Here is a 66,963-nt window from a genome sequence, read left to right on the forward strand (position 1 = left end):
CCTCGCTCCATGTCCATGACCCTGCCTCCCCCCTCGCACGCCAGCCCCCTCACCTCCCCGCCCGGCTCCCAGATCCACAGCTCCGTGGTGGGCACCCTCCAGCAGGCTGTGGCCATGAGCTTCTGCCCCCCCATGGCAGGCCCCCTGGGGGGGCCGGGGGGGGCTGGGGTGTTGGCCCTCCAGTCCCCCAGGGTGGTGAGGCGTTTCCAGGTGATGCGGAGTCTGTCCTCCCTGGCCCACGGCCCCCATCAGGCCACCCCCCTCCATGCCCTCTCTGGCCCCCCTGGCCCTAGCCCCCTAGTCACCCCGGCGTGGACCCTCCAGCATGGGCCCCCCTTTGGCTCCCAGCTGTCCCTGGTCCACATCTGCAGCCCCCCCCAGCGGAGTCAGGATGGGCGTGCTCTCTCCGCCTCCCAGCCCTCCCTCCCTCACAACACGTTCCCCCCTGCGGCCCCCAGCCCCCCCGGGTCCACACAAGCCTCCTGCTCCTCCATCGGCCCCCCTCACATCCCCCCTGGGCCCACTCGGCCGCATGCTTCCACACACAGAAGAGGCCTCACCCACCAGGTGTCTCTGGGGGCCGGGCCACTGGCTCCCCTACCAAGCTTTCTAGCAGGTCTGGGGGCTGGGGTGAGGGCAGGGGCAGCTGTGGAGGCCGGGGTGAGGGCAGGGGCAGCTGTGGAGGCCGGGGTGAGGGCAGGTGTGGATGCCGGGGTGAGGGCAGGGGCAGGTGTGGAGGCCGGGGTGAGGGCAGGGGCAGGTGTGGAGGCCGGGGTGAGGGCAGGGGCAGGTGTGGAGGCCGGCACAGTAATGGTTCCCATAAGGCTCGACCAATCAGGACAGCCCCAGAAGGACACTGCTGGATCCCTGGCAGAGACAGACCCCGCCCCAAGGCAGTCCAGGCTCTCCTCCAACCTGTGACCGCTGACCAATCCGCTGAGGAGAAGGGTGTGGTCAAGGGTTCTCACTTCCTGGACTTGTACAGACTGGACATCAGTAGTTGGAGGTTTTATCCCCGCCTCCAGACAGAACAGGAAACAGATATCCCACAGCCCCGCCCCTCCTCCTCTTATCAGCTTTTTGTTTATTTGTTAATCAACAGACTAACCCTTCAACAGACTGAGCTTAAACATGTTGTTATTTAAACTAGTGAAACTAGTTTTATTACAGACAACAACGTAGAAAACAAAATTAAACTGTAAAATATTCTTCAGTTATTAAAAGTTGTGACCAAGCTAGGTGGTTGCTTCTGATCCCACTCTGTAGATCTATAGTGGTCTAGAGATCTATCACTCTGTAGATCTAGTGGTCTAGAGATCTATCACTCTGTAGATCTATAGTGGTCTAGAGATCTATCACTCTGTAGATCTAGTGGTCTAGAGATCTATTACTCTGTAGATCTATAGTGGTCTAGAGATCTATTACTCTGTAGATCTAGTGGTCTAGAGATCTATCACTCTGTAGATCTATAGTGGTCTAGAGATCTATCACTGTAGATCTAGTGGTCTAGAGATCTGTTACTCTGTAGATCTATAGTGGTCTAGAGATCTATTACTCTGTAGATCTAGTGGTCTAGAGATCTATAACTCTGTAGATCTATAGTGGTCTAGAGATCTATTACTCTGTAGATCTAGTGTTCTAGAGATCTTGCACTCTGGGATCTTTAGTGGTCTAGAGATCTACTACTCTGGGAGTTAAAGTGATAATTTGATCAATATTTGTGATCTTGTGATCTGATGATCTCCTGAATATGTAACGCACCCGCTCAAGCCCTCAAACAACATAGTGTGTTTACTTTGTGAATAGCTAATTATTCACTACAGACTGTATTTCGGAAATATAGCTATTATTGAGACAAAACCCTCTAGACCATGTCTATACATTTACATTTACATTTAGTCATTTAGCAGCAATCTTATCCAGAGCGACTTACAGTAAGTACAGGGACATTCCCCCCGAGGCAAGTAGGGTGAAGTGCCTTGCCCAAGGACACAGCGTCAGTTGGCATGACCGGGAATCGAACTGGCAACCTTCGGATTACTAGCCCGATTCCCTCACCGCTCAGCCACCTGATAACAAGATACAAGATAACTGTTTTGTGTTTGTGAATAGCTAACTCATTGTTTCATGTAAAACATATCTAACATGATATATTACTGCCAAGACTGAAGTTATATTATTCTTATATACATCAAGGTATTCTTTGGTAAAACTGGAGAAAGAGGTGGATTCAACATTTCCCCAGTCAAAGGTCAAACTGATCTTCCTGATCTCATCCATAGATAATTCCTGCTTAATCCATCTAACCCTAACCCATTGGCATCTTCCCAGATCCAGCTCATCATTTTAGGCTATTTGAAAATTCAAAACCATCTAAAACCATGAGATGCAAATGTGTCTGAACTGATTCAACCTTCTTGGCTGTTGTCTGGAAGATATATTGATATTGTTTATTTGGGTTAGGGTGCCCGTCTCCAGTCCTGTCAGACAGAAATCTGACCTGAACAGCTTCAGGACAAGGTCACTGTAGGAAGAGGGAGAGGGAGAAGGAGAGGTAGATTGAGGAGGAGGGAGCAGCCCTGGAGAAACAAGACTGTGTATGTATCTATAATTGAGTCTCACTCAATTATACACACAGTGTCTGCAGACACCTCTGTCCCTGCTTTTGTCTCTCACTTTCCCTCGGCACACACACACACACACACTCAGTGTCTAAAGATAACTCCGACACACACACTGTGGCATGTGTGTCTGGCACTGCCGCTCCTCCACTGCAGGTTCCTGGGTCTACAGAGCTGCATGATTCATGTGTGTGTGGCACTGCCGCTCCTCCACTGCAGGTTCCTGGGTCTACAGAGCTGCATTCATGTGTGTGTGGCGGGTTATGGGCATATCTTTAGACTCTGCATGTGTGTGAGGTTAGAAAGTATGGATAGATGAATCTATAGACACTGTTTGTGTGCACATATATACATATACTTTTCTTCAGAATCACCTTCCTTGGGTTCTCTTCATTCAGTCTTGCATTGGGTTAGGAACCCTAAACTCCAGCTCCAGAATGTTCTGTCTGGATGTGATCTCATCGATAAGGGCTGTGCTGCCTGTCTGTCTGGTTCCTGTCTGTCTGGCACCTGTCTGTCTGGCACCTGTCTGTCTGGCACATGTCTGTCTGGCACCTGTCTGTCTGGCTCCTGTCTGTCTGGCACCTGTCTGTCTGGCACCTGTCTGTCTGGCACCTGTCTGTCTGGCACCTGTCTGTCTGGCACCTGTCTGTCTGGCACCTGTCTGTCTGGCTCCTGTCTGTCTGGCTCCTGTCTGTCTGGCACCTGTCTGTCTGGCTCCTGTCTGTCTGGCACCTGTCTGTCTGGCACCTGTCTGTCTGGCACCTGTCTGTCTGGCACCTGTCTGTCTGGCTCCTGTCTGTCTGGCACCTGTCTGTCTGGCTCCTGTCTGTCTGGCTCCTGTCTGTCTGGCACCTGTCTGTCTGGCTCCTGTCTGTCTGGCTCCTGTCTGTCTGGCTCCTGTCTGTCTGGCTCCTGTCTGTCTGGCACCTGTCTGTCTGGCACCTGTCTGTCTGGCTCCTGTCTGTCTGGCACCTGTCTGTCTGGCTCCTGTCTGTCTGGCACCTGTCTGTCTGGCACCTGTCTGTCTGGCACCTGTCTGTCTGGCACCTGTCTGTCTGGCACCTGTCTGTCTGGCACCTGTCTGTCTGGCACCTGTTCACCTGAAACACATTCACTTCATCTTAAAGGTTCAGTATGGCTGGATGAACACCCAATATTCATACAGCAGAGGGTTTTACCCAACATGATGTACAGGGGGCATTTAAACATGCAACCTCTTGATCAGCAGTCAAATGCTCTAACCATTAAGCTACACCTATCCTCACAATCAAGCATGACCACACACACCTGGGGATTCATATGCAGGATGAGGTGCGTACATTCCATATATATATATATATATACATCCATTACCATGAGTCATATATGAAGGATGAGGTGCGTATGTCCATTACCATGAGTTTCTATGTATCTTGCCGGAGTTGCATGGACACCAACATGCGGCTAGCTTTGGACGACTGAAAGCATGGTGCCAAACTTGGCCTCTAAATGGATACATGCCTATATGATTGGCAAATGTAGGATTAAACTGGATTAAAGATTTTTTTTTATTCTGAATTGTGTGATAACGTGGTTTTACAATAGTTTGCACATGTAGTTAGTGTTGAGGAGCGACAAGCTAGTTCAGGGTTAGCCTAACCCTGACCCCAAGCTAGTTCAGGGTTAGCCTAACCCTGACCCCAAGCTAGTTCAGGGTTAGCCTAACCCTGACCCCAAGCTAGTTCAGGGTTAGCCTAACCCTGACCCCAAGCTAGTTCAGGGTTAGGCTAACCCTGACCCCAAGCTAGTTCAGGGTTAGGCTAACCCTGACCCCAAGCTAGTTCAGGGTTAGCCTAACCCTGACCCCAAGCTAGTTCAGGGTTAGCCTAACCCTGACCCCAAGCTAGTTCAGGGTTAGCCTAACCCTGACCCCAAGCTAGTTCAGGGTTAGGCTAACCCTGACCCCAAGCTAGTTCAGGGTTGTTGCCATAGGTGACCTGTCAGCTGCTCATGAAATCCAGACTTCCGTGTTGTGAGGTCCTCAACCTGCCCCTCCTGCCCCTGAGGTCCTCAACCTGCCCCTCCTGCCTAAACACTCCTAGCTCCCCTGATGCAAAACCATCTTGGTATTTATATCTACCTGCAATACATGTAAAGAGTGAAGCAGATTAATAAATAATATTTGAAAGGAGGAATATTTTCTCTCTTGCTTGTCTGATTCACTAAACATGTTGGTGGTTCTGCTAAACGACTGATTTCAGGTAAGATGATTTTTATGTTTCTACAGAAAGATACTGACATTCACATCACTGGGTGTTGCTATCACACATGGTTAAACTCACCATCTCTTTCTCTCCAGTTCACTACTGCTGTGTAATCTCCCTATAAGATGAGCTAGTCTCTACCCTCACCCACCCTCTCACCCCTCTACCTCACCATAGCAACCAGCTATGACACAAATGATCTCAGACGCTTCAAGAAATAAGACATTTATTTATATTTTTACAATCAACTGTCTGGTAACTCCATAAGGAATCATAAAACTTTATACAAACACGCATATCCCTCCCTTCACACCCTCTCCTCCATTTCCCCCTCGCTGTCTCTTCTGGAAGCATGATCAGAGTCATGATGTCGGGGTAGAGAGCTCTCTGCAGGGGACTGAGGTGTGTGTGTGTGTGTGTGTGGGGAGGTTGAGGTGGTGGTGGAGGGAGGTGGATTAAAAACCCGTGGAGTTAGCTCAGCCCAGTGGAGGGAGGCAACACACACACACACAGGTTTGAACATCAGTCATGATTCAGCAGGAGATCTTCCCTCAGTATCTGACCCTCCTGCTGCAGAAAGAGCACTGAGCTGTCTCCCCCTCCTCTCCCCCATCCTCTCCCTTACCTCCCCCTCCTGTCCTGCCAGTGAAGGCGCAGTAGGCTGGGGATCGATGTCTCCCAAGTCTGGCCTGTCACCCCGGCCTCCCACCGCCAGCCTGTCAATCCCCTTCACTCCCTCTCCTCTCCTCATCCCCCTCTCCTCATCCCCCTCTCCTCCTCCCCTCTCTCCTCATCCCCCTCTCCTCTACTCATTCCCCTCTCCTCCTCCCCTCTCTCCTCCTCCCCCTCTCATCATCCCTCTCTCCTCCTCCCCTCTATCATCCCTCTCTCCTCTCTGACGCTCCCTGTCAGCTCCAATCAACTGAAGAAGAAGGTGGACTCCTTTACTTTCTGAAGATCAAAGTCACCTGGGGAGATGAGAGGAGGAGGAGGAGTAGGAGATGAGGACAGGATGAACAGTATGTGTTAAGAACGTTGAGGGGAGAGATGGCATCCAGAAGGGCAGCTGACTAGAAGCTGAACGTGTGTATGTGTGTGAGAGAGACTAACCTGTCTGAGGCACCTTGGCCAGAAGCAGCATCATCCTCCTGTAGTCTGGTTTCTTCAGGTCAGACCTGCACACACACAGCTGTGGTTTGTTGGCTGTGTCAACACACTAACACAAACCTCGCTCTCTCACCAAGACTAAACCACTTCCGCTTTCCTGCACAACTTGTGTATTTGTGGTCGGCACAAAATGTATAGCAACACTGAGGGTTAGGGGGAGGGTTGGGCTAACTCCACCTCTGGTGTGTTTCCTTATTCTGGTTTGGTGAAAAGATTCCACTTCAAAGAAAACTTAACTCTGAGGTTGAGTAAGTGTATGTCTGTGTCTGTCTGTGTGTGTGTGTGTGTGTCTGTGTGTGTGTGTGAGCGAGCTGTATATGTATAGGTGTCAGGTGCCAGATGAGGTTCTGGTCCTGAGGTTGATTAGACATGGCAGCGCTGTGCTTACTGTCTCTCTGGTCTGTCCAACAACCCTCTCCCACACCAACACCCTGAGTGTGTGACACTGTGTGCGTGTCCAACACACCTCTCCCACACCAACACCCTGAGTGTGTCTGGTCTGTCCAACACACCTCTAACCCTAACCCTAACCCAACACACCTCTCCCACACCAACACCCTGAGTGTGTGACACTGTGTGCGTGTCCAACACACCTCTCCCACACCAACACCCTGAGTGTGTGACACTGTGTGCGTGTCCAACACACCTCTCCCACACCAACACCCTGAGTGTGTGACACTGTGTGCGTGTCCAACACACCTCTCCCACACCAACACCCTGAGTGTGTGACACTGTGTGCGTGCGTGCGTTACTTACGGTAGCCCAGAGCAGTACTTTTTAAGCAGGAAGTTGGAAAGCTCTTGAAGGATTGGCTGGCTGTGTAGGGCAACAAACTGCTCCCGGCAAACCTGGCAACCCAGAGGGCGAGGAAGAAAGCTCTGAATGAAGCTTAGTAGAAGGGAGGAGGAGGGGGAGGGAGGAGCTCCTCTAACTGGGTTGTTGGGTCAGTGCAGGAGGTGCAGGTGGAGGTGAAGTGTCTCGGGCGGCTGGCTCATCTTATAGAGCCTGAACACACCTGCCTTCCTGCTTCACCTCAGCTGTCTGTCTGAGTGAGTGTGTGTGTGTGTGTGTGAATGTGTACCTTGTTCATGGTGTCCACAGTAATAGCGTGGGTCCAGAAACAGTCATGGACAGATGCAAATGTCACACCAGCCCTGAGAGAGAGAGAACAGAGAAAAGAGTGAAAGAAGATTCTCTACAAGAATAGAGAACAAGCACCTTCTGGAGCCTGTGTGTGGCTGTCAGCATCGTGTGTGTGTGTGTGTGTGTGTGTGTGTGTACCTGCAGCAGTGCAGGGCTGTCAGCATCATGTGTGTGTGTGTGTGTGTGTGTACCTGCAGCAGTGCAGGGCTGTCAGCATCGTCTGTGTGTGTGTGTGTACCTGCAGCAGTGCAGGGCTGTCAGCATCATGTGTGTGTGTGTCTGTGTGTGTACCTGCAGCAGTGCAGGGCTGTCAGCATCATGTGTGTGTGTGTCTGTGTGTACCTGCAACAGTGCAGGGCTGTCAGCATCATGTGTGTGGAGTCTAGAGAGTGTATGAAGTTGGGAGGGAAGGCGTTCTTCTGCTTCATAGTGTCTGGTCTCCTGCAGACACAGAGAGAGCAGGGTTACACACATACACAAACACAGACAGATACACACACATCTAATGATAAAAAGAGCAACTTACTGTTTAGCATCATAGTTGATCGAGAGACAAAGAGTCTGCATGGTGCTATTCAACTGAGGGAAAGGAGGAGGAGGAGAGGAAGAGGAGGATGAGGGTAGGAAAATAATGGTTACATTAAAAACTGACATGGTTTCTGTTTCCACGGTAATTCATGTATTCATCTGTTTAACCCTGAGGTCTCAGCTAGCTGAAGCACCACTGGGTTTTGTCCCAGATCTCCAGGTCCCCCCTCCCCCCCTCCGACCTGGACAGCTGCTGATCAATATGACCCACTTACTAGCATCAATATGACCCACTTACTAGCATTCCCCAGACATACACACACAGAGCCATCTGTAACTATGGCAACAAGGCATGGTCATCAAGGTGGCGAAAAATTCCTCTAGCCCTAACCCATCACATGATGATGTCGGAGCTGGTCTCTCCTCTCCTCCTCTTCTCTCCGGGGGTGGTGATAGGGCAGTGTGTGTGTGTGTACCTGGGTGTGGTGATAGGGCAGTGTGTGTGTGTGTACCTGGGTGTGGTGATAGGGCAGTGTGTGTGTGTGTGTACCTGGGTGTGGTGATAGGGCAGTGTGTGTGTGTGTACCTGGGTGTGGTGATAGGGCAGTGTGTGTGTGTGTGTGTACCTGGGTGTGGTGATAGGGCAGTGTGTGTGTGTGTACCTGGGTGTGGCGGGGGCGGTGATAGGGCAGTGTGTGTGTGTGTGTGTGTGTACCTGGGTGTGGCGGGGGCGGTGATAGGGCTGGATGATTGGCAGGCCCAAGGGTGTGACCCACTCTACCGGCCGCCCTGACTTAGAGATCAGACGAGCACTGTCCGTCAGCCAGTCCTGGAGGAGATAGACAGAGTGTGTCTGGTGAGTGTGTCTGGTGAGTGTGTGTCTGGTGAGTGTGTGTCTGGTGAGTGTGTGTCTGGTGAGTGTGTGGCACACAGAAGACAAATATCTCAAAGTGTGTTGATCCTTCCTCTGAGGAAGACCCACTTGGAGGAGAGGAGGGGAGGAGGGGAGGAGGGGGTAGGGAGAGGAGAGGGGAGGGGACAGAACAGCAGTAGCAGGTCTTAATAGGAATGAATGATGAACACCCCAAACTACTACTTATATCCTCTTGTCATCAATAAAACTTTTTGTCTCTTTGTGTGTGTGTGTGAGAGTGTGTGTGTGGGATTTTGTGTGTGTGTAAGCTAGTCCTTAATAAAACTTTCTGTCTGGGTCACCTGGTCAGACAGCAGATGTAGGTCGGCATGGAGTGTGTATGTGTGAGTGTGAGTGTGTGTTACCTGGATTTCTCTGGTACCAGTGAACATCTCCTTCAGACTGTTGAACACCTGGTGCACGAGGTAGTGAGATGCCTCCCACAGGTACTCCTACGCACACACAAATGACTTGGGCATTATACTGTGTGTGTGTATAAGTGTAAGGGGTGTTTGAGGTGTGTGTGTGTGTGTGTGTGTGCGAGGTGAGTGTGAGGTGTGTGAGGTGAGTGTGAGGTGAGTGTGAGGTGAGTGTGAGGTGTGTGTGTGTGTGCGAGGTGAGTGTGAGGTGAGTGTGAGGTGTGTGTGTGTGTGCGAGGTGAGTGTGAGGTGAGTGTGAGGTGAGTGTGAGGTGAGTGTGAGGTGTGTGTGTGTGCGAGGTGTGTGTGTGTGTGTGTGTGTGTGCGAGGTGTGTGTGTGTGTGTGCGAGGTGTGTGTGTGTGTGTGTGTGCGAGGTGTGTGTGTGTGTGTGTGAGTGTGAGGTGCGAGGTGAGTGTGAGGTGTGCACCCCACCCGGGGGAAGTCCTCGGCCTCTCTCAGTCTCTTCTCTATCTGCAGTCGTCCCCCGTAGCGCGTCACCCCGTACACCACGGTCATCACAGTCTGCTTCACCACCCTCCTGCCCACCACCCCCTCCAGCACCTGCGCCACCTGCACGCCCCGCGCAGCATCCCTGCAGCGGAACACCTCCACCTGCACAAACAAACACACGCCAGGGTGAGGGCCAGGGCGAGGTCCAGGGTCGGGGTGAGGGCCGGGGTCAGGGCGAGGTCCAGGGTCAGGTCCAGGGTCATGGTACCTGCTGGGCCACGCTGCTGTAGACGTCCTGGGGCAGGGGGCAGGGCGCCAGGTTGACGGAGGTGGCTCCCACGACGTCCCGACCCAGAGCTGCGTAGTGCTGCAGCCCGTTACAGGAGCCGTCCTGGGGGGCAAGGGGGGAAAAGGGGGGGGGGGGGTTAGGTGTGTGTTTAGGTGTGTGTGTTTAGGTGTGTGAGGCGCTAGCTCACCTGGTGGACTGGCAGGTGTGATATGTACTGGGCAGGGTCAGGTGACCTGGTTGCGTTGGCGATCTCCATACAGCAGCCCAGAGCCTGCCAGGGCTCCTCGGCTTCCATCCACCAACCTCTCCCCTTACACACACACACACACACACACACACGCAGAAAGACACACACACACACACACGCAGAAAGACACACACACAGAAAAAACATGTGTGTGGGTGTCTCCAGGGTCTCTGAGTGTGTGTGTGTGTGTGTCGCTGGTCTCACTGTCAGGGGGTGGTCAGCAGAGTCCAGGATGTCCTCCATGAGGCTGTTGGCGTGGTCCAGCCTCTCCTGCAGAGAGCAACGCTTCTTCAGCCCCGTCAGGTTCACCAAGTGAATCTTGACCCAGTCCAGCCCCCGCGGACCCAGCGGACGGCCCTCTGCAAACACCAGGATGGCGCGGGTCACATCGCTGCCCAGGTGGTTGAGGTGTGGGGGAATGGGGTAGGTGCGGCCTCTGAAGTCCATGTTGTGGGGGAACCAGAAGACCTGCTCCCTCAGGTGGAGGGCGATGGACAGCTTGTACAGCGCAGACACTCTCAAGCTGTGCATCTCACTGAGGCGCTTCTTAGCCTGTGGGACGATTAGTAACATAATGCACACACACTCTCCTACACACACACACTCTCCTACACACACACACTCTCCTACACACACACACTCTCCTACACACACACACTCTCCTACACACACACTCTCCTACACACACACACTCTCCTACACACACACTCTCCTACACACACACTCTCCTACACACACTCTCCTACACCCACCCTCCTCCACCCACCTTGTTGGCCTGGGTCTTCAGGATAGCCTTCTGGGCGGGGCTGACTGCGGGGTCTCTGGGGCTGAAGCGGGGTACCTCCGGGCCCTCAGACACAGGCGGGGGCACCGCCAGCTTCTCGTTGCCGCGGTCGTTGAACAAGGAGATGATGACGTCTAGGAGATGCTGGTTGACCCTCCAGGCACAGTTCCCCAGCTGGTTCAGAGAGTCCAGCACGGCGTGCAAGCTCTGGGTGGGCGTCCGGTCCAACAGAACCTGCAACATCACGCAAGTTTATATATATTAGATTTATACTTACCTTGGTCTGGGTGAATACTCGATTCTGATTGGCGGCAGGGGTGTCCATTATCAGATGATAATGTACACCTACTAAGTAGTTCCAGCAAAACTGTCTGTTCACCGTTCTCAATGATTGCGCTGGCTACATAGTATGGGCCTGTACAAAGTGTCTGAAATAAGTAACCATAACAACAGGGAGCCTCCATTTACAATTTTGAAAGACTTTAACAAGCTAACATGTAATTAAAACAATGAGTGACTTCAATATTTCTTTTAACCTATTTGAAAAACTTCTGAATTTACTGTCCAATTATAATTAGCTACCACTTGGAGAATATGTCAACTTTGATGCGGTCATCTCACATCCATTTGCTATTCAACTCGCTCCTGCGGCCATAGGCTACTGTAGCCTAGAACTAGTATATGGCCAATACTTTGTTTGTGAAAATCTTGATATTGATTTTGGGACAGTGACATGGCTGGTTAACTAGCTAGTCTTCTTGTCAAACATATTGTCAATTAGTTTGTCAACTGTACACAATGTTATTGCCTTTGAATCTTGCTAGCATAACGTTATCTTTCTGGCTAATAGCTCAGCCAAAGGAAAGCTGGTGTTGGTTCTATGAGCTGAGCGGACTAGAAATATCAGAGTTGGCAAATTGATATTGCAAAACGCATGAAAACATAAATTCATTTTTGTAAAAAAAATGTTTTTGGCAAGTGACCGTGGTATAAGCGGGATAATGCCCTTCGAGGTGTACATTATCACCTGATAATGGACTCGGGCAAGCAACCGGGCATTATCCTTACATATTAGATTTATACATACTAGGACTGTTAAAGAATATCCAGGTTAGTGGTCAGCTGGTTCTAAGCCATGTTGAGATCGTGGTCTTGAGGCTGGCACTCACCAGGCCCATGTTAGTACTGGTGTTCATATCACCAGGCGACTCCAATCCATATCCACCACTAATACATATACCTATCCAGTCTTTACACACACACCTCGCTGTGAGACCATGTACACACACACACACACACCTCATGCTGGGCGGCTCCACCCGTACGCATGATCTTGGCGGGGGTGAGCAGGTAGCCACCAGAGCGTGTGCTGGTCCAGGGGAGGGGAGGACACAGCATGGGCATCACATAAGAGTCAAACGTCAAGGTCGTTTCCATGGCGTCCAGCTGTATCTGGCTCAGGATGGGGTGGGGCTTGATGAAGCCGACCTGGGGGGGGGGGGGGGCAGATGGAGACAGATATTTAGACAAATTTAGATTAGATTTCGAAATTAGATTTTTAGAGTGTATTAAAAAACAGGTGCTGGGAAGGCAGGGTGTGTTCAGGTGGAGGCAGGGTGTGTTCAGGTGGAGGCAGGGTGTGTTCAGGTGGAGGCAGGGTGTGTTCAGGTGGAGGCAGGGTGTGTTCAGGTGGAGGCAGGGTGTGTTCAGGTGGAGGCAGGGTGTGTTCAGGTGGAGGCAGGGTGTGTTCAGGTGGAGGCATGGTGTGTTCAGGTGGAGGCAGGGTGTGTTCAGGTGGAGGCATGGTGTGTTCAGGTGGAGGCAGGGTGTGTTCAGGTGGAGGCAGGGTGTGTTCAGGTGGAGGCAGGGTGTGTTCAGGTGGAGGCATGGTGTGTTCAGGTGGAGGCAGGGTGTGTTCGGGTGGAGGCAGGGTGTGTTCAGGTGGAGGCAGGGTGTGTTCAGAGGGTGCTTACCTGCTTCACGCTGCGGAAGGTGTACATGTGGTAGAGGATGGGGACCATCTTGCTGTCTGTCTGCTGGGGGTTCAGGATGTTGCTGCGAACCTGCAGGTGTTTCACCATCAGCTCCACCAGGAAGGTGCCCAGCTCCAGCACCAGCATGGGGGGCCACGGGGCGTCGTCCCCCTGGAGGGAGGGCCCTGAGGCCTGGGCAGCTTCCACACGACACCAGTGCTCCCTGGGAAGGGAGGAGGAGGACTGGGGGGAGTGGGGTTATGGACATGTCATATAATGATGCTGAGTTATGGACATGTCATATAATGAATGCTTCCTACAGGAGACTGATGCTGTGTGTGTGTGTGTGTTTACCTCCGTGTCCTGGGCCAGCAGGTGTGTGTACTCCTGGTAGACTTGGCCCAGCTTGTGCACCATCCTGCTGTGGTTCCTGTCCTGGACACACAACTTGCTGTGGACCTGCGTCCCCAGAGAGCGAGCCAGGCTGTGCAGAGAGTCCCCCTGGGGTGACATCCCTCGCAGGCTCTGGAGGGAGGGAGGGATAGAGGGATGAGGGAGGGAGAAGGATGAGGGAGGGATAGAGGGATGAGGGAGGGAGAGAAGGATGAGGGAGGGATAGAGGGATGAGGGAGGGAGAGAAGGATGAGGGAGGGATAGAAGGATGAGGGAGGGAGAGAGGGATGAGGGAGGGATAGAAGGATGAGGGAGGGATAGAAGGATGAGGGAGGGATAGAAGGATGATGGAGGAAGATAGACAGAACACAACAGAGGATGAGTAGAAGAGAAAAGACAGAGGTCAGGGTGTGTGTGTGTGTGTGTGTGAGTGTGTGTGAGAGAGTGTGTGTGTGTGCTACCTGCATCATGATGCCGGTGTAGTCCTGGTCCTGGAGCAGACACAGGTAGGGGTACAAGCTGGTCTTGAGGTGATGGTGGCTGCTGGAGGCCAGGGCCTGCCTGGTCTCTCTGAAGGCCAGCAGGAGGCTGCTCTGCCACTGGGAGCGCAGCTCACACAACAGCTCCCTCTGCAGGACAGGAGGGTTAACCGTGACCACGTTAGTGTGTGTGTGTAGGGTGTGTGTGTGTAGGGTGTGTGTGTGTGTAGGGTGTGTGGGTGTAGGGTGTGTGGGTGTAGGGTGTGTGGGTGTAGGGTGTGTGGGTGTAGGGTGTGTGGGTGTGTGGGTGTAGGGTGTGTGGGTGTAGGGTGTGTGGGTGTAGGGTGTGTGGGTGTAGGGTGTGTGTACCATCCTGGAGGCGTGGGGAGTGACAGGTTTGCTGCTCTCTACTGACTGGATGGTGACGGTGCAGGCCTGCTCCTCACTGAGCTGCTGCCTGAACTTCCTCTGCAGCTCCGCATGAGAGAACGGCAGCTTAGGGTAGGACGCCTCTCCACGCTGAACACACACACGCACATACACACAGAAACCCACAGTCAGTCAGAAAATGATAATAAATCAGTAAATAGTTGTATAATATTTTTTTAATAAAGTGTTGTTTTCCTGGACAACAGATCCATCACAGGCTTAGAACTGAAGGTAAAGATGTAGGAAAGAGGATAGGTTCACCTGGGTGTAGAAGTCTTTGACCAGAGGAGAGGAGCAGAGAGGCTGGGTGAAGGAGCTGCTGGGCTGGTAGTTTGGCTGGACGGCGTGTACAGCCTTCAGAACCATGTCCTTCTCATCCTGCTTGAACATCACCTTTCTGAACATGCCATCCAGACTCAGACCGTCCCCCTCCAGCTGGCTTAGACACCTGCACACGCACATACACACTCACCTACCTGAGGATGGTGTTTGTGTGTACCTGAGGATGTTTGTGTGTACCTGAGGATGATGTTTGTGTGTACCTGAGGATGATGTTTGTGTGTACCTGAGGATGATGTTTGTGTGTACCTGAGGATGATGTTTGTGTGTACCTGAGGATAATGTTTGTGTGTACCTGAGGATGATGTTTGTGTGTACCTGAGGATGATGTTTGTGTGTACCTGAGGATAATGTTTGTGTGTACCTGAGGATGATGTTTGTGTGTACCTGAGGATGATGTTTGTGTGTACCTGAGGATAATGTGTGTGTGTACCTGAGGATGATGTTTGTGTGTACCTGAGGATGATGTGCGCGGGGCAGGATGTGATGCGGCCCATGGCCTCCAGGGCAGCAGCGTAGGAGCCCAGGTCTGGCTTCAACCCCGCCTCATCCAGCAGCGTGAAGATACGACGCACGTTACCTAGGTTACCCTGCATGGGACACACACACCATCAGACCTCACACACACACACACACACGCACCTACACAGTCCCTCCTCCCCTTCCTCACCCTCTTGGCCCAGGCCCTCATCATGGTGTTGTACTCGGCGGTGGTCAGCATGTTGCGTCTCTTCAGACGGCGATGCTGCTCCAGCAGGAAGCGATGAGCCACGTTGACGTCCAGCGCCGCCACACACGCCTCCAGGTAGGACCGTACCGCCGTGGGGCTGTGGCCCTGCTCCCCCCCAGTCCCGACCCCAGCCCCGGCCTCGGCAAGCTGGTTGATCTGTGCCTGTAGCTCCTGTAGCCCCTCCAGCTCCCTGTCCCAGCTGGCCTCCTCATGCTGCCCAGCCTCCTTCTGTTGCCCAGCCTCCCTAGACACCTCAGCCTTCCTCTGCCCCCCTCCACCTCCAGCCCCTCCACCAGCCCTAGCCTTAGTCTTGACCTTAGTCTTGACCTTAGTGTCTGCTTCAGGCCCTGTCCTCACAATGGCCTCCGCCCCAGCCTCCCTCCCAGCCTCAGCCATCATCCTGGCCTTAGAGGCAGGGTTTTTGGTACTCTTGGTGGTGGCTTTGGAGGTAGTCTTGGAGGTAGTCTTGGAGGTAGTCTTGCTGGTGGGCTTGGAGGTAGTCTTGCTGGTGGGCTTGGAGGTAGTCTTGGTGGTGGGCTTGGAGGTTAGGGTGAGGGTGGGGGTCTTGGAGGTGAGGGTGGGGGTCTTGGAGGTGAGGGTGGAGGTCTTGGAGGTGAGGGTCTTGGTGTTCTTCTGCTGGATCCTCTGAAGCTTTGTATTAGTTACCCTCTTCTCCTTGTTCAGTTTCTCCATCCAGCGGCTGGCCTGTTCCTTCCCAAGGGGGCCGCCGGCCCCCCTGGGCTGTCCCCCCACTGGGAGCCTGGCTGGGGCCCCACCTCTGCCTTGCTGGGGGGGTCTGAGGGGCGGGGCCTGGGAGGGTGGGGGTTCCAGGAGGAAGTCACATTGAAGCTGCTGGATCCGGGCTTCTAGGACTGAAGAGGGGGAGAGGGGGAGAGAAAAAATAAAGCATTTAAGTGATCTGATGGAATCTGATGGAATGAAGCTAAGTTAGGAACAAGTAGATTTTACAACAACTGTTTTGTATGTTAAGCGTCTGCTAAATGAATAAATGTAAAATGAAAATGTTAACACCACCGTAACATAAACCTAACAAAGGACTAGCTAACTACGTTGTCGACATTTGTTTCCTAGACAGCTTTTAGTTAAATGTTAGGCTATCATGTCTGATAATAGTTAGTCAGGACGCGAACCAGATACATCCGTTCCTACCGTCCAGCAACACCGACTGCTCCCGCGTTCTCTTCCTGCCGTCGGCCGCCCTGGGAAAGACAGCTCGCGCACGGGCCGAGAAATTCTGCCGTTGAAACGTCCACGGGTTCCCTTAGAGGACAACAGACAAACACACAGACATCGTAAAGGCAAGACCCGGTAATCTACTCATCCTGCTTCAAGCAATCAGGCTGGCTGCTAGCCACTGGCTCCTCGGGAGCCGAGCCTACCTGCTCGAGACCGCTCCGCCGCCTCCCGGACGGTGTGACACACGGGACGTCGCCTCGCATGCGACACTCGAAAGACGCTTGTGTCGAGCAGAGCTCGGCCACTCAGACATCGGGGAAAGGCACATAGTCTGAGCAGAGACATGTTGACATGACAGCCGCATTACACCTCTACACACGGGGCTGACATGTTGAAACAGACCAAAGGAATCAAACACAGTGGTTTCAAGTGGAGGCAGGCATGGCTGGAAGATCGCATATAGAATGATGTAGCTCGAACATGGCTTTAGGCAAATTTTTATTAATCTTAGGTTTTACAGAGTTTACAGAAAATGTAAATATATGGATCCTGTATTAAACAATGACCAAATTACTATTAAACTATCCTGTTGGAATTATAGACCAGATTAACTCAGAATAAAAGTTAAACGAATGTGAGTGGGAGGAACTTTCGGTAGTTTTCTCGTGTAATTTCTTCTCAAATGACCCCAGACCAGAACCCCCACCCCTTGCCCCAAGAGTCCTGTACGGTTTCGTTTTTCGGAACCGTAACCGAACCACGCAGGCAACATCAATTCCGAGACAAATTTTCACCCGAAAACCGAACCTAATTGTTCTGAGACCCGAATCTTTACCCCTTAAAAAAAGGAGTAGATTAATTTAATTGGTTTAGACTCCAAACGTTGGCTAATATTCCTCTGATGTCACTTAGACATTTATTAATTGTGTGGCACTATTCTAACCTTTAAATAACTGCAAACCAAAATGCTTTTTTATATGTAGCTATTTTTCACAACACAATACGTAAATTGACAACTGACATCGCTAAAAGAAAATTGTAGCCCTGTCCTTATCCACGATTACCCCAAAATCCTTCCAAACAACAGCTTTAGCTAGCGCAGGTTGCACGATAGTGTATTCCCCCGTCATAACCTTTTGTTTTATTTCATCATGGATAAATTCGCTTTTTTTGTTGCTACGCACTCTATCATAACGTATATGGGCTAATTGAGTATCATGCAAATTATAACATTAAACCCATCTTGAAACATTTTATTTTAATAACGTTTACGACCCGCAATATATTAGTTCTGGAGATCATAATATTTTTCACATGATACATTTCTAACAACCTGGAACTGTGCTCGCGGATACGAATAGGGCACGAGCTCAAAAGGGAAAACCTGATCTGAATGAGCACAAGAAGAAAGGCAGAGCCCGCCAAAGGGAGAGCCTGTCCGGTCCCTATTACGGTTTTTCACGATTGCTAAAACACATTTCTTGAAACAGTCACCCATTTTCTCAAAACTGTAAACACAAAACCATCTTAAAGCACTATTTACATAACCTCTGAATCCTCTTGCTAAATGAAACTTCCGCCTCAAAACAGTTTTACCTGTGCTCAAAATCAAACACTGCTCTCGAATCATAAACAAAGTGATCAAAATGATATACACTATCAAGCAGTCAGTAAACAATAGCCTACACCAAAAAATAGAAAACACATTGTTCAAAACGTATAGTTCTCAGGGAGAAATACATTTTTAATCTCAAAACAAATTTCATATTTATCCGTCATTGTCTTTTGATGGACGAATTATTTCTATCATAGTAGCTGAAAATTGTAATTACTACTCTGCTTTGCTATTAGCATTTTTTTTTGTTCTTTCTCCTCCTTGTACACCTATACAGTACTGTACCCTGCATCTCACTACTCACAACTCACTCTTGTTCTTTGTTATTCGTTTTCTCAGTGAAATACATGCTGCAGAAGCTGTGGCTGGATTGAATCGAGCTCTTAAACATTGATTCTCTCACTGGGTAAACATCAGCAGATTTTCTTTCAGAGTAAACTAAAAAGAACAGTTTCTAAAGCTGTTTACCCGAGCTACTGCTGCTCCAAACTTTTTCCTGCTAATCGCTATATGTAATGATAGTTGAATAGCCTATGTGTACCAATAGGTGGCAGTGTTGGTCACAGCTAAAGAGAGTGCGTTGATTAGGTTGTAGAGGAAGACTTGTGCACAGAATAAAGAACTGTCCTGGCTAGCCTGAAGCACAACGTGTGTTTGAGTACATTCTTATTTCTGTGTAGAGGGAGGGAGGGGGTTATTACTACGGAGCTGGTTGATATTCTGGCCTGAATGAAGCAACATTCTCTCGCTCTCACTCTCTCCTAACCCACACACCCTCACAACCACACCCTCACCCTAACCCACACACCCTCACACCCTCACCCTAACCCACACACCCTCACAACCACACCCACACCCTAACCCACACACCCTCACAACCACACCCAAACCCTCACCCTAACCCACATACCCTCACAACCACACCCACACCCTCACCCTAACCCTCACACCCTCACCCTAAACCACACACCCTCACAACCACACCCTCACCCTAACCCACACACCCTCACAACCACACCCTAACCCACACACCCTCACAACCACACCCTCACCCTAACCCACACACCCTCACAACCACACCCTAACCCACACACCCTCACAGCCACACCCTCACCCTAACCCACACACCCTCACAACCACACCCACACCCTCACCCTAACCCACACACCCTCACAACCACACCCTCACCCTAACCCACACACCCTCACAACCACACCCTCACCCTAACCCACATACCCTCACAGCCACACCCTCACCCTAACCCACACACCCTCACACCCACACCCTCACCCTAACCCACACACCCTCACACCCTCACACCCTCACCCTAACCCACACACCCTCACACCCACACCCTCACCCTAACCCACACACCCTCACACCCACACCTGGGGGCTGGGGGGTCCAGGCTGGGGGGTCCAGGCTGGGGGGGGGGTCCAGGCTGGGGGGGTTCCAGGCTTGGTTGGGGGTCCAGGCTGGGGGGGGTCCAGGCTGGGGGGGGGTCCAGGCTGGGGGAGGTCCAGGCTGGGGGGGGTCCAGGCTGGGGGGGGTCCAGGCTGGGGGGGGTTAGGGGGTGTTTGTGTGAATGTTTGCGTGAGCCTCTTTCATCTCATAGACTTGTTTCTCTTCTCTGTCCACTCCAATTCTCTTTCAGTGTCTCTCTCTGTCTCTTCTAACTCTCTTTCTCTCTTTCCCTCCCCCTACCTCTCACTTCCTCTCTTCCTTATTTATCTCAGTCTCCCCCCCCTCCCGCGTACTCCCCCACTTCCTTCCTTCTGTCATCTCACTTTTTATCTGTGTTCAGATTGCCTATCGTTGCATCTCTGCTAATCTGAGCCAGTTTAATCCCAGGTGCAGCTCCTTGTCTGATCCTCAGAAAGATGCCAGCAGGAACATCAGATATGTTGACCACTTATCGCTATAGCGACAATGGACAATGGTCACGAAGCCACCATATGCAAAACTGAGTTCTGACCCTGCCGCCATCACTGCGATACGGTTGGTTCCTTAATGCACTCGGGGATGTTTATTTAGCCAATCACAGCGGCCATGTTGATTTCAGAAACAGGAAGGACACCTGGACGGGGCTAGTCCAGACAGGAAGTAAGAAGAGCTGACAGGATAGTGTTGTGACTGGAATACAATATTTCCTGCATGTTACATGAACAAGAGAGACAGACAGAGAGACAGACAGAGAGACAGACAGAGAGAGGGCACTGTGATGTGGAGATAAAACCAAAGAGGAGGGATGCTGAGGGACATGGAGGTCAGAGGTCAAAGGGGAGGGATTGAAAGAAAATCAGTGAGGAGAGAAAAGAGATGGAGTTTAGGACAGGAAGGGTGGGAGAAAAAATTAGAGAGGACGGGAAACTGAGAAAAAGAGAGAGGGGCGAAAGAGAGAGAGAGGGAGGGAGAGAGAGAGGAGAGAGAGAAAACAATTAATAATAGAAGCTATTACTGGGGATTGTCCGTGCTAAGAGGGGTCAGATTTCAGGCCTTTTGAAGACTTTGATGGAACCAAACAGGCTTCATTACAGAGATATTATCTCTAACACTATCTCTATTCATACACCACAGAACTGCAGGGAAAGATTAGCATCCTCAGCCTGTGAACATCCTACCCTGCTGCCCAGACTGGGGGGGAGGCTGAGGGATAGGCTGGGGCTGGGGGAGGCTTGGGGGGAGGCTGGGGGGAGGCTTGGGCTGGGGGGAGGCTGGGGGGAGGCTGGGGCTGGGGGGAGGCTGGGGGGAGGCTGGGGCTGGGGGGAGGCTGGGGGGAGGCTGGGGGGAGGCTGGGGCTGGGGGAGGCTGGGGGGAGGCTTGGGCTGGGGGGAGGCTGGGGGGAGGCTGGGAGAGAGGCTGGGGCTGGGGGAGGGGCTGGGGCAGGGGGGGCGGCTGGGGCGGGGGGAGGCTGGGGCAGGGGCGGGGGGAGGCTCGGGCGGGGGGAGAGGCTGAGGTTGTTAGTGAGTCCTCTCCTGCATACAGAACCTGGGTTAAGGTTAGAACATGTTCCGAGAATACAGACCTCATACAGTACATGGCAGCTTGTATGTTTCCGGCAATTTCCAGAGGAAGGGCAAGTGCCACTTCCTGGGGGGGTGGGGGGGTCATCTGGCAGGCCGGAGGGGTGTTTTGCCACATGAAAGGCTTGAGGAAGTTGCTTGCCCCCGGAACAATCAGATTAGCTGCAATGCATGCTGGGATAGGAAGGACCTCCAAGAGCAACCTGGAACTGGTGACGTCTCGGGGAATGATCCATATTCACTTACTTTCTTCTAAGATATTATGCATTTTATTTAACACAAATTTGAACGACATTTTATCTAAATAACAACAAAACCGACATTCATGAAGAGCATATTTAAACTAGCACTGGAAGATTTTTGTTGTTGAAATTAGTGTAATGTAAGAGCTTTCTTTCACTGACTCTCTCTCTCTCTCTCTCTCCCTATCTTTCTCTCCCTATCTTTCTCTCCATATCTTTCTCTCTCTCTTTCTCTCTCTCTTTCAGAAAGTTATGAATGACTGTGGCCCCTCCCTTCTCCGCCACTCCACAAAGCTGTCCCCACCCACCCACACAAAGCCCCGCCCACCCACACAAAGCCCCGCCCACCCACACAAAGCCCTGCCCAGGAGAGGCAGGACTCCCAGACAGGAGAGAGTGGGGCTCTGCTCTGTCGCCCTAAACACTCTCTCTCTGTCTGTCCGTCACACACACACACAGCCTCTCTCCCTTCCTTACTTTCTCCTCCCTCCGCTTGCTCCCTCCCTCTCTTTCCCCCTCTCACCTCCCAGCAGTGCATGCCTGGCATCGAACACAGAGGAGCAGTGCAAGGTGCACACACACTCCAGGACAGACAGACGCACACCATCCCTCACACACCCACACCCTCACGCACACACACTGTCAGTGGCTTCAGCTGAGGACCGGAGGAAGACAGGAGTTCCAGAGCAGACGACTTGTGGATGGATTTACAAAACCACTTGTGTTTTTCTTGAAGGAGTGAGAGAGAAGAGGAGGAGACAGACAGGCAGACAGGCAGGGCTGGCCCAGTGCTGGTGTCTGGAGCTTCTCGACCCAGCAGTGACTGGCTCTGCTCCTGGGACAGGCAGCATGCTGACAGCTGGAGACTGACCCACCATGTCTACATGGACCCCCCCTCCCAGCCTCCCTGCCCAGCCCAGCGCCTCCTCCCTCTGCCTGGTCTGGGTCTCCATGCTCCTGCTGCTCCCAGCCTCCACCCTTGGGTTCTGCCTAGGCTCCCCGGGCCCAACCGCCCCCCCGGGCCCCCTCGCCCCCCCGGGCCCTCTGATCGGGGCCGGCTACTCCTCCTGGCTGCTGGACCGATGGGTTAGGGTTAGACGGCCGCGCAGCTACAACCACCTGGAAGGCGACGTGAGGCTCCGGAGACTCTACTCTGCAAACAGGTTCTTCCTCTGCATCGACAAGGCCGGCAAGGTGGACGGAACACGCCGGAAAAACTATGCAGAAAGTGAGCACCTCCCGTCCCTCCCTCTCTCTCTCCTCTCTCCTTCTCTCCCTTCCTCTGTCTCTCCTCTCTCTCCTTCTCTCCCTCCCTCTCTCTTTCCCTCTGTCTCTCCCCCTCTATCCTCTCTCTCTCTCTCTCTCTCTCTCTCTCTCTCTCTCTCCCTCTCTCCCTCTCTCCCTCTGTCATTCCCCCTCTCTCTCTCTCCCTCTCTCTCCCTCTCTCTCCCTCTCTCTCCCTCTCCCTCTCTGTCTCTCCCTCTGTCTCTCCCCCTCTCTCCCTCTCCCTCTCCCTCTGTCTCTCCCCCTCTCTCTCTCTCTCTCTCTCTCTCTCTCTCTCTCTCTCTCTCTCTCTCTCTCTCTCTCTCTCTCTCTCTCTCTCTCTCTCTCTCTCTCTCTCTCTCTCTCTCTCTCTCTCTCTCTCTCTCTCTCTCTCTCTCTCCCTCTGACTCTGGTGAGTGATGCGAGATGCTTTCTGTCTAACCCTAACCCTAACCATCGTCTCTTCCTAGTTTTACTGTGCTGTTGAACTCTTATCTGGTTGATAGTGTTATAGTGGTTCAGAGGAGATCCTCAGAGTGTCACGGCTGTTATTGCTCTGTGTTTGGAGGCAGAGGAGGCGTTGCTAGGTAGATGTTTGGAGGCAGAGAAGGTGTTGCTAGGTTGGGCGTGCAGGGAATACTCAGGAAGAGAGGTAGCTTCACATGGGAGCAGAACTCAAACCTTAAACCCAAACACACAGATTGAGCATTTGTTTGTTAACTCTTTGTGTGTGTGTGTGTGTGACTGGGTGACTGCATATGTGTGTGAGTGTGTATGTGAGTGTATGTGTGTGTGTGAGTGACTGAGTGTTTGTTACAAGTCTACATGCAGCAGTGTGCAATGTGTTGAGCTGGCTGATTTACAAGGCAGTCATATATCTGTGGGTGTGTGTGTGGGTGTGTGTGGTGTGTGTGGGTGTGTGTGCTTTTCAAGATTTCTTGATAAGAGACCTGGAATTTAATGGGACACCTGCGACTGGACACACACACACACATACACACATACGTATACACAACTACACACACACACACAGCCAGGTCACTCCACAGGTTGTGCATCTTCTCTGTGTGTGACAGCTGACCTGCGTGTGTGTGTGTGTGTGTGTCCCAGTGCTGACCCCTGTGTTGTCTGGGCAGCACCGAGGGATGATGTCTGGATGTATTTGCTTGTTACCTTGTTAAGCAGCAAAATGACTCCATGTTTTCCATCCTGCAGAGAAACACAGCTGGGAACAGCCACACAGTGTGTGTGTGTGTGTGTGTGTGTGTGTGTGTGTGTGTGAGACTGAGCAGCAGTAGCTCTCATAGCTTCCGACCTCCAGCTTCTCCTTCAGTGGAAAGAAATACACACACACACATACACACACGTACACAAACAGGCACATGGACAGGACAGGAAGTGTTGCATATTTGATGAACACACAGACACCCTGCAGAATAACACTGCTGCTCTCTCCTAGAGACTAACCCTCCTCTCTCCTCCCCTCCTCTCCTCCTCTCTCCTCTCTCCTCTCCTCCTCTCTCCTCTCCTCCTCTCCTCCTCTCCTCCTCTCCTCCTCCGCTCCCCTCTCTCCTCTCCTCCCCTCCTCTCTCCTCTCTTCTTCCCTCCTCTCCTCCTCATCTCTCCTCCTCTCCTCCTCTCTCCTATCCTCCTCTCCACCCTGCTCCTTTCTTCTCAGTCCGGCCCTCACCCATGCCCAGCTCCTACTGTCTGGGTGCAGAGTCATGCAGAGTGTGTGTGTGTGAGTGTATGCTCTGGAAGTCTGCTGTACATGGCTGATGCTGCCTCAAACCGCCTGGATCAATCCCACATAGAAAGAGAGGGAGGGACAGAGAGAAGCACAGAGTTAGAGAACAAGAGAGAGGGAGAAAAGGACAGAGAGGGATAAGATGTTCGTGCTGGTACTAGATGCAGCAGACGGTAAGAGGCTGGAATCTGAGACTGAAAGTCTTCTCATAGAAACCCTAACCCTCCATCTCCCCACAGGAAGCCCTGGACACCAGGATCTGATGCTGCTTCCTGCTAATCATTAAACTCAAGTTGCACCTCTGAGCATGAATATCCTCTCCTCTGTTGGTATCAGTAAGAGGCTCCTCCTGGTTACAGAGGGAGAGGCTGGGGCTGGGGGGGGGGGGGGGGGGCAGACAGATTTGTCAGTCAAATAATGCAGATTAACATCAGCTGAGAGACAGACAACTCACGTCTGGCAGACTGCAGTACAGACCACCTCCCTCTACCTCCCTTCTCCACCCCCCTCCCTCCACCTCCCTCTCTCCTCCACCTCCCTTCTCCAACCCCCTCCCTCCACCTCCCTCTCTCCTCCACCTCCCTTCTCCACCCCCCTCCCTCCACCTCCCTCTCTCCTCCACCTCCCTTCTCCAACCCCCTCCCTCCACCTCCCTCTCTCCTCCACCTCCCTTCTTCAACCCCTCCCTCCCTCCACCTCCCTCCACCTCCCTCCCTCCTCCACCTCCCTCCATCTACTCTCCCTCTCTCCCTCCACCACCTTCCCTCCTCATCTTCTCTCTTCCCTCCTCCTCTCTGTGGCTGGCTGTTGAGAGGGCCTGTGTTCCTCCTCCTCCTCTTCCCTCCCTCCACCTTCCTCCCTCCCTCCCTCCTCCACCTCCCTCTACCCTCCCTCCCTCCCTCTTCTCCTCCTGTCTGTGGCTGGGTTGAGAGGGCCTGTGTTCCTGGGAGGGTTAGGGTTAGAGCTGGCATGATGGAGAGGAAAACTGGTCACTTTGTTTACCCAAGCCCTGAGAGGAAGGTACGCATCACTTCCTGGTGGAGGTCATAGGCCGTGCCTGGTTAATTACACAGCAGTGACCTGGACCTGCCCCCTGGTACCCCAGTAGCCTATCGCAGGCAGAGAGTGCAAGATCATAGAGACTATAAGCTTGGCTCCAGAAACACTCATTGGCTGATTATACTGCACGACCAAACTTGTTTTTTTTGCGTTTCTTTCCCCCGGTCCAATCCACCTGGACCACAGCTGGTCTGACCTTGTGAACAGCACACTCTGTTGAGGTTTTGGGTGTGTGAGGGAGGCGGGGGGGGGGGGGGGGGGGTTGTTTGTGTGGGGGGGTGTATGGTACATGTGTGTGTGAGGGTGTGTGTGCATGTGTGTGAGGGTGTGTGTGTTTGTGGGGCTGAAGGCTTCAAACACTTGTCCGGTCTCCAGGTTATGACTCGCCCTGAGGAAGTCAGGTAACGGTAGAATCAGGCTGTTAAACAAACACACAACTAACCCTAACCCTAACACACCCTCCGTCCCCCTAGTATAGCAGCACTGCAACACACACACCCTCACACACACACACACCCTCACACACACACCCTCCTTCCCCCTAGTGTAGCAGCACTGCAACACACACACCCTCACACACACACACCCTCACACACACACACACACACCCTCACACACACACACACACCCTCACACACACCCTCACACACCCTCCTTCCCCCTAGTGTAGCAAAACCGCAACACACAAAACCTCACGCACACACACCTTCACACACACACACACACACTCACACACACACACACACACCCTCACACACACACCCTCCTTCCCCCTAGTGTAGCAGCACTGCAACACACACACCCTCACACACACACACCCTCACACACACACACTCTCACACACACACACACCCTCACACACACCCTCACACACACACACACACACCCTCACACACCCTCCTTCCCCCTAGTGTAGCAAAACCGCAACACACACACCCTCACACACACCCACACACACACCCTCACACACACACACACACTCACACACACACCCTCACACACACCACACCCCTTTCCTCCCTTATCATTGTCAAGGTAACTTAGGTCCCTCTGTGTTTAGAAGGCCAGGGTGTGGTCAGTGACGCATTATTATTACCAACAGACACAGTCCAGGTAGAGAACCCCAGGCTGCCCCCCAGCAGCAGTGATGTCACAGGGGATCACATGACCAGCTGGATGCAATTGCTGTCCTGCCTCCTGCTTGTTACAACGGTAATGCATAATTTGGAGGCAGTCCTCCCACCTTGCCTCCCCTCCTGCCCCCACACCTGCCCCCCCTTCCTGCCTCCCCCTCCACCCCTCCTGCCCCCCCTCCTGCCCCTCCCTCTACCCCAGCCTCTACCCAGCCTCTTACGGAGTCTGAGGTAATTGGTCTCATTTGACCCTGGCCTTTAGACTGTGGAACGCTGGCCTTATCTGGTGATTGGTGAATGAAACACTTCCGCAGTTCCTCAACATGGTCCTGGTGTGTTTGTGACACACACACCACACAGTGTTATTAGATGGATGGCCTGACTGACTGATGAAGCTGAAGAGGGAGAGAGAGAGGGGAAAGAGAGAGGGGAAAGAGAGAGGGGAAAGAGAGAGGGGAAAGAGAAGGGGGAGAGAGAGGGTGGGAGAGAGGGGGATCGTGGTGGTTACTAGCTTGGTTTTGTATTTCTGTCCCAGTCTTACCCCTGTCTGCTCTCCTGCCCTGCCCCCGCACCCCTCACCTGCCCCCGCACCCCTCACCTGCCCCCACACCCCTCACCTGCCCCCGCACCCCTCACCTGCCCTCGCACCCCTCACCTGCCCCCGCACCCCTCACCTGCCCTCGCACCCCTCACCTGCCCCCGCACCCCTCACCTGCCCCCGCACCCCTCACCTGCCCCCGCACCCTCACCTGGGGAGCAGTGCAGTGAAACCAGACTAACCCTGTCATGAGGAAGCAACCTCTGAAGGGGCAGTCTGGTCCCTAGAATGGCTCTGCCCCACCCGGCCCGGCCGCCCAGGGAAGCAAAACTGTGCCAGCACAAAGCTGGACCCCCCGTGTGATGTGTGTGTGTGAGTGTGAGGTGTGTGTGTGAACTGTGTGTGAGGTGTGTGTGTGTGCCTAACCTCCCAGCAACAGTTTAATGTGTGGTGTCAGCTATGTGACTCGTTCTTCCTCTGTGGTACAGTGCCCCGAGTGCCAACTGTCCTCTAACTTACACTTCCTGTCTTGTAACCCACACTTCCTGTCGCCCCCCCCCCACCCCCTGCAAAAGATCTACCTGTGTTGTCACAACACGGGTATCTTATACTGTGGGCTGGTGAGGGTTAGGGTGAAGGGGGGAGGAGAGGAGGGGGGTTAGGGTGAGGGTTTTGGTGGAGGGGGGAGGAGACGAGGGGAGGATAGGGTTGCCCCCCCAGAGACAGAGGATGTAGAGGAACAGACCCAGAGAGTAGAGCTCCATCTGGTGGCCGAGGAGAGGAACTCTCCCAGCATCAGACTGGACCTAACCCTAACCCCACCATGGCAGGTCCCAGTCATGCCAGGCTCAGTCATGTGGTTCTGGTTCAGGGTTGTGAAGCCTCCTCCAGGTTTCCTCTGTCCTCTCATGGGAACCAGGCCTGTTTCTAACCCCCCACCCCTCCCCCCCCAGGTCTGCTGGAGATCCGCTCGGTCAGTGTTGGGGTTGTGGCCATCAAGTCTGTCAGCACCGGTCTGTACCTGGCCATGTCCAAGAAAGGAACTCTCTTCGGCTCGGTAAACGTGCTTCTTTACTCGTTGTCTCACACACACACACACACACACACACAGACCCAGGGGTCCCGCACACACACTCTCAGGCACACACACCAGCCAGTCAGATAGGTGTGACAGAGAGACAGGTGTGTGACAAAGAGACGTGTGTGACAGAGAGACAGGTGTGTGACAGAGAGACGGGTGTGTGACAGAGAGACAGGTGTGTGACAGAGACACAGGTGTGTGACGGAGAGACAGGTGTGTGACAGAGAGACAGGTGTGTGACAGATAGACAGGTGTGTGACAGAGAGACAGGTGTGTATCCGTGGTGATGACCAAGCTGGGTTGTGGTTAATGAGTTTGAGATGAGTCAGCATGGAGAGAACACAGATGTAACTAGAGAGGGTACAATTTCTAGGGAAATTGTAGGGTGTGCTTGCTTGCGTCGGTTGCAGATGGGTCCATTTATTATGAAACAAGCCGAACCCCCTTTGAAATAAGCTATTCTAACAACGTTGTCACCAGCAGTTTCAGATGGAATCATGATTCAAACAGTACCATCTGCTAACTGAAAATATGCCCCCAAACATGTAAATAAGCTTGATATTTATTTAGGGGGAACTGGCTAATTCAAAAGAAGTTGGCTGGAAGCGATCATTGTCAGTAACAAAGCCAAAAGCGACCATTTGGTCTCAGTCTAGAGCCCTGCGTGGAGAAGCTGAATTGTGCTACGAGCAAGCTAGCCTAGCTGCTGTTGCTAGCCAAACTTCCCTGAATGTGCCGGAAATGAAAAATGTTTCTTTTGACATAAAGTTTAGGCTGTGGCATTGAAGACCGACGCACCACACAAGCTTGAGTTTAAATACATTATTTAATGTGACATTACTTACCGTACATGCCTTAGTACAAGTCTTGAATTGCTTAAATGTATGATGCTGCTAGTACACCAAGGCACGATACGATACTTGCTGTGCGACAGTCTTACTAGCACATCTATGCACGTCGTATCTATGCGTCGTGCTAACGTGTGCCGACGTTGTGACATTGTGACGTAGGCTAGCACTGAGTTCCCTTTGTGCACAAAAAGCCCTTTTTGCCACAAAAACAGTGAAAGCTCCTAAACCGTGCAACGGAACGTAAGTAAAAATACAAGCAACGCAATCGCTAACAAGACGAACCTTTTGACACCAACGTTGTCTATGTAGCCCATATATTGAGGGATCCTTAGGGTGTGAAAAGAAAGAAGAAAAATAATAGTATATATGTGAGAGAACAATGGTTGTGCTCGCCGAAGGCTTGAGCACACCCAATTAAGAATATTACTATCTGCATGTCACACCCTCTTTACTGAAAGCATATAAAACATTCAGAAGATAAAGCCCACTACCTGGTCTTCCCCCTGCCTACAAGACCACCACACACCTGCCTACAAGACCACCACACACCTGCCTACAAGACCACCACACACCTGCCTACAAGACCACCACACACCTGCCTACAAGACCACCACACACCTGCCTACAAGACCACCACACACCTCCCTACGACTGCTTCAGAACTGACAGTAGTTACAGATAAAACCAGACTTCAGCAGAAATTCTCTGAGATTAAACATGCAGACAGCCAAGTTTCAAGTGTGTGTGGGTGTGTGTGTGTGTGAGTGTGTGAATGCAGACTCTGACCTTTGCTCTCTGTCTTGGTTTATAGAGAGCGTCAGTTTCAACCAAGCCAATCTTTAGTAACCTGTTTCTCCCCCTCCTCCCCCGCTACCCCTCCTCGCCCTCCTCCCCCACTACCCCTCCTCCCCTCCTCCCCCTCCTCCCCTCCTCCCCCTCACCCCCTCCTCCAGGTGAAGTACAGCCCCAGCTGTAAGTTTAAGGAGCGGATCGAGGAGAACGGTTACAACACGTACGCCTCAGTCCGCTGGAAACATGGCGGCCGGCAGATGTTCGTGTCTCTGAACGGCCGGGGGAAACCGAGGCGAGGCCACAAGGCCCGCAGGAGACACCCCTCCACCCACTTCCTCCCCATGCTGCCTTCCTAGCTACGCCCCCTGCGCTGCTATTGGTCACCCCTCCACCCACTTCCTCCCCATGCTGCTTTCCTAGCTACGCCCCCTGCTCTGCTATTGGTCAGCCCTCACACCCAGGCCTGCCCACCTCTGTTGTGGATGTACAGTGATGTTCATATTCGCCGTCTGTCTCTCTCTCCAGACCTCCCCCTCTCTGGAACACCCAAACTGTAACCCCTGACCCCCCAACACCACCCCGACTCTGACCCTACGGGGTGGGGTTCTCCATGCTGGTCTGACCCCTGACCCATCAGCACCCTGACTCTAGGGGGTAATCCCTCCACCCACACAATCTCCCACCCCTCCACCCCCGTCCTCTACCACCCCAGTCCTCCAGTCCCCCAGTCCTCCAGTCCCCCACTCCTCTACACCCCCAGTCCCCCAGTCCTCTACTCCCCCAGTCCTCCAGTCCTCTACCCCCCCAGTCGTCCAGTCCTCCAGTCTCCCAGTCCCCCAGTCCTCTACTCCCCCAGTCCTCCAGTCCTCTACCCCCCCAGTCGTCCAGTCCTCCAGTCTCCCAGTCCCCCAGTCCTCTACTCCCCCAGTCGTCCAGTCCTCCAGTCTCCCAGTCCCCCAGTCCTCCAGTCCCCCACTCCTCTACACCCCCAGTCCCCCAGTCCTCTACTCCCCCAGTCCTCCAGTCCTCTACCCCCCCAGTCGTCCAGTCCTCCAGTCTCCCAGTCCCCCAGTCCTCTACTCCCCCAGTCCTCCAGTCCTCTACCCCCCCAGTCCTCCAGTCTCCCAGTCCCCCAGTCCCCCAGTCCCCCAGTCCTCCAGTGAGGGATCCAGGAGGAGGCATCCAGGAGGCCAGGTGGAGGACTGGAACCCTGTCTCTCTCTGCGACTCCAGGACTGTCTCAAACTTGTTGGTTAGCACATTACTTAACTGGTTATTATATATATTTTCTCTGCGTCTTTCTAACACCTGTTGCACATAGAATTTTTAATATATTTCAATATTGTTTTTGTTTTTTACTGCATGAATTTTTAACTGGTGAATTATTTTCTATTTTGTGTTGTATTCATGCTGTGTAGTAGTTCAGACTGTATCTCACTGTAATCTGATAAATTCATCAGACACGCCCCCTTGATCTAATTGGTCAGCTCCAGGTTAAAGGTAACAGCATCAGAGATCCTTTGGAACATAAACAGGAAATGGAATTAAAAACAAAAAAACAAAGGAGAGAAAAGAAACAGGAAGAGGAAACAGGAGGAGGGAGGAGGAAACAGGAGAAGGAAACAGGAGGAGGAAACAGGAAGAGGAAGCATGAGACGGGTTAGTCTCATGCTTCCTACTTCCTGTTCATGAAATGAACAGGAAGTAGAAAAAATTACTGGAAGTAATAGAGGAAGAGGATCATGGAAGCATACACTGTTGCTAAGATACGTTCAGTGATGAGTGTGGGCCTTGGTACATGTTCAGCTTGAGAAGCATAATAAAATGTTGATAAATTATTCCTTGTTTCAACTGTATGTGTACTCCTGTGTCTGTGTGTTGGTTTAAGACTGGAGAAACTAAACTGTATACACACTCATCCCTACTGAGGAGTCAGGACGCTCTCTCTCTCCTCTGCTGTACAGTGAAATGGACAACACATAAAGGCTCGTCACACTACTCTCAGGTTTTCCCTCATTTCATGGTTAGGGTTAGGCACTCTTTAAGAAATCGTCCAGATAGGGGGCCTGTGTGCCCCTCCCCTAAGAGTACTTTTAGCTTTTCATCATCAGACAGTGGTGATTGATAGTATGAGGGTTTCAAATGTATTAAAGGCGTAGCTCTCTCTCTCTCTCTCTCTCTCTCTCTCTCTCTCTCTTTCTGTCTATTCTCTCCCTTCCCTCCAAACACACATTTACTGTTCCAGCATCTGTATTCTGACTCAACTTGAAGCTCTAATCTTCGAACTAGCAGATGTCTCTGCATCATAATAATGTCTCTAACCCTGTATATACCATACACTCTAACCCTGTATATACCATACACTCTAACCCTGTATATACCATACACTCTAACCCTGTATATACCATACACTCTAACCCTGTATATACCATACACTCTAACCCTGTATATACCATACACTCTAACCCTAACCCTGTATATACCATACACTCTAACCCTAACCCTGTATATACCATACACTCTAACCCTGTATATACCATACACTCTAACCCTAACCCTGTATATACCATACACTCTAACCCTAACCCTGTATATACCATACACTCTAACCCTGTATATACCATACACTCTAACCCTAACCCTGTATATACCATACACTCTAACCCTGTATATACCATACACTCTAACCCTGTATATACCATACACTCTAACCCTAACCCTGTATATACCATACACTCTAACCCTGTATATACCATACACTCTAACCCTGTATATACCATACACTCTAACCCTAACCCTGTATATACCATACACTCTAACCCTGTATATACCATACACTCTAACCCTGTATATACCATACACTCTAACCCTAACCCTGTATATACCATACACTCTAACCCTGTATATACCATACACTCTAACCCTGTATATACCATACACTCTAACCCTAACCCTGTATATACCATACACTCTAACCCTAACCCTGTATATACCATACACTCTAACCCTAACCCTGTATATACCATACACTCTAACCCTGTATATACCATACACTCTAACCCTGTATATACCATACACTCTAACCCTGTATATACCATACACTCTAACCCTAACCCTACCATACACTGTACCATGCACTACTTTGTTGAAAAGTACTTTGCATGAAAATATAAATATTTATATATTGACTCTGACCACCAGAACACAGTCAGACCCACACTGCTTGCTTTGTTCAGTAAATGTAATCCCAAGTGGTAACATCTACAAACAACAAGCCCAGCAGCAGCATCTGGGGCATGCATAAGTCAGCAAGTTTCCAGTAACATGCAGCCATGCTGCCTGAGCTATGTGAGGTGTCACAGGAAGAGATGATCTACTGAGCTGCGTCTGGGGAGAAGATCTGTCTCACCTCATCTAAACCACACGAGTGAGAACACTACTGCTACTTTACAACATGTGTGTGATTTCTGTGCGTGCATGCATGTTTGTGTGTGTGTCTGTGCATGTATCTGTGTGTGTCTGTGCATGCATGTGGATGTGTGTGTGTATGTGTTTGTGCATGTACTATATGTGTGTGTGTGACCTTTTCATCTCTACAGATCATGCCCTTTGTGGCTCCATGACTCATCAGATATGAGCTCTGACAGTGTGGCCCCCTGCTGTATAAATACGCCGAGTCAATCAGAGGGTCCGTACTTCGCTCAGGCATCATGGCTGCCCCTCTCACCCTGCTGCTGACCGCCCTCCTCTCCCAGGGACTGACAGGTGAGTTACCTGAGACAGAGCTGCCCAGCTAACCACACCTCAGAAAGATCATCATCAGTAGGTTTATTTAGTACTTGTAGTTGGAGGTTGAAATCAAACTCCATGTTATGGTGTTCAGGATTGTGATGTGTTGCAGGTGTGTCAGGGACTGAGATCATCAATGGGCAGAAGGCTGGTAGGAGCTTGTTTCCCTTCATGGCGTCGGTCCAGAATAACCTCAAACCCAGCTGTGGAGGGGTGCTGATCCAGAAGAACTTTGTTCTGACTGCAGCCCACTGTGACAAAAGGTAAGCCTGTTGACTACTTTGTTGTGACTGCAGCCCACTGTGACTGCAGCCCACTGTGACTGCAGCCCACTGTGACAAGAGGTAAGCCTGCTGACTACTTTGTTCTGAGCTTCCACTGATAAATATTATCATGTTGTTTCATGGATTAGACCTCATGTTCTCTAAGAACTCAGACAGGATGTATTGATCTCATTCCAGAGAAATTACAGTGGGTTGTATTTCCCCCCCCCCCCGCCCCCCCCCCCGCCCCCCCCCTCTCATACAGAGGTGAGAAGCTCACTAGGCTCATGTTCTCACTAGTCTGAGTGTGGTCATTCAAAAGACACTCTGAGTGACCACACTTTCTCAAAGCCATTGTTTGTCAAGAACAGGCTTCCTCAAAGTCAGTTAGGTACTGTATTTCATGGACAGTGTTTCTCAAGACCACTGTGTCTTAAACACTTTCAAAGATGGTGTTTGTCATGGATGCTGTATTTTGTAGACACTATTTGTCAAAGCCAGTGGTTGTTGTAGTGAGAATTTCATGGCAGCATGAGGTTTCACTACCTGTGATCCTGACCTCTGACCTCTGCCTCCTCTAGAAACCTCAGTGTGGTTTTGGGGTCACACAACATCGGGGAAAACTCAAAGGGAGCTGTAAGGTTCGCCGTGGAACGCAAATGCATACACCCTTCCTTTAAGAACGTCAAGACAGGAAATGACATCATGCTCCTGAAGGTACATAATCACATGTCCACTCTGACCAGCTGAACAGATTATGAGTTAAACAGCACTGTGTTTATATCATTGCTTGTGCTCCTGTGTGCATCGTAATAATAATGTGTTCATTTAGCAGACAAACTAATTTCTTAATCTGCAGTCAAATGCTCTTCCACAGAGCTATACCAAGTAACTAGGATTCTCCCGACAGCTGTCCAAGAAAGTGAAACCCATCAAAGTGGCCAGGATACCGACCAAGCCGCGCGCGGTTGGTGCTAACATCCGGTGTCAGTTGGCTGGCTGGGGGGCGACGGAGACAAGTGGCAGGGCGGTAGATGACCTCAGGGTGGTCAACGTTTCCACCGTGGACCTGGACGTCTGCCGCAAGCAGTGGCAGGATGTTCCGTTCTCCCTCCCCGACAACGTGGTCTGCGCAGGCGGGTACAAGAGCAAGAATGGTGCCTGCCAGGTTGGTCAGGTTTAATAGCCAGCTAGCTAACTAAGTAACTAACAAACTAGGTAACAAATGAACTAACTAACTTGTTAACTAGCTAGCTTGCCAACTAACTAACCAACTTACTTGAGAACAAACTGACAACATTGTTATCTACATAGCTAGAGAACTAACTAAACACAATGCCATAATGAAATGTAAATGGTATCTCTCCTCTCATCCCCCTCTCTTTCTCTCTCTGTCTCCCCTTCCATCTTTCCCTCATCCTCAACTTCCATTTTCTGTCCATCCATCCATCCCTCTCTCTCTCTCTCTCTCTCTCTCTCTCTCTCTCTCTCTCTCCCTTCCCTCCTGTAGGGGGATTCGGGGGGTCCCCTGGTGTGTGCTGGGGAGGTGGTTGGCGTTGTCTCCTTCAACATGAAGAACAACTGTGACTACCCCAACGTCCCCAACATCCACACCCAGGTGTCCAGTTTCCTGTCCTGGATCAGAAAGGTCCTCAACAGCAGCACCTGCTAGAACACAGGCTCTCTCACCATCACCATCATGAAGTCATCTCTCCATTTCTCTTGCTCTCACTTTTTTTCGTCTTTCTCCCCCTCCCAATCTCTCTCTCTCCCAATACCATGACTCATGACCATGTGTCTGGGGCCATTAGGTCTGTACGTGCTTCTAAGTTTTGAGATGGTAAATTATGTCTCCGTCGTGACCATCGTGAGTCAACCATGACTGTGTGGTTTCCTAACCTCGGGGTGATGTCTGACATTAAACGCTCTGCTGAAATACCAAGTGTGAGTTTTGTCACTGTGTGCTGGTGGTTTGGAGGGCTCCTCCCTCCTCCCCTCCTCCCTCCTCCCTCCTCCCTCCTCCCCTCCTCCCCTCCTCCCTCCTCCCTCCTCCCCTCCTCCCTCCTCCCCGGTATAAGAGCCTTCTCTGGCAGCACGGTTGTGTAGAAGGCACCATGGAAGTCAGCTTCTTGTTTTTTTACGTTGGGCTGCTTCTGTCTCTGGAGGGTAAGATACTTTTCTGACTGCCGTCATTTTAACATTACGTTTATATTAACTTTTTATTCATTTAGCAGATGCTATTATCCAAGGAGACAAACTGCATTTATAAAAAGTATAGCAGAAGATTAAGGATCACAAGTTTACAGTTCTACAGTATTGTACTGTAAATACTAGAACAAGTCTCCCTCCCCCTCTCTCTCTCTCCCTCCCCCTCTCTCTCTCTCTCTCTCTCTCTCCCTCCCTCCCTCCCTCTCCCTTTCTCTCTCCCTCCATCCCCCTCTCTCTCTCCCTCCCTTTCTCTGTCTCTCCCTCACTCTCTCTCTTTCTGTCTCCATTGGCATTGTAGATGTTGCATGTGTGTGTGTGCAAGTGTATCTTTACTGTGTGTGTGCAAGTGTATCTTTACTGTGTGTGTGCAAGTGTATCTTTACTGTGTGTGTGCAAGTGTATCTTTACTGTGTGTGTGTGTGCAGAGGTAGGGGGGTCCCGGGGGGGTATTGTGGGCGGCAGGGAGGCGGAGCCACACTCCAGACCGTACCTGGCCTCCCTGCAGACCAGGGGGACACACGATTGTGGAGGCGTCCTGGTGAGGGAGGACTTTGTTCTCACTGCTGCACACTGCTCTGGGTGAGTCTCTGTCTGTATCTCTGTCTGTTTGTCTACCTGTCTGTCTACCTGTCTGTCTGGCTGTATGTATGTATGTATGTCTGTCTGCCTGTCTGTCTGCCTCTCTCTGATTTCTGGTCTGACCCTGTCCTGGTGTCCTGGTGTCCTGGGGTCCTGGGTCTGGTGTCCTGGTGCCAGGCGGTACAGGGTGGTCCTGGGAGCTCACTCTCTTCGCGCCCGGGAGTCATCCAAGCAGAAGCTGGAGGTTCAGAGCTACATCCGTCATCCTGGTTTCCAAGTTGTCGGGGACGATACGGACCTCATGCTTCTCAAGGTGGAGATATCTCTAAGCATCCTAACCCTGGGACCAGCCCCACTCATAGTACTAACCCTAACCTCACAGCACTGAGCTGGTGGAGATCGGCCTCTCACCCTAGAACAGCAGCACCCAGTGCTAGCGCCACCTAATGGTGCAACTGATTATTCTGTGTGCCTGTCATCCTTACCTCCCCCTCTCTGTGCCAGCTTGCTGGTAGAGCACGCCTGACCAGGGAGGTGCGTTTGATTCCACTGATGCAGAACCCGCCGGCCCCTGGCAGCCTGTGCAGCACGGCTGGGTGGGGCGATGTGGGGGACAACCGAACCTTGGCAGACCGGCTCCAGGAAGTGGATGTCAGGATCCTGTCGCAGTCTGAGTGTGCTCGGAGGTGGAACCTGACGATCACAGAGAAGATGCTGTGTGGGACGGGACAGCAGGCCATCCAAGGGTTCTGCTCGGTGAGACGTTTCTCTGCTTGCAAGGGTTCTGCTCGGTGAGACGTTTCTCTGCTTCCAAGGGTTCTGCTCGGTGAGACGTTTCTCTGCTTCCAAGGGTTCTGCTCGGTGAGACGTTTCTCTGCTTACAAGGGTTCTGCTCGGTGAGACGTTTCTCTGCTCACATTTTCATTTGTTTCACAGTTTCATTTACATTTTCACACTTTATTCATCTAACAGCAGCTTTTATCCAAAGCATGAAGTACAGTAGAAGATCAAGGATCAGAAGTGCACAGTACAGTCTGACAGTATTTCAGTGATCAGTCAAGGAACAGTCTGTATTACCAGGCCCAGTTTAAAGTACCCTGTGTTTGTGTACGTGCATCTCTGTATGTGTGTGTGTGGTGCGTGTGTGTGTGGTGTGCGTGTGTTTGGGTGTGTTTGTGTGTGTGGTGGGTGTATGTGGGTGTATGTGTGGGTGTGTGTGATGTGTGTGTGTTGCAGGGAGACTCAGGGGGCCCCCTGGTGTGCAGTGGAGAGCTTGCAGGCTTGATCTCCTTCTCGGGCATGGAGTGTGCAAACCCATCCACTCCAGACGTCTACATGAGAGTGTCTGCTAACCTGCCCTGGATACAGGAAGTCATCGACAACAACTAGGATGCTTCCTGTATGAATCTGTCATGTCACCCACGTGGTGTTGTGGCATTTACTGTATCTTTTTATTAAGATATTGTTAGAGTTACTGTTCGAGTGATTAAAGGATTCTGACTTCCAGGTTCACCTGGTCTCTGCATATCATTTCGATTATTTACTGTCGCTTAGTTTCAGAGATGAATCTCTAATGATGAATGATAATTGAATTGCTCTGATGTCATTATTCATAAAGATGGAAGAGAGACTCAATAAACAAACTTAACATTTGTTTTGGGACCCCCCAAAAACACATTAGTAAAAAAAAAAATCAAAAGGGCCCCATACACTATTTTTGTTTAGGGCCCTCAAAACCCTAGGGCCGGCCCTGCTAATTACTCTTGAAATCACACAGTAAGGACCCTATCTTTTCTAAACTATGTGTGTCCATACAACAGTCAACAGAATCAGAATCAAAATGCAACATTTCAGTCATGCAACATTTACAAAAATGTAAGACAATAACTTTAATTATAAATAAAAATTAAGATCCACAGCACGTGAATAACCTCGGCCAGAGCCGTACACACGACTAAATTTGAAGTCGGCGTCACAATGACATCAATTCCCGGTGTTCATTACACTCAAGTTCACTTAACTTTCTACGGCCATCACCGCTACGCCACTATGGGAGTTGTAGTTTTTTCTCCCAAGAAACTGGCCTCCCATTTTCCATAGGTTTCGCGAGGTTTGCATGGGCGGTAGTCTGCATTTCTCTGCAGGAAGAATTGAATAATACTGGCATGAAATTCGTGTTCAGGTAATTTGATTTACTGAACGGCATGGATTGTATCAAAATATCGATGTACAGGAGCCATGACTGCGCTTTAAACCCTCATGTTCAGGATATTAATGAACAGCTGCAGTGGGGAGTTTATAGGTATGCTAGCTAGCTAGAATTATTGATAACCTACAGTGTTATTGCGCGGACAGTCCCAGGTGTGCGCTAGCTACAGCTAACATTAGCGCTGTGTCAATGATAGCTGTGGCTATTTAGGTAATATGAGCTATTATTACGAAACGGCGACGAATCGGTAAATGTTTCAGCCATATCTTCATGTTTCATCATTTCTGACCCAGTGGCGATGGCTGACGTATTATAATCTTGAAGTTCAAGTAAGGCAGAACACATCTGGTTTTGATCCTGTTGTCCCTGTAGCCGAACATTTAGCAGTTTATGAATTGGTGATTTGACCGATTATAACAAATGAGGTATAAGAGACAGTATTTAATGGTGCATGAACTGTGTTGCTTTTAGAATAGGTGTGTCTCTTTGGTTGTGTGTGTGTGAAACTGTATGTTTTAGTGACTGACCTCCATAAATGCGTAATGCACACAGGCAAATAACCAGGAAGTTATTCGTCAAGCAAGGCCATTGGCTGTTCAGGTTGTCAATCTCAGCCAATAATAAAACAGTTCTCTCTTTTTGCGCACTGATTTACTCTGATATTCACTGTGCTTCTGTCCCTCTCTCTGTCTCCTCTGTTTATCTCTCTTTATCAGTAGCATTTGAATGTCTGGAGGCATGTCCAAGAAAAGGGGCAGGTATGTGGAATCATCCCTCCCAAAATGCACTGCTTTCATTGTGTTTGTGTGCGCGTGTGTGTGTGTGTGTGAGAGAGAAATATAACCAGAAAACAGACAGACAGTAACAAAAATAGAGAGAAATGTTCCAGGCAAGGGTTAGGGTTGAGGTCCCAACTAAGCCTAACCCTAAACCAATGTCATCAGTAATCTCATGGCCGGCTTTGATCATCCCTCCCTCCCACTCCGTCTGTCTGTCTAATAGGAAACGGAGCAGCGGTGAGCTGAGCGAAACCATGACCCCGGACCCCAACTGCATCCTGGGAGTGCGTATCCAGCACAACTGGCATGAGAAAGGCACCCAGAGCAAGTGGAAGGGCACAGTGCTGGACCGTCTGGGGGTCAACCCCGCCCTCTTCATGGTCAAGTACGACGGCTTCGACTGCGTCTACGGCATCGAGCTGTTCAAGGACGAGAGGGTGTCCAGCCTACAGGTGCTCTCAGAGAAAGTGGGTGAGTTCTGGTTATAAGAGCATATCTCTCCGTGTGTCTCTCTGTGTGTGTGTCTCTCTGTGTGTCTCTCTCTCTCTCTCTCTCTCTCTCTGTCTCTCTCTCTCTCTCTCTCTCTCTCTCTCTCTCTCTGTGTCTCTCTCTCTTACTGTCCCTCCCCTCTCCTCAGTCAACAACCGGATCAGGGTTCCCCCTGGGGCTGAGGAGCTGGTGGGGAAGGCGGTGGAGCACCTGTTTGAGAAGGAGGACGGGGAGAAGAACGAGTGGAGGGGGATGGTTCTGTCCCGCGCCCCCATCATGACCCACTGGTACTACATCACCTACGAGAAGGACCCGGTGCTCTACATGTACCAGTTGTGGGACGACTATGCAGACGGAGACCTGCGCATCCTGCCTGAGGCCGGTGAGACACAGCACCTGTCTGTCTGTCTGTCTCTCTCTCTCTCGCACACACTCTCAATTCAATTCAATTGGCTTTATTAGCATTAAGAAACAAATGTTCATATTGCCAAAGCAACGGTGGAGCCACGGAAACAGTATTCATACCATTACTATGGACGTCGGTATACTATTAATGTTACCAAATAATCCGATGACAACCAAACATGACAAATTCAGTTGAAAGATTAAAGGGGTCATTGATTGCAGAACTGAATTTACCTTGTCACAGTTGAATAACGACAGTTCAGTGGGTAAAATCGACATACAGTGAACCTCAAAGTCCATTGACACCTGTAAACCGATATTGAACAACTTCAACATTGCACCCTGCATCTCTGGGGTGCTGCATTTAAGCATTTTGTTTGTAATTCTGTCTGGACCACAAGCTTTCCTTGGCTTGAGAGATTTTGTTTGTTGGATCAATTCTTCCGAAGTAATTGGTAAATCAATGGGGTTTTGGTTGTCTTTGATGGTTTCTTCTAATGTTTGGAGTTTTTCTTTGATAATACATTGATCTGAATTCATTTGATTGATTGGTATGTCTTTGTACAGATTTTCAAAATGTACTCTCCAGATGTCACCATTTTGGATGGGTAATACTCGAGTTTTATTTGCGTTGAAGTTGTTCCACATATCCCAGAATTGATTTTGATTATTTGCGTTCTCAATATCTTCAAGTTTCATCTGGGTATAGTTTTGTTTTTTGTTCCTAATTGTACGTTTATATTTGTTTAATATTTGTTTATGTTATTGTACCTAGTGCGTAGGGCTGTTTTTTTTGGTTGGCAATGTTTTTCATTAGCTATTTTCTTTAGGTCTTTTCTGATGGTTTTACATTTTTGATCAAACCATTTTTCAGTATTTTGCTTTCTAATTGGTTTCCGTTTGTGTTTGATAAGGTCTGCTTTGATAGCTGCTTTGTGAAATATCGTATTGATATTATAAATGGCCTTATTTACACCGTCTCTGGTTGGGGCGTATTGATTTTGGTCATATGTTGATATGTTATTCATCAGATCAGGTGAGTTCAAGGCCATGATGAATTTGTCTTCACTGTCAGGGGTCCATCTGTATGTAGTATTTAATTTATACAGTTTATTGGGTTCCTTTTTTGTTTCACTAATTTGACCTGACAGTTTAAAAAATAGATTTATTTGGTTGTGGTCTGAGAGGGGGGATTGCTGTCTGACAGTGAATGCACTGATAGTGGAGGGGTCCATGTCAGTGATTGCATAGTCTACCACACTAGACCCAAGAGCTGATGAGTATGTGAATCTCCCTAAAGAGTCCCCTCTGAACCTACCATTAACTATGTACAGGCCTAAGGCCCGACAGAGATGCACAACCTCCTTGCCACTTTGATTTATTACAGAGTCAAGGTTGTTCCGGTGGGTGATGGTAGGTGTGGTAAACAGGGGAGACTGACCAAACACATGGTTGTTGCCCTGTGGGTCGACTGTATCAGGTCTGATTCCTGTCCGTCCATTCAGATCTCCAATTAGGTGCATGTTTCCCTGGGTCTGGAAATATGTGATTTCAGAATGGAAAGTTTAAAAAATGTCTTCTTCAAAATAAGAAGAATCTATTGGGGGTATATAAATAGCACAGAGATATAGATCTCTGTCAGTGATGCCCAGGGTTTGATCTAACCTTAACCAGATATAGGATTTACCCTGTTTAACTGGTGAGATATGGTGACAAAGACCTTCTTTATACCACACCAAGATCCCACCCGATGTTCTGCCCTTGCGTATGTTGGTTTTAAAGAGGGCACCATGACTTCATTGTTTCCTGGGGGACAGTGAGTGAGCAGATTATTTTGACACCATGTTTCTGTCAGCACAATTATATCAACATCTTTGATAGAGTTCATAAATTCAGGGTTTCCACTCTTCAGCTCAAAGGTTGAGGAGTGAAGACCCTGTATATTCCAACAACTTACATGAAATGAACGCATTTGAAAACAATCAAAATGAACCTGGATAGTGAGACAAAAATTAAAACACCTACAAATATTTCTCTATTAACAACATTATATAATAACTGTATATGAATGTTATGGAGGTGTACTGTTTTTTTTCTCGCAAATATTACTGCTGTATGGATTACTACTATTTCTATTACTACTACTACAAACAGTATAGTTCCATGTTGTCTGTTTGTCAACTGGGAAGGTGTACAGTACAACTTAACTGGATAGAAGCCTGGTGCACAGGGTGTGCAGCATCTCCCTGATGTCTCCCAGCCAAGTTCAGCTCTCTCTCTCTCTCTCTCTCTCTCTCTCTCTCTCTCTCTCTCTCTCTCTCTCTCTCTCTCTCTCTCTCTCACTCTCTCTCACTCTCACTCTCACTCTCACTCTCACTCTCACTCTCACACACACACACACACACACACACAATCTCTTTCTGTGAGATCTGTTAGTAAAGCAGGTCCTGTTCTGTGTGGTGACCACCCTCTCCCCCTCTGCCCCTCCTCAGAGAACAAGCACCTGCTCCCAGCTGACCGTAAGCCTGGGGAGGAAACAGAGAGCCTTGTGGGTAAGCAGGTGGAGTACGTGACTGACAAGGGGGTGAAGAGGACCGGCCTGGTGATCTACCAGGTCCCAGCCAAGCCCTCCGTCTACTATATCAAATATGACGATGACTTTCATATCCACGTCTATGACCTGGTCAAGACCACCTAGAGACAGATTCCTTCCCCCCAGTCATCACCCCCCTTCGCTCTCTCAGTGTGGCCTGACCTCACAGAGAGAGAAACTGTTATTTTAATGTCTGTGGTTTTAAACCAGTATGCTTTCATCTTTCAGCAGGTGTAACCTCTTTAGTTTCTGTCATGGGTAATGCTGAGCGGAACTGTAGCAATGCCAGGTTTGGCCACTAGAGGGTGGTTGTAGGGAGGCTCAAGGGAAGCCGTCTGGAGGGACGGTGTGAGCAGGCTCTGGCTGGGTGCTCTGGACCACTTGCTAACACTTAGCCTCATACAAGCTTACACGAACAATGTAGTATTATTATTCTTATTAATAATATAAATGATATGAATGTTATTGGGAAATCTGCCCCACATGGGCCAGAGAGGCTTGTGGTGTGGAAGAGCAGAACAGGAACCACGTTCGTGTGCAGCTGTTATTTATTAATGACTTCATCGACAATCATTTATTATTATCAGAGCCACAGTTTGTATCACCACACACACACATACTGTACACACACACACACACACACACACATACTGTACACACACACACACACACATACTGTAAACACACACAAACACATACTGTACACACACACATAACATACACACACACACATACTGTACAAACTCATAGGGTTGTACAACCTGAGCAGAACAGCAAATGAGTTGGTCTGGCAGGGGAGACCACGGTAACCACGGTGACCACGGAGACTAGACTAGTCTGAGAGGTCCTCAGTAACGAGCCTTGTGATTGGCCTGGGCTGGAGCTCCTCAGTAACGGGCCCTGTGATTGGCCGGGGCTAGAGCTCATCCTCACTGAGGCAACGTCTCATTGGTAGATTACAAACTAGAGTCCCTTGCGCATCATCAAAGTGCCTTTCGAGTCACGTTGCCATGGCGGCGTGTTCGCCCGCCACCCATCCTCCTGAGCCCGATGCCAGGTTGACACTGTTGCTTTGGTTACGGACCAGTCTGCGTGGGGCGTGGCCAGAGATGCTCATTTGTACCCCAGGGGAAGAAGTTTTAAAGTGTTCTGATTGGTCATACGCATCCCATGCAGACCAAAAAGTTGATCTCTTATCAACATTTCCATGGTAAATCCCGCCTGCATGTAGGCAAACCATAGTTATTATTAAGTAGACAAGCATCACAGCTGATTAAAGATGGCATCCCGTTAGTTTCTATGGAAACTTCTCAGTGGCGCATTGAAGCGTGGGGTCTTCAGAAAAACATATTTTATGAAAGAGCTATTATTTTGAGCCAGGTTTGAGAACCGGAGTTAATAGAATGATTGGAACGAGCAGTGTGCCAAATCAAAAATGCTATACCACCAAGATCCACTGGGGGCTCTGCTTCAAGCTGATGAAGCTGGAGGCGGGGCTTGTGAGGTGATGGGAGCGGGGCTTGAGAGGATTGTGGGAGGGGCTTGATAGGATTGGGGGAGGGGCTTGAGGCGCTCATGCCAAGGGACTGCATAGAAACCCTGCGTGGGCTGTAAACATAGCAACAGTGTGAACCAGAGGGAGGAGAGGTTCTGCCCAGTATTAGCCGGCTCTGTTTAAACGATCAGACCATACAGACGTGTCAAAGGTGGAAAAAGGGGTTTTGGCATTTGTCCATTTGTAAGAATATGTGCAATGTTCTAGGGTCATGCAGTATGAGTTCGTTTTTTTTGTTGATATGAAATTGTTATTGATCAGTTGATCGTTGATTCTTGTTGATCGGTTTGTATCCTATGAATGGTGATATTATAGGCAGCACTACAAGTATAGTCATATAATGCTTAAAACTGATACATGATTTCACAAACATGCTTTTTGTAGTCGAATGGTTACTGTCATATTTCTGCAAATACTTTTAATTCTAAATTAAGTGCATGGAGAAAAGAGAAGTTCTACTCTAGTTATAAAACGCTTTTAACACCTTCAGAATACTGTATCTCGTTAGTTTTTGTGTTGTGTATAGTGACGTGTACTGTTGTGATCATATTGTAAATATCCCATAGAAACATCAGCTCGTTTCTGTGTGTTGTGTGTCTGTTGATATTGTGACACAACTCACCCAAAGACACAAAACCGTCTCAGTTCTGGTGTCCTAGTCACGGTGGAGCAACGTGAGCTATTTCAGAACGAGGTTTGGACAAACAACCCAAATGCATCATGGGACTGGCTACAAAGAGATTATTTAAATTATTCATATTATGATTTTGTTTATATCCTGTTTGAGGTTGTCAGTCTCTGATCTAACACAACAGGCTGAGCTCACGCTGGCCCCAGTCCCCTCGTGTCTCCAGGTTGGAGGAAGACAGGACAGGTCACCTGTGGTTTCACCCTTCAAGCTGCAGCCTCCTCTCCTGCAGACGTCAGGCTGCAGCCCCCTCTCCTGCAGACGTCAGGCTGCAGCCTCCTCTCCTGCAGAAGTCAGGCTGCAGCCTCCTCTTCTGCAGACGTCAGGTTGCAGCCTCCTCTCCTGCAGACGTCAGGCTGCAGCCTCCTCTCCTGCAGACGTCAGGCTGCAGCCTCCTTTCTTGCAGACGTCAGGCTGCAGCCTCCTCTTCTGCAGACGTCAGGCTGCAGCCTCCTTTCTTGCAGACAAACCCTGAAGCTGGTGCAGACCAGGCCCCTGATGGGTTAGGGTCCCTGCTCCTGGTGCAGACCAGGTCCCTGATGGGGTAGGGTCCCTGCCCCTGGTGCAGACCAGGTCCCTGATGGGTTAGGGTCCCTGCCCCTGGTGCAGACCAGGTCCCTGATGGGTTAGGGTCCCTGCCCCTGGTGCAGACCAGGTCCCTGATGGGTTAGGGTCCCTGCTCCTGGTGCAGACCAGGTCCCTGATGGGTTAGGGTCCCTGCCCCTGGTGCAGACCAGGTCCCTGATGGGTTAGGGTCCCTGCCCCTGGTGCAGACCAGGTCCCTGATGGGTTAGGGTCCCTGCCCCTGGTGCAGACCAGGTCCCTGATGGGTTAGGGTCCCTGCTCCTGGTGCAGACCAGGTCCCTGATGGGTTAGGGTCCCTGCCCCTGGTGCAGACCAGGTCCCTGATGGGTTAGGGTCCCTGCCCCTGGTGCAGACTAGGTCCCTGATGGGTTAGGGTCCCTGCCCCTGGTGGCTCAGAGCCTTCTGTGTTGCAGTGAGGCTCGTCTCATGGGGGAGGGAGAGGCAGAGGGAGGGCGTGCTCTATTTTCCTCCTCTAGAGCAGTAGGATTTAACCATCCTGTTATTATTCTGTCATGAGTAATAAAGTTTTTTGCACATTGATCATGATCTTACTTCTGGACTTCTTGTACATAACTACTTCAACAAACACAAAACAACATAACACATTTAGGGTTTATTTTACACAGTCATGGTGAATTAATTATATATACAAAACAGACATTCTTTGTGTATAAAATAGGTGAATTGTTGGGTACTGGGTTCTAGCTAAAGCTAGAACAAACTAAATGTTAGAGTTCAGGAGATAAATAAAAATATTTTTAAACGCAAGCCCACACTAGGGTGAGCTTGTTTATGGAGGGCTCCTGCTGTGTTTCTGAATGGACACTGGATGACTTTCCCAAACAATCAAATCACTTCCAAATCTCTACACAAAAATCTGAGATCTATTATTTTCTTCTCTGGTAGACAGTTACATAGCATTCAGTATATCCTGCATCCAGTTTAGTAACAGCTTTAAGCACTTAAATCATAGCCATGCTACTTTATGGTGTGAAAATCTTTCTGGGTTATTTTCAGGGCAAGTCATATCGCTTCTTGCCAGGCTTTGAGATCGTTAATAATTATCATTATCATTCCTAGGCGGGGCGATGTTGCCAGGAGACGATATTATTTGGTCAGGTTCCTCAGGTACTGCACGCTCTGGCTGCTGATCTCTCCCGCTCTGGTGGGCGCGAGGGACAGGAAGGAGATGGAGGCGCGCACACCTGAAACACAGAGGATGGTTGGAAACACCACCATGACCACGATACAGGTCAGGAACGTTTTTATTTAGAAAACCCCACACAAGACAGAAATATTATTTACTTGGAACCCTCTAATCGGACAGTAGTTGGACTCACCGGAGTTCCAGGACTCAACCGGGGCGAAAGCGACCTTCGGTATAGCTGGGAGCTGAAGTGTATCAAAGACAAGTCAAATTCATACATGTTTGACACATACGGCAAAAAAACAAGTAATTCTTCGCGTTCCCTGACGTCGAACCAATGACTCTACCTCCAGGCCAAAGTACTTCATCCACTCGTCTACGGCAGGCGGAATGGCTGCCTTAGCTTTGCTGAGAACCTCGGAGCCTTGCGCGCTGCCTCCGAGTAGACCCGAGTCGTAGGCTACATAAAGAGCCCCTCCCGCGACGGTCACCTTGGTGGCCAACCTAACGATTCATTTAGCTCAGTATTATATTCAGAGAACAGAGATAAGTGGTTGAAAAAACACCTTAACAATCAGATATAGATTAAGAAAGCTGGCTAGCCACAACCTACTGGAAGTTTAGATGCTAACTGAAATCACTAGTCTATAATAAAGATGAAAGCAACGATAAATAGCTACACAAAAACGTAACTACAAGGTACCTACTTGCCTATAAGGATTAAGGTAGCTAGCTATAAAGGTACCTACCTGCCTAAAAGGATTAAGGTAGCTAGCTATAAGGTAAAGCTTGCTATAATTGGAACGGCGCTGGAACGTTAATGAGACCATTAACGTTAGAAGACACTTACTTCACAACCGGTAAAAGCTTGGCCGCCATATCTTCACCACCAAACGTGTAACTGGACAATTATGTGCAGATTTTTTTGGGAATCCGTAGCTATCTTGTTACACGGGCCTGCATTAGATGACGTGCTGTACAGTGCGCTGTCTCGATTCGCTGAAGGGCAACTGCTCGCCCGTTGTGTTAATAAAGTTTTTTTTAAATGGCGCAACATAAATATCCCAGCAGCTGATTCGACGCCACCACAACCTGTTAGATCACTTACATTTCATTGTTACTTATTTAGAGAATTAGAAAAATTATATTTTCAACAAAAAAGGAAATGTAATTTGTGTGTGTAAGAGTGAGATGAAACACAACCTAAGTCTCGTGCTTATGAATCGGGCGAAGTAGGGCATGAGAGGGTCTGATAGGTCACAGTTCTGATAGGGAGTAGAGATTTGTTTGGTTTAGAACAGAGCCTATATGGTCACATGAAGAAGGAATGTTTATTTGGTTTGGAACTCACAGGGCTGTGGTTATAACATTAGACTCCGCCTGCTTCAAGTTCAATAATCCTCTTATCTTTTTGGGGGTGGGGTGTTGAGGTACACAGCAAGAGGAAGCCACACTGGACAAACCTTTCCTTAAAAACGAGTCAGATTTCTTTAGTTTCTGCAGAGTTGCTGAACCACAGGAGTCCCTGTTTGCAGATACATGCCAGAGAGCTTTGTCTAATCTCAGGATGAGAACGTTGTCTAAACTTTTTCTTGTTGGAGCTCTTGGTGTGTTTCTTGCGGTCCAGTGGAATGCACCCAGCTTTGACCCAGGTAAGAGAGACCTGTCTCACCACACTGAGCCTGTCTCACAACACTGAGCCTGTCTCACCACACTGACCCTGTCTCACCACACTGAGCCTGTCTCACCACACTGAGCCTGTCTCACCACACTGACCCTGTCTCACCACACTGAACCAGGTGCTGGGCTTTAGAAGCAGATACATGTGACTATTACAATGGTAATAACCCTGTGACTGGACTATTAGCTTCTGACTGGCCAGTTTTATATGTGAGCTCAGATAACCTTCTGTGTTCTCGTAGTGTAGTGGTCAGGTGACCAAGTGTTCTTACTGCTGCATGACACAGGAAGAGAACCAACCAATGATCAACAAGCCATATTTAGAAACCCAACTGACTGTTCTAGAACGCCTGAAGTTGCTTGGTCAAAGGAGTAAGTGTTCTCTTGCTTGGACGTGTAATAGTTTATGATTGGTCTCATTGTGAGGGTGAGTGTTGTCTCTGTGGTGTAGACTGCATTCATGTGATATGAAAGAAGACTAGGATTCTCCCTGCCTGGCCCCTGGCTTATCTGGGTGTTATCTTTGGTTTCCTGTATTTGAATGAGAGATGGCTGCAGAATGCGTAAAGGCTTATTGTGTGGTCACAAAAGTCCTCTAGTAGCTGTTGTTTCCTGTTAGCTGTTTCCTGTTAGCTGTTTCCTGTTAGCTGTTTACGTTGTACAGAGTCTCTAAGAGGAGCCAGAGTGTTTGTGACTGGAGCCAGCACGGGCATCGGGGAGCAGACTGCCTATCACTACGCTCGCCTCGGAGCCCAGTTGGTGATCACAGCACGCAGGGAGCATGTCCTACACAAGGTAAGGGGCATGTCCTACACAAGGTGAGGGGCATGTCCTACACAAGGTAAGGGGCATGTCCTACACAAGGTGAGGGGCATGGCTGTTTTGATTGGTTGTAATGATGTGCTCTGATTGGCTGCTGCTGTAGTGATGTCTCCTGATTGGCTGCTGATGTAGTGGTGTGTCCTGATTGGCTACTGTGGGGCAGGTGTCTGAACACTGCCAGGTGCTAGGGGCCCAGCAGGCCCGGTACCTGGTGTTGGACATGGCTGAACCCCAAGATGCTGAGCGGGCCGTGGGGTTGGCTGCAGACCTCCTGGGGGGACTGGACGTGGTGGTGCTCAACCACATCGGCTCCAGCCCCTTCAGCATGTGGGACGGAGACATGCCGCACCTGCGCTGGCTGATGCAGGTGAGGGGCAGCAGCGCTGCGTCTAACAGGTTATACTGGACATACACAACTATGCTGCTGCTGTAGGCCAGAAGTAGGGTTTAACTATGGTGTTTTGTTTGTCTGTGGATTCAATACGCGTGTTTACTGTATATGTGTGTGTTTACCGTGTGTGTTTGTTTACTATATGTATGCGTGTGTGTTTACCGTGTGTGTGTTTACTATATGTGTGTGTGTTTACCGTGTGTGTGTTTACCGTGTGTGTGTGTGTGTTTACTATATGTGTGTGTGTTTACCGTGTGTATGTTCACTGTTTGTATGTGTGTTAACCGTGTGTGTGTGTGTTTACTATATGTGTGTGTGTTTACCGTTTGTATGTGTGTTAACCTTGTATGTGTGTTAACCGTGTGTGTGTGTGTGTCTCCCCCTGCAGGTGAACTTCCTGAGCTACGTGCAGATGGCGAAGGCAGCTCTGCCACTGCTGGAGCCCAGCGGAGGGTCTCTGGTCGTCGTGTCGTCTCTGCTGGGTCCGTCTCCTGCACCACCTTACCACCACCACGCTGCATAACTGACCTATAAAGCATCAGAACTGGTCTACTAAGCTACATAACTGACCTACATTGAACAGCAGATTTGAGTCCTCTCTGTTTTCACTCAGCTAAGATGTCTTCTCCGTTCGTGGCGCCCTACTCCTCCACCAAGTTCGCCCTGAACGGGTTCTTTGGGACTCTGCAGCAGGAGCTGGCAATGAAGAACAGCAACGTGTCCATCTCCATCGCCACCCTGGGCCTCATCGACACCGACAACGCCATGGAGAAAGTCAGGTGACTTCACCAGCGTTACATGTGATTTACCTTCACATTCATCTGGGTGATGCTACTGTAGGAAGTCCAGCAGATCATCAGTTCTAACAGGATTTTAGTAGTCAAGGAAGGTCTGTGTTTACCAGTATTTACAGAGCAACCATATGTGTGTGTTCCAGGGACATCGTCACCATCCCAGCTTACCCAGCCAGTGAGGCAGCTCTGGCCCTGCTGAAAGTGGGGGCCAGCCGGCAGGCAGAGACCTACTACCCCCAGCACCTCCACCTCCTGGCCCTGGTGCGAGACTGGGCCCCCTCTGTGAGAGACTGGGTCATGAGGAGCTCCTACAACTACACTCCCTGAGGACACACACAATGTCATATAAGGGTTTTAATGTTGTTGCATGTCCTATAAATCCACATGTTAGCTGAGATGACTGTTTCATCCGTGTTCTGTATTAAACATGGTGCTACGGGCCTTGTTCTTACACTCATATGTGGGTGTGTGTGTGTGTGTGTGAGAAAGAGAGAGAGTGTGTGTGTGTGTAGTGGGTTGTTTGTGTGTGCATGTGTGTGCGCAGTGCTGTTCTCAGGGTGTGTGTGTGTCTGGGGGGGGGGACTCTTAGAGTTAGCATGATGAACAGGTGACAGGACCAGACTGGGCACCTCCCTGCTCTCTGAGCTGCAGTTTCCATCTCTACCACACGAGGGCAGCAGAGTCTCAGGAAAGGAAGTGAACGACTTCAGTGCAGAAGAGGAACCTGTTCCTCCTGATGACCTAGTCAGGTCAGTCACTGAACCAACCACACACACAGTAACACAACCACACACACACTAACACACAACCACACACACACTAACACACAACCTCACACACACTAACACACAACCTCACACACACTAACACACAACCTCACACACACTAACACCACAACCACACGGAACAACACAATCATATATCTACCCACCCCCTCTATCCAGTCACTCTCTGGGGGTACATGTTGGGGTTTTATGAAGATGATGATAGTACTGAACATCTGGAGAATCATCATAGCCTCACACACACACACACGGAGCTCCCTGCTGGAGCAGGATCTTGGGAGAGCAGCCAGGAACACCTGCAACAGCTTAGTGCTCCTGATGGTTCTAAATCCCCCAGCCACCTCCTGTATCTTCTTAGGGACACACACACACTCATGAGTTCACGCTACCCTAGACACACCCAGTATGTGCGTGTGTGTAAGTCCTGGATGTGTGTGTGTGTGTGTGTGGAAGTCCTGGATGTGTATGTGTGGAAGTCATGGCCTAGTTCTCAACAGTGGACTTCCTGAAGTGGAGAACCCACACTCTTGTCCACTGGTCATTCATCTCCCGCTCCCCCTGTCTCTGTCTCTATCTCTCTCTCTATTTCTCTCTGTTTTTGTCTTTTGATATCCATCACTCTGTCTCACTCTCTCCCCTTTTATATCTGTTTCTATTTACCGCTCTCTCTAAAGTCTTCCCTTTCTCCCCTCCAGGTGGAAGGGAGGATGGAGAGAGTGGTAGGTGAAGAGGTAGGGTTAGGGGTACAATTAGGGGTAATGTGAGGAGGGGGAGGGTGAGGAGGGGGAGGGGGAGGAGGGGTACTGTGAGGAGGGGGAGGGTGAGGAGGGGGGTGAGGAGGGTGAGGAGGGGGAGGGTGAAGAAGGGGAGGAGGGGAAGGGTGAGGAGGGGTCTGGCCCATTCACTCCCACACAATGGTGACACCTGGGCCTTTCAGCCTGGCCTGCATGGGCCTCACCTCCTCACCCCTCCACTCCAAGAGAGAGAGATTGGTGTTGTTCTAGAATAGCGAGCAGGGTTAGAGGAGACAGGAGGAGAAAGGGTGGATGGGCCATGCAGAGAACGTTCTGGAACGTTGTCATTAACAACCAGCAGACTAGAACTGTTGGGGGTAAACAACCTCAAGCTGGGACCTGCTTCTCCATCCTCTCCTCCTCCTAACCTTCATCCTCTCCTTCTTCCTCCTCCTTTCACCTTCATCTCCTTTTCCTCTCCTCCTCTTTTCCTCCTCCTAACTTACTTCTCCCTCCTCTCCTCCTCCTAGCTGTGGCTGTGTTGGAGCTCTAACCCTGGTGTTGTGGCAGTGTTGGAGCTTAGGGATGGTCACTGAGCAGAGCAGGGGCTGGGGGGTCAGAGGAGGGAGGGAGGCTGGGAGGGAGGGAGATACAGGGAGAGAAAGAGGTATAGAGAAGTTGGGAGGGAGAGACAAAAAAGTAAGAAGGGAGAGAAAGAGAGAGAAGGGGGGAGGGAGGGAAGCTGGGTGTAACATGAATTCTTCTTTTTCTCTTTTTTTCATTGGGGATAGAAAAACCAATTAACAAAATAAGTGAACCATAAACACCCTCAACAAGAGCTGGCTTTCTCTCTTTCTCTTTCTCTTTCTCTCCCTCTCACTCTATCTACCTCTCTCTCACTCACTCCCTCTCTCTCTATCCCTCCCTCCCTCTTATCCACTTCCCCCACAAAAGGAAGCACTGAGTTTACAAAGTGCCAATTAACACTGAATGTTTGCCGCTCCCCCCCAGCCCCCCACCCCCACCGACAGCTATGGTGTTTGGGTTAATACCAAAGGCCTGCAAAGAATTATAATTCTCCTTCTTGCCCTCCCCCACCCCTTGACCCCCCCACCCCCTTGTCCCCCCCTCCTCCAAGCTCTGTATTTGGTCTCCAACAGGGAGGTTTACAGTTCAGTGCACGTTCAAAGGGTGATATAAAATGACTTTCCAAAGAATTTCATTTGGAGAAGAGGGTCTTGTGTTGCATTGGGGCAAAAGATTGGGGCTGAGGCTGGGGCAAAGGCTGGGACAGAGGCTGGGGCTGAGGCTAGCGGAGTCAGATGAGAGGTGTGTTGGGGGGGGTCTGGAGGGAGTGTGAGAGGTGTGTGTGGGGGGGTCTGAAAGGAGTGTGAGGGGTGTGTGTGAGGGGTCTGGAGGGAGTGTGAGGGGTGTGTGTGGGGGGTCTGGAGGGAGTGTGAGGGGTGTGTGTGGGGGGGTCTGGAGGGAGTGTGAGGGATGTGTGTGGGGGGTCTAGAGGGAGTGTGAGGGGGGTGTGTGAGGGGTCTGGAGGGAGTGTGAGGGGTGTGTGTGGGGGGTCTGGAGGGAGTGTGAGGGGTGTGTGTGGGGGGTCTGTAGGGAGTGTGAGGGATGAATCTGAGGTCAGCAAGAGAGAGGGCCTGGGGGAGCGGGAGAGAGGAGGATGTAGAGGATGGAGTGAAGGGAAGAGAGGAAGATTGTTTTTCGGTGATTCGGATGGTGAGTGGTCTTCATGCTCATCCCCTAGAGAGTGAAGAGATGGAAGGAGATGCAGAGAGTGGAGGAGAAAATGGAAAGACTGAAAGACACAGAGACGAAGGATAGACATAAAAAGAGATAGTGACGTATAAACAGAAAGTGACGTTTAAACAGACAGAGGGCAAGACATTCAGGGAGACAGAAACGTAGAGAGAGATAATGGGCCTTATTTTAACGATCTGAAACGCAAGTATCAAACGGGAAACGCAAGTAACTTTGTTGGCAGAACTCGGGCGCTGTTGCTATTATACCGGCGGGATAAATGATCCAACTCTAAAATGAGTTGGATCTGAAGTAGCTACATTAGACCTACTCATAGGTGTGGTTTGGGCGTAACGTGCAATAAACCAATCAGAGCGTCATCTCACATTCCCTTTAAGACAGGCGCGCTTGTTCCATGGTGGATTGCTATTATAACGGCGGATTTTCCAGGCGCATGCCAAGAGCGGTTTTACAGCCGAGGAGACCGACGTTCTTGTCAGGGCCGTAAAAGATAGAGAAGTGACATTGTATGGGGATGGGAGAAGAAACCCACCCAAATTAGCTTTGGTTAAAGAGGCGTGGGAGTAACAGGGGGGTCAGATGGCTGAGCGGTTAGGGAGTCGGGCTATTAATCAGAAGGTTGTTGGTTCGATTCCCGTCCGTGCAAAATGACATTGTAGGCACTTCACTCTACTTGCCTCGGGGGAATGTCCCTGTACTTACTGTAAGTCGCTCTGGATAAGAGCGTCTGCTAAATGACTAAATGTAAATGTAATGTAATGGGAGGAAATTGCCACAATTGTTACAAATCAAGTTCACATAGATAGAGTTTTCTCATGAAAATCTTTAATCATTGACATGAAAGAAATGTAACACAGCCATACAATAAATCAAAACAATGTAACGCAGCTTCGCAGGAAGAAGACCCTGGCCTCGCCAGCAGTGCGCACGTGCCAAGCATGCCCCCTTAAAATAGCATCTGAATAATGCGCCACTGACTTTAGACTACGTTTTTCCTGGTCTGTGGCAGAATTGTTTTCTGAAACTGCAAAATAGCACCAGGGAACGTTTGCGCTGGAACACGCCTCCTTTTTTCGCTGACCCGCACCCGGGAGCGCAAGTTCATTCCCTAATTTACCGACGTGCGTCTGTGGAGGGTAAAGTCCGCTGTGCGTCGGGTGCAAAATAGGAATGATACATGCGCCGGTGTACAAAATCAATTGCGCTGGGTGCAAGATAGAGCCCCAGATCTAATATTGGACATCTGGAAGTGATCAGATCTGAAGACAAGTTTCAAAGAGAAGAGAAGAGGGGAGGGGAGAGGAGCATCATACGTATGTACCCTAACCCTGGAGGTGCTTCACAGTCTTCCCTACAGACTGTCACTCATGCAACAAGCGCACACACACCAGTAAACAACCTTAACCACACATCAACACACATCCACACATTGAACAGGTCAGATGTAAATACTATGATAGGTTAGAGGGAGAAAGGGGGAGAGAGAAAGAGAGAGAGAGAGGGAAAGAAAAGGAAGAAGGGGGAAAAAGAGAGTTCATGTTGGGAGAGGTTTATCTGGTCCCAATCATCATCAATCATGGGAGACTAGTGGTGAACCCCTGCTTTCTCTCCCTTCAACTCTCTCCTCTACCCCTCTCTCTCCTTTTCTCCTTCTCTCCCACTCTCCCATCCAGTGATGTCATACCTAGTCAGTGATGTCATACAGAGACCTATCAAGTGATGGGACAGAGAGGGAGGAATAGAGAGGGAGGGAGGGATAGAGAAAGAGAGGTAGAGAGTTTAGTAGGCAGGGTTAGCAGGAATAACAAAGGAGATTCATCTTTCTGTTTTGTCAAACCAACACAGTGGTATGTCCTTGTTGTGTTCTAGTTTGTGAAAAATCACTAAAGATAATATAATATTGTATAATAATGCTGACAAAGTGACTCCATAGTTCATGCCCCTCTCCCCTCCCCTTGGCCCTCCCCCACCCCCACCCCCTGCCAAACCAACCCGTCAACCCCCCATCCTTCCTCTCTCCCCCTCCTTCTCTACTCTTCCCTGTCCCCTCCCTCTCTCCTTCTCTACTCTTCCCTGTCCCCTCCCTCTCTCCTTCTCTACTCTGCCCTGCCCCCTCCCTCTCTCCCCTCCTCTCCTTCTCTCCCCTCCCCTTGGCCCTCCCCCACCCCCTGCCAAACAACCCGTCAATCCCCCATCCTTCCTCTCTCTCCCTCTCCTACTCTACTCTGCCCTGCCCCCTCCCTCTCTCCCCTCCTCTCCTTCTCTACTCTCCCCTACCCCCTGACTCTCTCCTTCTCTACTCTCCCCTGCCCCCTCCCTCTCTCCCCTCCTCCTCTCCTTCTCTCCTCTCCCCTGCCCCCTCCCTCTCTCATTCTCTACTCTCTCCTGCCCCCTCCCTCTCTCCTTCTCTACTCTCCCCTGCCCCCTCCCCCTCTCCTTCTCTACTCTCCCCTGCCCCCTCCCTCTCTCCTTCTCTACTCTCCCCTGCCCCCTCCCTCTCTCTTTCTCTACTGTCCCCTGCCCCCTCCCTCTCTCCCCTCCTCCTCTCCTTCTCTCCTCTCCCCTGCCCCCTCCCTCTCTCCCTTCCTCCCAGTAGGCTTGGTGTGCAGGAGGTCAGTAGGTCAGGCTGGTCTCCAGAGGGGTTTATAATTATCTGCTGTTGGCACCAGCCACAGGTTCAAGCGCTGTGTGAGCGTGTGTGTGTATATATGTCAGTCTGTGTATGTGTGTGTGTGTAAGGGTGTGTGTGTGAGCACAGGCAACAGTGAGAAGGAGGACGCTCTTGGCTAGACTGGGTGATTAGTGATTAGTCGTCCCTAACTGTCAGCTCCTTGTTTTTCCTTTTTCATCAATCGTCTCTTCTCCTGTCCTCTCTCTCTCTCCCTCCCTCTCTCCTCTCCCTCCCTCTCTCCTCTCCTGTCCTCACCCCTTCCCTCTCTCCTCTACCTCCCTCTCTCCTGTCCTCACCCTCCCTCCCTCTCTCCTCTTATGTCCTCTCCCTCTCTTTTGTTCTCTCCTCTTCTCGTCTCTTCTCTCCTGTCCCCACCTTTTCCTCTCCTTTCCTCTCTTTTCTACTCTCCCCTCCCTTTCCCTCTCTCCCATCCCCTGTCCTCTCCTCCCACAGTAGGAATATTCACTCTGGCCTCGTTGAATGGAGTCTGTCGTTCTCCCTCTGCCCTCAGAGAGCGAGAGACAGCGAAGGAGAAAGATGGATGAACTGAGATTGTATTAAATTATTTTACAATTATTATCGTTATTGTCCTGACAGCTCAGACTCTGCAGGCTGAGCCTGAGCATCTATATTTAACACACATGGGTGAATCCAGTTTGGGATCCTGTCTCTCTTTTTTTTTTGCAAGCGAGGAAAAAGAGATTTTGCCAATTTCCAAGAGTGCTGCGAGATGAGATGTGTTTGTTTGAAAACGGAGGAGCAGCAGGAGATCTGCACATGGCTGGCAGACTGCATTCCAGACAGACACCTCAGCCTGGACAGAGAGAGACAGAGACACAGAGTGACAAAATATGAGGCAGAGGGAGAGATAAATATATTTATCTTGTTTTTTAAACACACCCTCTTCACCCTCCTCTCCCCTACTCACCCTCCTCATCCCTTCCTCTCCCTCCTCTACCTCCTCCTCCTCTCCAATTGTTCACAGGTGTTTGTTATCAGGACACAAAGGAGGCTCCTATTCAGCCACACAACCCTAACCATGTCCAGCCTTCTACGACTGTTACCCTCACCCTAACCATGTCCAGCCTTCTACGACTGTTACCCTCACCCTAACCATGTCCAGCCTTCTACGACTGTTACCCTCACCCTAACCATGTCCAGCCTTCTACGACTGTTACCCTCACCCTAACCATGTCCAGCCTTCTACGACTGTTACCCTCACCCTAACCATGTCCACCCTACCCTGTTACCCTCACCTTACCCTGTTACCCTCACCCTACCCTGTTACCCTCACCCTACCCTGTTACCCTCACCTTACCCTGTTACCCTCACCTTACCCTGTTACCGTCACCCTACCCTGTTACCCTCACCTTACCCTGTTACCCTCACCCTACCCTGTTACCCTCACCTTACCCTGTTACCCTCACCCTACCCTGTTACCCTCACCCTACCCTGTTACCCTCATCCTACCCTGTTACCCTCACCCTGTTACCCTCACCTTACCCTGTTACCCTCACCCTACCCTGTTATCCTCACCCTGTTACCCTGTTACCCTCACCCTGTTACCCTCACCCTGTTACCCTCACCCTACCCTGTTACCCTCACCTTGCCCTGTTACCCTCACCCTACCCTGTTATCCTCACCCTGTTACCCTCACCCTGTTACCCTCACCCTACCCTGTTACCCTCACCCTGTTACCTCACCCTACCCTGTTACCCTCACTCTGTTACCCTCACCCTACCCTGTTACCCTAACCCTGTTACCCTCTAGGGTTCTAGGGCTAGGGTTCTAATGTTCTATGGCTAGGGTTCAAAGGTGCTATGGCTAGGGTTCTAAAGTTCTAGGGCTAGGGAACACTGGGCCTCAGACCGAAGGCGGTAGGAAACAGAGGTAAGTAGAGCAACACATTTCAGCCCACTTCCTGTACTCTCTCCCGCAAGCTGTAATGGATCCCATGTGTGGAGACAGAGAGACATGTTCCTCCAAAGATTGACGAGAAGGTTATAGACAAGACAGAGAAAATAAATACAAAGATGAATTCTAGAGCGAGAGAGACAGAGAGAGAGAAAGAGATTAAGCCCAGAAATGGGGGAAAAAGGAAATAATTAAAATATGGGAGACTCGAGACCCAGGTTAGAGGGAGAGGGAGTGATTGCTATTCCAGTCACAGCGAGGCAGCATGGCGGCACTGTGCAGTGATGTTGGATGTCGGGAGCAGCCAATCCCAGGAGACTCATGGGAGGTCGAGGGTCAACCAGCCCCTTCCTGGTGCACCATATGTTAGAGGATTTCTGCATTGCATTGTGGGATACGACATCAGCAACCCCCATTGCTTTGTTTCCAAATGACTAACACATACCTTCCCTCACTCCAGACATCCCAAGTCTCCTGGAAGGGGGGAGGGGGTGCAGGTTGGTATGTCTGGAATTACATATTATTATAATGTATATGTTATGGATAAGAATAGCATCTCATATAGAATTAGGATCTTAATTAAAGGTTCAGACAAGCTGCTAGGCAGCAAATGTACTTGACACAAACAACAGAAAAGCGGGCCGTCTGAGAAGGTGGTTGACCTCCATGTTCACCGCAGGGAGAAAGAAACACTAGCTTAATAGCACAAAAGTGGAGGAGGTAGTAGGGCTAGCTAGCTGTGAGGTAGAGGAGGTGTAGCTAGGCTAGCTGTGAGGTAGAGGAGGTGTAGCTAGGCTAGCTGTGAGGTAGAGGAGGTGTAGCTAGGCTAGCTGTGAGGTAGAGGAGGTGTAGCTAGGCTAGCTATGGTAGAGGACTTGTAGTTACACACACACAGTACAAACATACAGAGTGCACACATGCACCAACACACACGCATGCCCTGCATGCCATTACACTTATGTGTACAGTATAAACATGCAGACACACACACCTTACTGAGTTCCCAAACTAAACATTTTCCTTTGACCCACATCTGGTCTGCTGCAACACACTCTGGCTGCCTCAAAACCACAATACATGATTAATTTGGGGTACAATGGCATGAGCTTGCTCACACATGCAAATACAAAAACAGATACACACACACAGTCAAAGGCACTGACTGTCCCCACCGCCACACACACCTACACACACACAGACATTCCAGTGTACTGCACTGGCTACCAACACTGGGCTAGGTGGGGGTTTGGGGCTGGGGTTAAGAGTTTAGGTTATCAATGTCAGAATAAGGGTTGGGGTCAAGGTTGGTTCTGCAGTGTTAGGGTTTGTTGTTTCCATGACTATGTGATAGAGCAGCAGGATAGAGGGCAGAATGTTCTGGAATGTTTTCCATGTCAGGCTCATGTGTGGGTAGGTATGTGAGGTGAGGTGTAGGTAGCCAACGTGTGTGTGGGTGTGTGTGTGTGTGTGGGGGGGAGGCGGGGTGGCTCCTGCTACCTCATCCTTCCCTTTGCCAACCCCCTCCCCCCTCTCTGCCCCCCCTCCAGGAGGGTGTGTCTCCATGCAGCAGTTAAGACCTGGTTTCCTCCTAGAGAGGCCTGAACAGGGAGCAACAAAGACCACTTTCTACCCTCCTCCTGCTCCTCTCTTTCCCCTCCTCCTCCTTCTCCTCCTCCTCTCTTCCCCCTCCTCCTCCTCCTCCTGCTCCTCTCTTCCCCCTCCTCCTCCTTCTCCTGCTCCTCTCTTCCCCCTCCTCCTCCTTCTCCTGCTCCTCTCTTCCCCCTCCTCCTCCTTCTCCTCCTCCTCTCTTCCCCCTCCTCCTCCTTCTCCTGCTCCTCTCTTCACCCTCCTCCTCATGTTCCTCTCTTCCCCCTCCTCCTCCTCCTCTCTTCCCCCTCCTCCTCCTTCTCCTCCTCCTCTCTTCCCCCTCCTCCTCCTTCTCCTGCTCCTCTCTTCCCCCTCCTCCTCCTTCTCCTGCTCCTCTCTTCCCCCTCCTCCTCCTTCTCCTGCTCCTCTCTTCCCCCTCCTCCTCCTTCTCCTCCTCCTCTCTTCCCCCTCCTCCTTCTCCTGCTCCTCTCTTCCCCCTCCTCCTCCTTCTCCTGCTCCTCTCTTCCCCCTCCTCCTCCTTCTCCTGCTCCTCTCTTCCCCCTCCTCCTCCTTCTCCTCCTCCTCTCTTCCCCCTCCTACCCCTGCCCCTCCTCCCATTCATGTAGCCATAGCAATGTGTGAAGTGGTTATCAATCAATTCTGCTGGTGTGTGCGTGTAGGTATGTGCATGGAAGTGTGTGATTGTAAGTCTGTTTCTGTGCATGTAGCTGTGTGTGTGTGTATTTGTGTGAATGTGTGTGTGTGTGTGTGTGAGAAGCCATGGGCATCTCCTCCCTGAGAGCCGCTCTGATTGTAAGACTCTCTGAAGTAGAAGCACAAAGTGGATGAACCTCAAATCTGACAAATTGCTGAATTGCCTCCACGCTGTCATTCCTGTTTGGACACACTCTGCCCATCTGGTAGTCATCTACTGCTCTGCAGCACTGAACACTGCCACATTTGATCTCTCTCGCCCTCTCTCCCCCTCACTCCCCCCTCCTCTCTTTCTCCCTTTCTCTCTCTCTCCTTGTCTTCCTCTCTCCCTGTATCTCTCTCTATCTTTCTCAATCCATCTCATTTCTTACTCTCCCTCTCTCTTTCTCTCTCTTTCTCTCCCTCCCTCTCTCTCTCTCTCTCTCAAATCAAAATCAAATCAAAATGTATTTGTATAGCCCGTATTACACGCAAGCATGTCTGTAGGAATGAGTTCATGACTGAGCTGATTTCAAAGGAAGCGATCTGGCAGCTTAAACACCACAGACAGAAGACAGAAGAGATAAACACACACACGCAGCGGATCAGAAACACATTTGAACAATTAGTGCTCCAAAGTTTTTTGTAAGGATTGTTAAACATAAGGTTCTATGAATTCCTCCAACTGATGTTCTGCAACATGAGGCTCGAATGAAGCTCCCAAACTAATTGTCTCGTTTCGAGGGGGGGAATCTCAAGACAAGATTCCTATCTATTAAGAAATGCTTCAAGACTGAGTTCTTCAAAGGTTCTCCAGTGTTCTCCAAGTCTGGGTTCTCACTAAATGGTTATAAAAGGGGAGGTTCTTTAAAGACTGCAGTAAACAGTTGCTGACTTGCTCTCACACACACACATATGGATAACACACATGGACAAACGCAGATGTATATAAACACACACACATATGGATAACACACATGCACAAACGCAGGAGTATATAAAAACATACACACAGATAAACACTCACAGATAAACAGACACACACAGGGAAGATGCAAAGTTATTGCATGATTGTGTAATCGATAGATTTATTAATTAATTAATCAAAGATTAAAAGAGAGAAAGAGGGAGATACGGGAGAGAGGTAGAGAGATGGGCAAAGAAAAGGGAGACTGTGCTGGGAAAGAGATAAAGAAAGCAAAAATTGTGAGAAAGGGGAAGAAGAGATGGAAAGAGAGAAAGAGAAGTTGAGGAAGAGATGGAAAGAGAGTGAGGTTGAAGGGCAGACAGCTGCAGACTAACAACCCTCAGCTTCTCAAATTGCCTCTGCCCCGGTTTCCTGCCCCCCCCCCCCCCCCCCCCCCCCCATCCCTGCCCGCTCTGCCCCGGTTTCCTGCCTCCCGCTCCTCCTCCCTGCCTGGCCTCCTAATAGCCCTACCCCCAATAATCATGATGTCACCACAAACACTTTCTCTTGTTTTTCTAATTGTTTCATCTTTTATCTCTGTTGTTTTAAATGTCAGTCTACTGCTACATCTGCTGTAGGTCCTCCTCCCCTGTGTGTGTGTGTGTGCGCGTATGTGTGTGCGCGTGTGTGTGTGTGCGCGTGTGTGTGTGTGCGTGTGTGTGTGCGCGTGTTCGCGTGTGTGCGTGTGTGTGCGCGTGTGTGCGCGTGTGTGTTCGTGTGTGTGCGTGTGTGTGTGTTCGTGTGTGTGCGCGTGTGTGCGTGTGTGTGTGCGCGTGTGTGTGTAGTGAGCCCCTGCCCTGGGTTTCCACAGCTCATGAATCCAGGAAATTATAGCAGAGCTGGGTAGACCATGCAGCTATAGGTAGAACATCTATAGGTAGAACATGCAGTTATAGGTAGAACACCTATAGGTAGACCATGCAGCTATCGGTAGAACATCTATAGGTAGAACATGCAGTTATAGGTAGAACATCTATAGGTAGAACATGCAGCTATAGGTAGAACATCTATAGGTAGAACATGCAGCTATAGGTAGAACATCTATAGGTAGACCATGCAGCTATCGGTAGAACATCTATAGGTAGAACATGCAGTTATAGGTAGAACATCTATAGGTAGACCATGCAGCTATCGGTAGAACATCTATAGGTAGAACATGCAGTTATAGGTAGAACATCTATAGGTAGACCATGCAGCTATCGGTAGAACATCTATAGGTAGAACATGCAGTTATAGGTAGAACATCTATAGGTAGAACATGCAGCTATAGGTAGAACATCTATAGGTAGAACATGCAGCTATAGGTAGAACATCTATAGGTAGACCATGCAGCTATCGGTAGAACATCTATAGGTAGAACATGCAGTTATAGGTAGAACATCTATAGGTAGACCATGCAGCTATCGGTAGAACATCTATAGGTAGAACATGCAGTTATAGGTAGAACATCTATAGGTAGAACATGCAGCTATAGGTAGAACATCTATAGGTAGAACATGCAGCTATAGGTAGAACATGGTAGAACAGCTGATGGAAGTGGCCGGGGAGAAGGAAGTCTGGGCCTCCCTGCTTAGGTTGCTGCCCCCGCGACCCGACCCCCGGACAAGCGGCAGATAACGAACGAACATACATACACACACTCCACACACACATACACTCACTCCACACATACATACACACACTCCACACACACATACACTCACTCCACACATACATACACACACTCCACACACACATACACTCACTCCACACATACATACACACACTCCACACACACATACACTCACTCCACACATACATACACACACTCCACACACACATACACTCACTCCACACATACATACACACACTCCACACACACATACACTCACTCCACACATACATACACACACTCCACACACACATACACACATGCACACTCACGCAGGCTGCAATGCCTCCTACTGTCTCTCTCTCACCTGCTTTATGAGACAACAACTGGAAGCAGGGTCACTGTGTGTGTGTGTGAGTATGTGTGTGTGTCTGTGTGCTTATGAATATAAAAGTGAATGTGGTGTGTGTGTGTGTGTGTGTGCGTGTAGAAAAGAGGGAGAGAGAGTTAGTGAGTGAGTTTGTTGGGCGACATGCATACCTCAGTGCATGTTGGACAGTATAAGAATGTGTTCTCTTGACAACAGACACACAGTCTCTGTGTAACATGCCTCCCTGTCGCCAGACGGGCTCTGCGGGGCCACATGTCTCCTCCAGGCAGGGATGGGCTCTGCGGGGCCAGCCAGGCTCCTGGCTCCTCGGTGGGCCTCAGACCCTGACCCCCACCCTGGAGGTCCGGCCTGCTGCCTGGAAACAATGTGAGTCATGCAGTGCCAACACCCTCCTCTCTCACACTACACAGTTGGGTGTTTATGACTGTGTGTGAGTGTGAGTGTGTGTGTGAGAAGAGAAAAGGGGCTTGAGCTGGGATTACCAGTAGAAATAGCAGTGGATCACTGAAACACAACAGAGCCTGGACTGTAACATGTCTGCTCAGCCTGGAGAATGAGCCAGGCAGCTGTCTGGAGGAGCAGCTGGCAGACTGGGGAGGAGGGAGGAGGAGCAGGGGAGGAGGAGCAGGAGGAGGAGAGGAGAGGAGGAGGAGGAGGAAAGTAAAAAAGAGAGGAGAGGAGGAGGAGAGAGGAGCAGGCTGCATGGTACAGAGACAAGCATGGTGTAGGGTTAGGGTTAGGTGTCGGTTTTCAACTCAAACATCAGAATTTCATCATGAATCCACTCTGCTGAACGATAGTTAGATACTGTATAGATTGCTTCATCTACTCTACTGTACTCTACTCCTTTCTATTCTACTCCACTCTAAACTCTACCTTACTCTGCTCTACAATGCTATCATGTATGTCTGCTGACCTGTCTGTCTGCATGTCTGTCTGCATGACTGTCTGCCAGTCTGTCTGTCTGCCTGTCTCTGCCTTACAGGCCTGTATATAATATGGGACACAATCCAAAAATGACACATGTTGTCAAGCCAAAGAACAATGAATGTATGTGTGTGTATGGATGTGTATTTCTGAATGTGTGTGTTTGAATGCGTGCAAGCATGTGAATGTTCTCTAGTCCATTTTCCACTCTCTTTCTTTGTCCAGCTCTGTGCCGATGCCCTGCCCAGATATGCAGGAATTAAGGCCCATCGCTCACAGGGAACCTTCCTAATCAAAGTGCCGATTCCTGCAGCAAACAGCTGCCCTGAGCCTTAACTCCTCTCTGTGGTCTGGTCTGGGTCTGGGTTCTCTCTGTCAGAGCAAGGAGTTACTGGGCTCAGTTGCCCACGGACACTGTGGAGTAACCAGGGTAACATCGCCTGCTGAGCTGCAAACACACACACCTGAGGTGAGTCACTCTGACACACACACACACACACACACCTGAGGTGAGTCACTCTGACACACACACACACACATACACAAATGTACACACACACACACCTGTGCACCTCTCTGCCGTATCTATACCATGAGTTAGTTAACTAACCATAGATACCTTCAAGAGTTAGTTAACTAACCATAGATACCTTCAAGAGTTAGTTAACTAACCATAGATACCTTCAAGAGTTAGTTAACTAACTATGGATATCTATAAGGGATGGATGTAGCTCAGTGGTAGAACATCATTGTAGATAGATGGAAGTGGTCGCAAGTTCAAATCCCCCTTCACATTGTTTTGAATGAAAGCAAAATATGATATTATTAATTATAATGAGTATAAATACCTCCAGATGGTTGTTTAACTACAGATCCAGCCAAGAGCTAGTTATCTAACAAGAGATACATTCAGGAGTTAGGTATCTAATTATAGATGCCTTTAATAGTTAACTTTAGATACCTGAAAGTCTGTCTATAAATATATTTAGATGTAAATCTCTGTTCCTCTTCTGGGTTTCAGAGATCCCCTAGGTCTTTCTCTCCCCGTCAATCTGGACAGATACTCTATAGAGGGGGGTGGGAGCAGGGAGGTAGAGTGGGTATGGAGGGGGTGGGGGCAGGGAGGAAGGGGGGGTTTGGAGGGCTCAGGGAGAGAAGCCACCTGTAGAGCAGCGCTGTGCTTCACTGACCAGGGAGCCATCACCTCCTCACTGACCAGGGAGCCATCACCTCCTCACTGACCAGGGAGCCATCACCTCCTCACTGACCAGGGAGCCATCACCTCCTCACTGACCAGGGAGCCATCACCTCCTCACTGACCAGGGAGCATCACCTCCTCACTGACCAGGGAGCATCACCTCCTCACTGACCAGGGAGCCATCACCTCCTCACTGACCAGGGAGCATCACCTCCTCACTGACCAGGGAGCCATCACCTCCTCACTGACCAGGGAGCATCATCTCCTCACTGACCAGGGAGCCATCACCTCCTCACTGACCAGGGAGCATCACCTCCTCACTGACCAGGGAGCATCACCTCCTCACTGACCAGGGAGCATCACCTCCTCACTGACCAGGGAGCATCACCTCCTCACTGACCAGGGAGCCATCACCTCCTCACTGACCAGGGAGCATCACCTCCTCACTGACCAGGGAGCCATCACCTCCTCACTGACCAGGGAGCATCACCTCCTCACTGACCAGGGAGCATCACCTCCTCACTGACCAGGGAGGATCACCTCCTCACTGACCAGGGAGCATCACCTCCTCACTGACCAGGGAGCATCACCTCCTCACTGACCAGGGAGCCATCATCTCCTCACTGACCAGGGAGCATCACCTCCTCACTGACCAGGGAGCATCACCTCCTCACTGACCAGGGAGCCATCACCTCCTCACTGACCAGGGAGCATCACCTCCTCACTGACCAGGGAGCCATCACCTCCTCACTGACCAGGGAGCCATCACCTCCTCACTGACCAGGGAGCATCACCTCCTCACTGACCAGGGAGCATCACCTCCTCACTGACCAGGGAGGATCACCTCCTCACTGACCAGGGAGCATCACCTCCTCACTGACCAGGGAGCCATCACCTCCTCACTGACCAGGGAGCCATCACCTCCTCACTGACCAGGGAGCATCACCTCCTCACTGACCAGGGAGCATCACCTCCTCACTGACCAGGGAGCCATCATCTCCTCACTGACCAGGGAGCCATCATCTCCTCACTGACCAGGGAGCATCACCTCCTCAAAGGA

At 50.3% G+C, this 66,963-nt stretch overlaps 9 protein-coding genes and 1 long non-coding RNA gene across 14 annotated transcripts in view; 8 read left to right on the forward strand and 2 right to left on the reverse strand.

Moving 5' to 3' along the window:
• Positions 1–1,484, forward strand: part of hcn2b (hyperpolarization activated cyclic nucleotide-gated potassium channel 2b) — an 11,312-nt gene extending 9,828 nt beyond the window's left edge. For both annotated transcript variants that reach the window (XM_067230730.1, XM_067230731.1), the window contains exons 8-9: positions 1–700; positions 785–1,484. The exon at positions 1–700 is cut by the window's left edge and continues 137 nt beyond it. In XM_067230730.1, the coding sequence (XP_067086831.1) occupies positions 1–700; positions 785–921 (837 nt within the window). In that variant the 3' untranslated portion in view covers positions 922–1,484. The remainder of the gene's footprint in view (positions 701–784) is intronic.
• A 4,234-nt stretch (positions 1,485–5,718) lies between these two features.
• polrmt (polymerase (RNA) mitochondrial (DNA directed)) lies at positions 5,719–16,704 on the reverse strand. The gene is made up of 23 exons (XM_067230369.1): positions 16,551–16,704; positions 16,321–16,431; positions 15,091–16,022; positions 14,877–15,010; positions 14,343–14,529; positions 14,022–14,171; positions 13,635–13,802; positions 13,135–13,305; positions 12,781–13,023; positions 12,107–12,295; positions 10,790–11,041; positions 10,228–10,575; positions 9,964–10,086; positions 9,756–9,878; positions 9,470–9,649; positions 8,984–9,070; positions 8,421–8,534; positions 7,704–7,756; positions 7,520–7,618; positions 7,116–7,188; positions 6,791–6,882; positions 5,978–6,042; positions 5,719–5,835 (listed from the first exon to the last, which is right to left on the reverse strand). The coding sequence occupies exons 1-23, from the start codon at positions 16,690–16,692 to the stop codon at positions 5,786–5,788; spliced, it is 4,086 nt and encodes a 1,361-aa protein (XP_067086470.1). The 5' UTR covers positions 16,693–16,704; the 3' UTR covers positions 5,719–5,785.
• A 5,399-nt stretch (positions 16,705–22,103) lies between these two features.
• On the forward strand, positions 22,104–30,047 carry fgf22 (fibroblast growth factor 22). The gene is made up of 3 exons (XM_067230243.1): positions 22,104–22,455; positions 27,921–28,024; positions 29,853–30,047. The coding sequence occupies exons 1-3, from the start codon at positions 22,104–22,106 to the stop codon at positions 30,045–30,047; spliced, it is 651 nt and encodes a 216-aa protein (XP_067086344.1).
• A 3,344-nt stretch (positions 30,048–33,391) lies between these two features.
• Positions 33,392–35,684, forward strand: LOC136936960 (mast cell protease 1A-like). The gene is made up of 5 exons (XM_067230663.1): positions 33,392–33,455; positions 33,592–33,742; positions 34,324–34,459; positions 34,653–34,910; positions 35,253–35,684. Exons 1-5 carry the CDS (start codon positions 33,401–33,403, stop codon positions 35,412–35,414), a joined length of 762 nt encoding a protein of 253 aa, XP_067086764.1. The 5' UTR covers positions 33,392–33,400; the 3' UTR covers positions 35,415–35,684.
• Positions 35,685–35,856: 172 nt separating this feature from the next.
• LOC136936853 (serine protease 57-like) lies at positions 35,857–38,041 on the forward strand. The gene is made up of 5 exons (XM_067230507.1): positions 35,857–35,908; positions 36,376–36,529; positions 36,707–36,842; positions 37,034–37,285; positions 37,766–38,041. The coding sequence occupies exons 1-5, from the start codon at positions 35,857–35,859 to the stop codon at positions 37,916–37,918; spliced, it is 747 nt and encodes a 248-aa protein (XP_067086608.1). The 3' UTR covers positions 37,919–38,041.
• Positions 38,042–38,634: 593 nt separating this feature from the next.
• Positions 38,635–44,525, forward strand: LOC136937016 (spindlin-1-like). Its single transcript, XM_067230742.1, has 5 exons — positions 38,635–38,711; positions 39,455–39,496; positions 39,741–39,988; positions 40,155–40,388; positions 42,904–44,525. The coding sequence occupies exons 2-5, from the start codon at positions 39,465–39,467 to the stop codon at positions 43,107–43,109; spliced, it is 720 nt and encodes a 239-aa protein (XP_067086843.1). The 5' UTR covers positions 38,635–38,711; positions 39,455–39,464; the 3' UTR covers positions 43,110–44,525.
• Positions 44,526–44,572: 47 nt separating this feature from the next.
• Positions 44,573–46,372, forward strand: LOC136937017 (uncharacterized). The gene is made up of 2 exons (XR_010875204.1): positions 44,573–45,655; positions 46,165–46,372. It is a non-coding gene; the product is annotated as an uncharacterized lncRNA (long non-coding RNA).
• Positions 46,373–46,430: 58 nt separating this feature from the next.
• On the reverse strand, positions 46,431–47,984 carry micos13 (mitochondrial contact site and cristae organizing system subunit 13). Its single transcript, XM_067230582.1, has 4 exons — positions 47,830–47,984; positions 47,327–47,483; positions 47,173–47,224; positions 46,431–47,037 (listed from the first exon to the last, which is right to left on the reverse strand). Exons 1-4 carry the CDS (start codon positions 47,856–47,858, stop codon positions 46,940–46,942), a joined length of 336 nt encoding a protein of 111 aa, XP_067086683.1. The 5' UTR covers positions 47,859–47,984; the 3' UTR covers positions 46,431–46,939.
• Positions 47,985–48,207: 223 nt separating this feature from the next.
• Positions 48,208–51,123, forward strand: LOC136936796 (hydroxysteroid 11-beta-dehydrogenase 1-like protein). 4 transcript variants are annotated; one of them, XM_067230431.1, is made up of 6 exons: positions 48,208–48,631; positions 49,293–49,454; positions 49,645–49,848; positions 50,261–50,354; positions 50,486–50,651; positions 50,810–51,123. In XM_067230431.1, the coding sequence occupies exons 1-6, from the start codon at positions 48,611–48,613 to the stop codon at positions 50,991–50,993; spliced, it is 831 nt and encodes a 276-aa protein (XP_067086532.1). In that variant the 5' UTR covers positions 48,208–48,610; the 3' UTR covers positions 50,994–51,123. The 4 variants fall into 4 exon arrangements, with proteins under 4 accessions (XP_067086532.1, XP_067086531.1, XP_067086533.1 ...); XM_067230430.1 differs by having other exon boundaries at positions 48,209–48,631; positions 49,324–49,454; XM_067230432.1 differs by lacking the exon at positions 48,208–48,631 and adding an exon at positions 48,661–49,031 and having other exon boundaries at positions 49,324–49,454; positions 50,486–50,697; positions 50,777–50,905.
• A 13,951-nt stretch (positions 51,124–65,074) lies between these two features.
• The window catches only part of rgmd (RGM domain family, member D), an 18,454-nt gene continuing 16,565 nt past the window's right edge, over positions 65,075–66,963 (forward strand). Inside the window, exon 1 of the mRNA XM_067230457.1 lies at positions 65,075–65,174. The gene's annotated coding sequence lies outside the window, so the exon portion shown is untranslated. The remainder of the gene's footprint in view (positions 65,175–66,963) is intronic.

This window comes from Osmerus mordax, chromosome 27 (assembly GCF_038355195.1).
Source record: "Osmerus mordax isolate fOsmMor3 chromosome 27, fOsmMor3.pri, whole genome shotgun sequence".
Classification (NCBI taxonomy): domain Eukaryota; kingdom Metazoa; phylum Chordata; class Actinopteri; order Osmeriformes; family Osmeridae; genus Osmerus; species Osmerus mordax.

Excerpts from the sequence above, each read along its gene's own strand:
- polrmt (XM_067230369.1), bottom strand. The coding sequence starts at position 16,692 with ATGTCTCTGCTCAGACTATGTGCCTTTCCCCGATGTCTGAGTGGCCGA. Across the intron at positions 11,042-12,106 it reads GTGGAGCCGCCCAGCATGAG|GTTCTGTTGGACCGGACGCC; the intron begins GTGTGTGTGTGT and ends GTGATGTTGCAG. Across the intron at positions 9,071-9,469 it reads AGGCCGAGGACTTCCCCCGG|GAGTACCTGTGGGAGGCATC; the intron begins GTGGGGTGCACA and ends GTGTGTGCGTAG.
- fgf22 (XM_067230243.1), top strand. The coding sequence starts at position 22,104 with ATGTCTACATGGACCCCCCCTCCCAGCCTCCCTGCCCAGCCCAGCGCC. Across the intron at positions 22,456-27,920 it reads CCGGAAAAACTATGCAGAAA|GTCTGCTGGAGATCCGCTCG; the intron begins GTGAGCACCTCC and ends CTCCCCCCCCAG. Across the intron at positions 28,025-29,852 it reads AAGGAACTCTCTTCGGCTCG|GTGAAGTACAGCCCCAGCTG; the intron begins GTAAACGTGCTT and ends CCCCTCCTCCAG.
- LOC136936960 (XM_067230663.1), top strand. The coding sequence starts at position 33,401 with ATGGCTGCCCCTCTCACCCTGCTGCTGACCGCCCTCCTCTCCCAGGGA. Across the intron at positions 33,456-33,591 it reads CCTCTCCCAGGGACTGACAG|GTGTGTCAGGGACTGAGATC; the intron begins GTGAGTTACCTG and ends GATGTGTTGCAG. Across the intron at positions 34,911-35,252 it reads GCAAGAATGGTGCCTGCCAG|GGGGATTCGGGGGGTCCCCT; the intron begins GTTGGTCAGGTT and ends TCCCTCCTGTAG.
- LOC136936853 (XM_067230507.1), top strand. The coding sequence starts at position 35,857 with ATGGAAGTCAGCTTCTTGTTTTTTTACGTTGGGCTGCTTCTGTCTCTG. Across the intron at positions 35,909-36,375 it reads GCTGCTTCTGTCTCTGGAGG|AGGTAGGGGGGTCCCGGGGG; the intron begins GTAAGATACTTT and ends GTGTGTGTGCAG. Across the intron at positions 36,530-36,706 it reads ACTGCTGCACACTGCTCTGG|GCGGTACAGGGTGGTCCTGG; the intron begins GTGAGTCTCTGT and ends TCCTGGTGCCAG.
- LOC136937016 (XM_067230742.1), top strand. The coding sequence starts at position 39,465 with ATGTCTGGAGGCATGTCCAAGAAAAGGGGCAG. Across the intron at positions 39,497-39,740 it reads ATGTCCAAGAAAAGGGGCAG|GAAACGGAGCAGCGGTGAGC; the intron begins GTATGTGGAATC and ends TCTGTCTAATAG. Across the intron at positions 39,989-40,154 it reads GGTGCTCTCAGAGAAAGTGG|TCAACAACCGGATCAGGGTT; the intron begins GTGAGTTCTGGT and ends CCCTCTCCTCAG.
- micos13 (XM_067230582.1), bottom strand. The coding sequence starts at position 47,858 with ATGGCGGCCAAGCTTTTACCGGTTGTGAA. Across the intron at positions 47,484-47,829 it reads AAGCTTTTACCGGTTGTGAA|GTTGGCCACCAAGGTGACCG; the intron begins GTAAGTGTCTTC and ends ATGAATCGTTAG. Across the intron at positions 47,038-47,172 it reads GGTTGAGTCCTGGAACTCCG|GTGTGCGCGCCTCCATCTCC; the intron begins GTGAGTCCAACT and ends TCTGTGTTTCAG.
- LOC136936796 (XM_067230429.1), top strand. The coding sequence starts at position 48,938 with ATGACACAGGAAGAGAACCAACCAATGATCAACAAGCCATATTTAGAA. Across the intron at positions 49,455-49,644 it reads GGGAGCATGTCCTACACAAG|GTGTCTGAACACTGCCAGGT; the intron begins GTAAGGGGCATG and ends ACTGTGGGGCAG. Across the intron at positions 50,355-50,485 it reads CGTCGTGTCGTCTCTGCTGG|CTAAGATGTCTTCTCCGTTC; the intron begins GTCCGTCTCCTG and ends GTTTTCACTCAG.